Consider the following 72,089-nt stretch of genomic DNA (forward strand, 5'->3'; position numbering starts at 1 on the left):
TCAGTGAGCCACATTACTCTTTAATTCTCTCCTACAGTGACCGAGTCCTGGGCTGTGTTTAAAATCGCTCACTTGTACACTCATTCACTATTCCCTATTTAGTGAAACCAGCAAAATTCCCCATAATGAGGAAGGTGCAAATTACAATGCTTGAGTGAATTTGAACGCTGATGTAAATACTGTGATCCAGAGAGTGCTGTAGAGGTCACTTTATCTTATGTACCAAATATTGACTATAATAATTAAAACCAACAACCTTTACTTCACAAATGTATTTTGTCAGTGTCGATGATTCATGGGAAAGTTGAATCATTAATGTCCTGTTTAATATTTGTTTTCCTATAATGATAAAAAAAATATATATATATGTTTACAAATGAACACACATACATTTTTATTTATTAAAATATAAATAACATTGAATTAATAAATGATTACATATTTTATATTTATTAAACAATAAAGATATGTATAGATTGATTGAGTTAATGCATTATTATTTAACAAATAAAACAAAAAAAATCAAAGTAATTTATTAAATGCAATACTACATTAAAGGACAAGTTCGGTATTTTACACTTAAAGCCCTGTTTACAGATCGTTTCTGATGAAATAGAATGGTTGAGATAAAAATGTTGACACATGCTGCTGTCCCGAGAATTTTAGGTTTATTTCGCTTCTCCCCCCCACCTACAGAATGGCAGCCTATGGGCACTGGAACAATCCTTCATAAAACGCATTAAACTTTCGATTACAAAGACGTGAAACTCACCGAGTGGTCAGGGGTGTTCACTGATATGCTCACACAAAAATCGCTGCAAAAGATGCTTTCCAACAGGTTTTATCGTAGTTTTTGTCCAACTCCATTGACTTGAATTGGATGGGCTGTGTGCAGTACGGTATTACTCCGCCGCTTCTTCTTCTGCTTCTTCTGTGTATTCAATTAAATGCCAGTGGTTTGCTTGCAATTGGCAAAGGTGCATTATCGCCACCAACTGGGCTGGAGTGTTTATTATTCAAGCTCTCAACGGAAGAATCTACGGGTGTGAGACGTTTGGAAAAATAGGTCCACAGTTTTACAACGAATGGTAAAACACCTGTTGGAAAGCATCTTTTGCAGCGATTTTTGTGTGAGCATATCAGTGGACACCCCTGACCACTCGGTGAGTTTCATGTCTTTGTAAACGAAAGTTTCATGCGTTTTATAAAGAATTGTTCCAGTGCCCATAGGCTGCCATTCTGTAGGTGGGGGGGAAAGCGAAATAAACCTAAAATTCTCGGGACAGCAGCATGTGACCAAATTTTAATCTTAACCGTTCTATTTCATCAGAAACGATCTGTAAACAGGGCTTTAAGTGTAAAATACCGAACTTGTCCTTTAAGTCAATAAATAATGTATTATTGTTTTAATTCATATTTATATATTCTTTATATGCTGGGCAGCATTTATGTGGTCATAGAAACAATGTCCATGATCTATATATGAAACATATAAAATTCCCATCATTGTCCCTAAAGTAATAATGAAGTAATCAATATCTAGCAGAGAGAGTAGGAGAAGTCGTCCCACTTCCAGGTAAAAGAGCCGATGAGCGTTTAGAGCGCACATACACGTTAGCTGGAGAATAAGTTGTGCAAAGAAAGCAACATTATTGATAATTAATCATTTAAAGTCATCATTACAACATGGATATTATATGTTGGAAAGTGTACAACAGTATACTGTACAATCAGAATTCACTGTATATATAAGATACTGCTACTAAGAATGCAGACGTCAATACAAAATGAGCGAAATCGCATGCAGATTTCGGACATCTCCGGTCAGAGAAAGCATGAAGGCATCTACCGTGAGTGTCTGGAGGATACATGCAGGTTACCCGCTAAGCCACTTGATCTTGTATGACTGCCATACCATTCTGCATGCAAAAATATGCAATTTTCTCCTCTCAGCTTTATTTTAATCCAAGAGTTTCAAACTTACACCATTCAAACAGTATTAACACAGCGATTATGCACTTGGCTTCTGTAAAGTTACAATGTGATAAACAGCTGTCATCTTTCGCCCCGTTTGCCTGGCCGAGGCCTGCGAGTGTGACTGAGCCTGATAAAGCACTGCGATTTTATCCATCACACCATATTTAAGTGGATATGTGACGGAGAAGGCGACAAGCAGAACCAGCTAACTGATTAAGGCACCTTCATTACCTGTGCCTTGGAGACATCCGTGACTTCCCCTCATATCCTCTCGCTCAAGACAACGTGGGCAGGAAATCCGTCTCATTCTACACTTCTTAAATGGCTTTGAAATCAACCCTGTGACGTGTCAGCCTATGAACCACTTTTAAAATGTGGCATGAGACTTACCTACCCGAACGCATCATCTCATGTTAGTTGCGGTTATGGGGATTGGATTGTCAAATCGATATTAAAGGGGTAGTTCAGTTCATCATTTACTCATCACCATTGTGTTGTTCCACACCTGTATGAAATCCTTTTTGGAACTATATCATATATAGTTATATCAGCTGCTCCTTTTTTAAACGGTCCAATCGAGATGCAAGTATTTATTTAACGGCCAATGCCTTTGGAAAAAAAACAAGATACATTTACTTGAGAAGCAACCAACATGCTCCAAATTGTATTTTTATATTTTGGCAAAAAGGTGTCTTATTCTGTCTAAATCGTACAACATTATTTGCATACAGTTTTCATACGATCTGCTCACATCCAGTTGGGTTTGGGGATGGACCATTTTTTTTCTATTCTAAAAATTGTACAATTGCATGCTAATCACAATGTGGAAATTCATTTTAAAACTGTAAACTCGTAAAAATACGTGTTACTGTACATACTCATAAAAATAAAAATGATTCTGTGGTGAGGGAAATACTACAGAAAAAAAAAAAATTTAATTTCACCTGAATACGTTAGATCAGGCAAGAATAAAAAAAAATAAATAAAAAAAAAGTACATTCAATATTAGTAATCAATTTTATAACGTTGATATTTACGCTTTGATTTCTACAAGCTTAAATTAACTTTTATGATAATGGTGTTCCCATCATGCACTGGGGCATGAATAATTAATAAGGTTGGTTTTATTATTGATTTTGTTGTTAGGTTTAATAACTTGAAAAGTAAACTTTTTTTTTTTCCTAAAACTTTTCCTAAACTTTATTTGGCCACGTTATTTTTCTTTGTTCATTTTACTTAACTTGGTTAAGTAGATTTGACTTAATTAGTACTACAGTACATGAGATATTAACACTTGTTTTCAGAGTATCATGTATCAGAGTTTCATGTATCTTTATTATTAAATCATAAAAAATGTAAAAATTGTGGTCACTGCAGATTTGTTTCACTTGTTTTAGTATAAACAAGTTTAAACCGAATGAAAAGTGCAGTAAGACAAAATACACATTCAAGAGACAATGTACTGTATGAAAACATTTATTTGTATTTTCAAATTGCTTAAGCAAATTTTTGGCACTAAATTTGAGAGCTTTGAGAGTCTGTCTGTTTATGACTTAATTAGAATGTATTTGTTTCACATGAAACTGCTTTTATGGTTCTGTTGTGGTCTTTTCTTTTTCAGCTTGTCTGTCTCTGTGCCCATTCATTTTCCTTATGTGGAAACTTCAGCTTCTGTGGTTCCACAGTAAGTGACACAGGTTTAGAATGACAAAGCGGAGTAAATTATGATAGAATGGGGGAAATATCGTTTTAAATGCAATTGCTTTTGATTTCTTCTGCACAAACAGAAGCAGGTGATTTGACTTTCATCATCCCTCTCGCTAATCAATGGGAGGATTTTCTCTTTCTTGTCACTGGCTATTTTATTAATATTCATGACATTCATTAGCATGAAGCCATCTCGATTGGGAGCTGCCACACTAGGGCTCTAATGTAGTCACTTGATGGAAGTATTGTTTCTAGGGAAACCGGCTTAATGAGTTGCCATCAAGAAGGGTGAGATTGTAAACTGATAACACCTTCTCTTGGTGCTCTCCATATTTACACATACACAGACACACTCTTGAGATAGTGCCTAGAGCTGTGAATTGGAAGTTAGTTGTGTGAAATTTCCATGTGAACTCTTTTCACCCATTTGTGTGCTAACCAAACATGCTAGCTGGCTTGCACTTCTTATCAGTAGCAGAAGAAATGGTTGCTAATTGTCAACAAGCCTTGTTAAGACTCATTCCTTCAATGGGACGTTCTGGTTCTTTGAAGCTTCATTTTTGTACTGAGTTAGATCTATATATTATATATATGAAGATATACACAAATGAAGATATTTTAATGAAAATCTGACATATTTCTGTCCCTCCATTGACAGCTAAACAACTACCACTTTGTCGCTTCAAAACATTCATTAAGAGATCGTAAAATGTATCCATATGAATCAAGTGGTTTAGTCCAAATTTTCTGGCTAGATCGCTTTATCTGATGAACAGATTCAATTTATAAACATTGATCAGCGGACATAAACAAAAGCTCAACCGAACCTTCTTGATGCGCGAGAACAAACCTCATTGGTTCTTGCGGAAGCTCAAACGCACTGGAGTGAGTTTCCCATACAGCGACGTAATTCGCTGCTTTACTACCATAGTATGATGCACCGTTGAAGAAATCAACTATATAGCTAGTCATGACTGTTTCCTGAAACTGTACAGTTGCAAATTTGTCATTCAACCACGTTGGTTAATGATGTCACGCAGGTAGTGGAGTAATAACTTCTATTAATGAACCTGTTTGAGATCTAATTAATGCTTGAAATTCTGCTTTAAATTACGGACATGGCATCTAAGGAATAATTACAATTTTTCTCGGTTATTTTGCTTTATTTCGAGATTCAATCATAGGCTCGTTCTTGCGTATTTTGAGATGTGGGCATTGCAGGGTTTAAGCGGACTAAATGATTGGAGAAGTCCTGCGTATTTCACCAGAGAGAAGTCTGACATTTTAACTGGAAGGTCCAGTTATGCCATTTTGATTAAACATTACAAAGGAAAAAAAAAAAAAATATATATATATATGCACAGATGAATAAATACGATCCATGACATGCATTTAAGAAAATACAGAAGATTAATTTTCATTTTATGCTGACTTAAACTCACAAGCTACAGCCACAGAGATCAGGAGGGAAATAACCAAAATAAGGCATGTAGGCTAGGCTAGGCTAGGCTAGGTATTTGTAGTAGAAGTTACCTTATTAGCTTTAGGCAAGAAATTAGTGCAGCTTTGAAAAGGAGACATACAGGTAGGTGTGCAATAGAGTCTTAGTACACACAATTACTAAAGCAATAGGTCAAATCAAGACCGGACGACAATTATTTTACCATAGAAATGGGGTGTTGTTAGGCCTAGTGCGAAAATACCCTCAACAATGGTAAAATCACTGGCCTTTAGACATTTTATACAGTATTTTTGCCAACTTTATGGGGACATTTTCAGCAATTATATCTCCACAAGAACAGCTAGGCCAGAAAACACTGCTATCAGAATATGTTGTGTAATACAAATTCAGCATGCAATTAAAGGTATTCATAAGCCTTCCAAAACACAAGATATCAGTCATAGTGTGCCACTAAAAAAGAAAGAATAAGCTACATCATAATGGTGGACTAAATTAGTAACAATGTCTACAATGTGTGAATAATATTATTACTGTTATTTTCAAACTATCATGTGCTATGCCAGAAAGATTTCGCATTATAGAAAGGTTTATTTTCAGTCTAAATGATATTAAAAATCAAATTCAGCATTGATGAAGAGATAACACATAAAAGATAAAGAGAAATACATGCCTCATACATTTCTCTCCGTAAATTGTTTGTTTGTCAAATTGAATGAATTTGCCATTAAAGCTGCATTTCTCTCTTCGACTCATTCAGATTTCAGAGAAAGCCACTTAAGAGGTTCTGTCACTCTTTCATTATCCTCCCATTTCTGAGGGACAGGGCCGTTCTCCTTCGTGTTTGCGGCTCGTGCTGGCAGAAGCTCGGAAAATAAACCTACACCCTTCGATTTCATTAGAGATCCTGTTTACGTAATTATTCATGCACTATAAATCAAGCAGAATCAATCTATCTCAAGGTGCTTAATTGAAAGCGATTTTTTTTCCACAGCCACATATTTGGACATGGTGGAGGAGCAGGCCTGGTGATAGATGGAGAACCCAGCGCAAACAGTTTGAGTGAGTCAGGTCTTGATTGATCAGTGCCCTCTGGGAAAAGAGAAGGCTGGATCTTGATCTCAGAGCTTGAAGATTAAAGCCTTAACAAGTCCCCTGTCCTTCTCACTTTCCTCTCAACCTCCTCTAAAGTCTGACCTTCTTACGTGCATCTGTATGATCTTGTCTTGTCGCTGGATCAGTGACTTGAAAATTGTCACAGTGTCTTCCTTGAGTGTCACTGTTCTCCATTGGGCCCGTCGGTTTGATTTAAAATGCCTACAATTTATTAGCGGTCCCCACGGTGCGTTCTGTAATTCCTTTAGACATTTTTGTAAGGTTTTAGTTGTGGCCTTAGTGATTCCCCAGTGCGATACTGTAAACCAACATCAAAGGACGCATTATTCCTTCACACTGATGCCCATAAAGAGTGTAGAGCCCATAAAGTAATGCATGGATAGAGAAACAAGCGTTGTGCAGCTGGAGTGATTCTTTTCACCTCTCCTTCTCATTTCTCCTCTTTTGTCTTGAATACTGTTGAGGTTTGACTCCTTAAGGCAAACAGCATGCAGGGATGTAGCAGCCGCATGTGTGTGTGTGTGTGTTTGGAAGAGAGCAGATGTAAGGGTGGATGTGCATGGGCTGGGAACAGCCAGAATCAGTCTCTCCGCTCTGTTCCTCGACTGACCCCGCTATAAGACTGCCAAAAGAGTCACTGCAGGGGGTCCGCAGCAAACAGACATGCATTTCATAAGGGGTTGTCAACGGAGAAAGTTATAGAAGGACATATAAACGCAGAAAAAAAAAAAAAAAAAAATCTGTACCTGTACAATAGGCTTTTAAGGTTTTACAGAAAATGAAGTTTTTTTTTTGTTTTTTTTTTGCAGTAGCCTACATGCTCAGTTACTGACATCCTACTGAACATACACATATATATATATATATATATATATTGTACCACATGGATGTAATATAATGTTACACATAATTTGTTTTTTTCCTAACAGTTCAACCAAACATTCTGGCAAAGCTCCATAGACAAATCATTTCCAAAGGGGCGTCACCAACGGACGTCGCTCAAATGCCTCTGGGCGCAGTTGGATAGACCTAAAACCAATCAGAGCGATCGGCATCGTGTAAAGCCATATGCTGCATCCCAATTCGCCTAAGTTACACTACGCCATAAAAGTATGTACTCTTTTTGTGAAGAAAAGGTATTTACTTTTGAATGTGTAGCAAAAAAGTAGGCAAGCTTTGGGACATACTACTTCGTCATCTTTATCGGACGGATCTGTCACGTGCATCCTGTCACGTAAACTGCCCTGTCAATCATCGTGTCACAGTTAAAATCCTCTATTAAATCTAATTTAATTTCCTACCGTTTCGGAGAGAAATGTAGTAGCACGTTCATCTGCCAGTGGGTCTTTCATGGAGACTGTCCTCATGTGTTTGCAATTTGAATATAATAATGCATTTAAAAGTTGAACGGACGTCGCTCAAATGCCTCTGGGCGCAATTGGATCAGATCGATCGTCATTGTGTAAAGCCCGCCTCAACGTTTCTGATTGGTGCCACGATTTCTAGGCCATGGAAATGGCATTGAATGAGCTCTTTGCCAGACTACTTCTCGAGCAAATCTGAATTTGCCGGAAGTTGTCTGGGTTTTCCCAGGCTAGTGTATATCGGGATTGTGCGCTGTCTTTGTGCGCACGCTTTGTGTCAATCAGCGCGAGTAAGATCGTTTTGTTTACATCAGCATGATGTACACATTTCATTGGTTCAGACTCATGTCATCGAGAATTCGCTATGAATATTCTCAAAGTTGGAATGTTGCGCCAACGATCCCAAACTTGTGCTGAGGGGAAGCGCAAGAAACGAGCAGAGAAAAACGGCAATTTTTCATGGACAAAGTAAAAGTACTCCTCTCAGAAAACGTACAAATAAAAATAATTTTAGATGTTTAATTGCTATTTGGAGCATTGGATTCACTAGACGAGGGCTTATTGAAGCCTCAAATTTGACCAAAATTTACATTTTTCACTTGTTTTGCCTGTAACTCGTAATTAGCTTGTGCACATTATGACTCATTTTGCCAGCACGGGTCACACACATATACATACACACACAATCTATATTCCAATGGTTTCCTAATACTTCTAGACAAATAATCCCGGGGAAAGCCCTCTCCCACAACATATAAAAATAGCTCCGTCCACGCCCCTCTGTGTCAAAGTTAGGGCACTCAGTGGGGTGCAGACTTCAAAGCAAGAAGGGAATTCTCCAAAAACAACTGCTGGCAATTTCAAATCAACCCACCCTTTGAGTCATCCCCTCTCTCAGACTGCTATTCCAAAATATCTCTTCTTCCAATTTTCCTCACGATTCATGTGCCAATTACTATTTCAGGTATGTAATTCCTGTAAATATATTTTTTCTCCCAAAATATAGAATGTCACACTGAATACAACCTCAAAAACATCTTTTGATTTTTTATTTTATTCAACTGATCGAACAAAATGAATGTGAATTAAAAAATCAGTTTTTCACAAAACAGTTATCATCAATGAATTATTTAAAATCACAGAATTAGCTATGTTTTGTCATAAAAGCATGGTGGCCCCAGACAGCATCTCCATGCCAGATAAGAGAGAGTGGGAGGCAAGAGTGAGCGAGAGAAGCTGAGAGAGGGCCAGAAGAGGACCTGCCTATTTTGCTTAACAGTTGGTGGGAAATGAAAATGACCTGGTAGGGTTAAAGGCCAAAAAACATGTCAAGAATTTCCCAGGATACATTTCAAGGGCGACCAGGACAGTGAAAAGGAGGCTATATCTTTCATTTGTGCTTCACAATCAGAAGCGTGTATTTCAGCGTCCATTAAATGAAAAAGGAGAAAAGGCTTGTGAAATAGATTATGCTCCATCAATAGAGACAGAAGGAGACGTGGGTTATTGTGTGTTGGCTGATGGGTTTGGGCTGCGTTGCACTGTGGGTAAGCAGGCTCTCTGTGGCCTCAGCATGAAGCTGGCCACTTTGGCCCGTCCTCAGGTGCTGTCACTCTCCCCTCCACCATATTAATTATGGGATAAAGACTCTAATCCTTTGCCTTTGAAGCACCAGGCTGGTTTTGAAGCTGGACTTTGGAGCACACAAAAAGATTAATGCTATATGACTGTGTAATAATAATAATATATAAAAAAAAGACTACCTACCTTTCATTTTCATTTTTCCCCTTGGGTCTTGTTTGAACAATTCCCTCACCTTTCATCTGCATTGAGCACACACATAATAAATTTGGTATTTGGTGTCTTTGGTCAAAAACTTGAAACTTACTAAGAGCAGCTGAGGCCCTATTTACACTCGGTAATAAGATACATTTTGGATCGATCGGATCACAAGTGGGCGGTGGTAATTACAGGTGTAAACGGGGTCTAAAACATTTTGAGCTTGTCCACTTTCGACCACTTCCAGAGGTAGGCTAGTCAAAAATTCGACAGGATTGCTTTTCGTAGTGTAGACGCTCATGTGTCTATGGTGTCATGTGTCTACGCTCATGTGGTCTAATGCGCTCGAACGGCCGCAAAAACCCGTCTCATAATACGTAAACATTGTGGGAAGCACGCCAACTTTGTTGTCTGGTGACCAAAGTTTGGTTCAACAAAAAACTTAGCAAGCACAATGTTCTCTCACCATTTCGAAATTTCTAACAAGCAATCAGAGTGTTCGGTCTTGCAGCTGTCAGAGCAGAAACGAAAACTGCTGTTCTCTGTATGTTTTTCCACAGCTTATTTTGTCCTTTAGATCAAAAGCTCTGACAAAAACCCATACATTTACCCGACCATAGACCCTCCCCTCACAGAAATCAGGACAGAAGTGGTTGAAAGTGGACAAAAGAGACAGATTAAAACACGAGGTGTAAATGTATCTACCTCATCTACTTGTGATCCGATCGACCAAAACGCATCTTAATATACCAGGTATAAACAGGGCATGTGACTGTGCAATCGCACCGGTTGCACTGTCCTAAGAACTGCCCTGGAAATACTACTTATTCAGTCCCTACCAATACACATGATCCCACTTCAACTAGCCAAAATTGATTTTACATATATTGCATGTTGTTTTATAGTTTGTTAAGATGTTCCCTAGTTGTTGACTCACTGAAGCTACAGTACATATAAATTGATCCCAGGTTTATTGCCCCCTGTTGTATGCTTTTAGCTCCAGGTATCATTAGCTTGCAGCTCTGGCGCATAGCCCTAAATAAACCTCTAATTGTCCCATACTGGTATGTATTATATTAAAACTACAGCATTAATGATGCTTTTAAATAAAAAAAATGTGTATAGCAACAAGATTGCAAAGACTGAAATCCCTCCGAGGGGAAACTTAAGTAGTTTCTTTTCTTTTTTGTAAGCATTCAGGTTGTGTTGTCATGACATTATCATACACAACACTGTTTTTGCAATGTCAAGAAGGCAATATGATTAAACAGATGCAAAACAGAAGAGACCAAACACAATTAAATTTTGATATTGAAACAATGCGTTTAGCTATTTCACAAAACTAAGCCATTTCTAGTATATTCTATCAGCCAAAAATGTGTCTCTAAAACTTTTACAAGGGCTCCCCCTAAATTGCAAGGTCTTGCCAGGTTTCCCTGGAAGAAATGAAAACGTCTTAAGACCACATCAAAAGGGAGTCCCTGCTGTAGTGCCGGACAACATTGTCAGTGGCCAGGCAAGCCTGAGCTGCGTTCTGTGATGTGAATCAGTGGTAGACAGCAGTGTGAAGGCCGAGGTAAAGAGAGCAGGTTCTGGATGTATGCCTCCACAGCTCCACATGAAGCCATGGAGAGAGAGTGAAACCTACAGCTTGACTGCTGTTTTTATGGTTGTTGTTTCAGGTGGATATCGTGGCTAAAGCAGCTGTGGGTTTGAATGCTGCCCTCTTGTGCTGGATTCTACACTGCCTGCATTATGGGCTGTGAAATGATGTTTACAGCATATTGAAATTTCAGCATTGCATGACGCTCTCCATTTTAACCATTGTGGTTTCGGCTTACATAACGCTACAAAATCGAAATGGATTGTTTCTCCTTTCAGTTCAAGGTTTCTAGCAGTTTCACTTTTTCTTGATTGATTATTTTTTGTTATGTTGCTTAATTCCACTAATCGGAGTTAAATTCAACTTATTTACATTTTCAGAGTGGTTGCTGCGACATTGCAAAACTGGACATTGTGAAACTGTTTGGGAAACCCTGTTCTACAGGATGCTGTCAGGGGCGGGGGAAAATAATTAGAAATCTAGTTAAGGAAACTAGCTGAAGGTTTCGTATGAAATGTTTCTGTTTTTTTTTTTTTTTTTTTTTTTATGGGGCTCCATGCATATATGATCAAAATATCTTCTTTTGTGTGGGTGTTATTCAAAATGAGGGTGAATAAATGCTAACAGAATTCAAATTTTTGGGTGAACTATTCCTTTAACGGTGTCTAATTTTCTTCAAATCTGTGATTTCATTTCAATTCTACACTGTTGTCTTGATCTTATTAAAATGCTTGTCAACAAAATGGTCAATATGGCAGCTTTAACCACCAAAGATTCTTTTGACTTTTAAAGAAAAGCAGAAGTCATATGTGGAGAAAGATAAGAGTGAAAGGAGAGGAAAAAATGACCTGCCGCTTTCATGAGGCCAAGAAAAAAAAAGGTGGAAGAGAGGAAATAATTGTTTGATCTGTCCTTTGCCTGTCGCTGCCCTAATCACTCAAGACTGATTCAGAAAATGCAGGCTTGAATGTCAGAGGGCCACCTGCGGAGAGCTAGTCCGTTTCCCCTGCTCTGCGCGCCCATAGCCTTGTAATCACCACTCTTTCTCTCTGCACAGACTTGGCACTCTACAGCTGCCTTGATTGAGCACCTCAATCTAACAAGGTATCCACCAGTCCTGCCAGACTATTGCGGACGATTGAAGATGCCCCTGATGATCTCAGAGCAGTGCTTTTCTGCTCTAAACTCTTCCACCATAAAGTCCAAAAACACAGAAGCTGTTTGAATGTAAAAATAAAGGAAAGCCATGAAGCATAAAGACATAACTGGTGTGTTATTCACGTGCAGGGGTCATGCAATATTAGTCATATTAAGAAGAATATCTTCGACCATGATATATATATATATATATATATATATATATATATATATATATATATATATTAGGGGTGTAACGGTACACAAAAATCACGGTTCGGTACGTACCTCGGTTTTAAAGTCACGGTTCGGTTTATTTTCGGTACAGTAAGGGAAAGAAATGCAAACATTAAACTGCAGGTTGTTTATTACTATAAACTTTTTGTAACAATTTGTTTACACTTTTTTTTAAACACTTTTTAATAAAATATAATAAAATAGATATAAAATTAAAAAAGAATAAGAAATAAAATACTGCTGCAAAGTTCTCCACTAAATAAAATACTCTCAGTCTCAAACCAATATCACATAAAATATAATGAAAAATATAAATAAATAACTATGATTACAGTGCAGGAACAGAAAATAGCCCTATATTAAAATAATATTAAACAAATATATTAATGTATTATTATTTTTCAATAATCAATCAACATTATAAATTTAAGATTTTTTTTTTCCACTTTTTTAATAATTATCAAAATAAAATATAGTCCAAAGCTATAGTACAAAGCTATTATTACCAGAGCATGTGATCAGAGCAGGTCATTTTACCATTGTTGCCAGCATGACTATACCAGCTCAGCAAACAGAAATCTAAGTTACTACTGAGAAATTTCACCTTATTTGAGCGGACTTTGCTTTTCCAGTGCGTGATCGGTACATGATTGGAGTGTTTGGGCCGTTAACGACAGAGCAGAACGCGCAGCGCAAACACGGACTCGAACATTGAGCAGAGAGCGCAGCGGGTCGTCGACACACACACACACACACACACACACACACACGCGCGCGCGCGCGCCACGGAACGGAGAGTGCGGCGGCGCACACGAAGCGGAAAAGCTTTTTTTCGCCATGCAGTCTATTTCATTGTTACAGTGACGACGGGTAAAACACGTGTAAAACCAGAGAATGTCTAATAGGAAAAAACATTAGAATCAGCTGCAGGGCGGGATTTGCGCTGAACGCGGAGACTTCCGCCACTTAATATGTTCGTGTGGAAACACGAACATGTACCTATGTTCCGCACACAAAATATTGCATTCAGTCATTCGGTACACACGTGCACCGAACCGAAAGCCCTGTACCGAAACGGTTCGGTACGAATACACGTACCGTTACACCCCTAATATATATATATATATATATATATATATATATATATATATATATATATATATATATATATATATATATATAATTATAATAATCACATGAAAAGGGACCAGTACATTATTCAAAATATTTACTTTTGTGTTGCATAGAAGAAAGTCATACTGGTTTATGTTTTTTATTATTAATTTTTTGCAATGTTTGGTGCTAAAGGGGCTGAAATGAACGCATTTAGAATAATAGGGTAATATTCTGGTGTTTACGACAATCTAGCCTACTTCATTCTTAACACCCCATTGTGAAAATCAAATCTTAGAATAAGAATATATATATATATATATATATATATATATATATATATATATATATATATATATATATATATATATATATATATTCTTATTCTAAGATTTAAGTTTTGAAATATATTTTACATATTACATTTGATCTTTTTATTTCAAAAGATCAAGTAATATTAATTTGTTTTAGGACATAATAAAATAAAGGTCCACATTAGACAAAGCAACGCCTCACAACAGTAAAACTACAGCTTCCATGATTTTATAGACATTATCTTGTACATTTCAGAAAATAAGTTGTCAATGATTTGAAAGTTTTAATATGCTGCAAAACTATATGAAACTATGGGGTCTGAACAACCATAACCCTTATGGTTGTTCATGGCAGTATTGATTATTCATAATCATCACCCAGTCTCCAGACAATTTTTGGAGAAAAATAAGAATCAGAAAATAAAATACGGTGAAATACTGCTGAAAGCCTCTATCATCATTTTCTGCAGTTAAGTGGGCAAAATATGTTCTAAAATATCTTGTACAGGAAGGAGTTTGGTGAGAAGTTGCAAGTCCCCTGTGATTTCTGCGCCTGTTCCCACTGCCCCCATGTCACTGCTCTGAAGGTCCCACGGGGAATGTCCCTTTAGATCTCTCTGAAGACCTCTCACCCCACAACAGGACTAATTGTTTTCAGGCATGCATGTTTGAGTGACAAGGGTCTTGCTTGCAGCTTGTAGACTGCAGAGTCGCTGGTCTGTAGCATGTATCGTTTTAAGGGTCATTGTATGAAACAGGTGCTTTTTCCAGGTTGACAAGGTGTTTTTTTTTTGTTTTTTTTTTACATTATCAAAGCACTGAAGGAAGTGCATTTTTTGTAAGAGTTATAGAATAATGTGTTTCAATGTTAAAAATGCTTTAAAAAGATTAATTTATGACATTTCAATATCCTCCATTATGCTGAAACACAAAACATAAGATAAAGACCTTTACATCTAGTCTTGAAAGGATGATGATGTCATTATGATAAAGGTTTTTGATGTGTTGAATATTAATTGATTTAAAATGGCAAAAGACTGACAATAGGGACACAACTTCTAATAATGCATTGTCAACTAAATAAAAAATTATACAACACACAAATCCAGTAACAATTTTTGTTACAGTTACTAATAAAAAATGGCTTCAGCTATTCAATGTTGATATTAGTTTTGCATGTCATGTGTGTATGAGGGACGCAAATGGCACCTGATTTGTACAATGACCTTGAATGTATTTAGGCCTGTCACGATCATGAGCTGATGATTGATTGTCATACAAATAATTGCGATTAACGATTTAATCCTGTATTGTTCATGTCAAAAGTTTACTGTTTAAACTTGGAATTAAATTAATAAAATAGGCCCATAATATAATATAATATAATATAATATAATATAATATAATATAATATAATATAATATAATATAATATAATATAATATACCAAACCTCCCTACCAAACCGGAAAAGAAAAACATGATATATTGCGCATGGGTATTGAAGCGCCTACATTTTGCTTATTTGGATGGCAAATGCGAATTAAATTGAAACTGCACAATTATTGCGGCTATCTAAAATGATTATGCGTAGATTGAATAACCACAGTCATCAACAATCACAACAGGCCTAAATTAATTTAAAAATATTTCAAAGTTATCTATTCTCTATTGTATTCTTGACGCTTTGGAATGTCTGCTACGGAAACAGCCATAGTACTCTTGAGGCATGCCACTAAAATTTATGATCAATTATGGCTTTTATAAAGCTGGATTTAACATGTCATATATGTCACGCTTCTCTGGGAAATAATGACTTTGAATGGATTTCAGAAAGTTGAAATTTATCCTCCTATTGCCCTGGGTTCCTTACATCCGTTCCCTGCTTAATATAATACTGTTGATTTAACAATGATGTATTTGAACCTTTGGGCACTTTTTCATTTAATAGATGGTTTTGCGGGGTGCACAGGGTGCTGCATTATTCTGCTGGCTTGACTGAGTGATAGACCCACGATATGGCGGTAAATCCATCAACAGCAGTTATATTCAATTTCTGAAGAGAGTATTTGTCACATGGGACAGGTAGCATTAACACAATGAAAGAGTCTTAAGTCACTGTTAAGTCACCGTGCAGCCGCGCGGGCCATATAACCGCACGTTTTGACGTCTCCTTTTCCGTAGTGACCGCTAAACCTTTACCTCAGCACATAATATGACGGAGCATTGATTAATTGTACATTTAAGTGGATGCACAGCCCTCCTCTCTATAATAAATTATAGTCATTAATCAATAAAGCACAGTGTAATACAGGGACTTGGGGGACATGCTGCTTTCTAATGGAACACTGAAACTGGCAATGACCACTCGACAAGATGCTCTACGCCTGCCTCCATCCAATTAAACCAGATAATTAATGAACATCCTTAACTTCCATAATGGGATTTGCCATTCAAGCTATTCCGCCCATAAATGTTTGATGGTCAACAACTTTGTAAAGACCTTATGTATTGTAAATACTTTTGAGTACGGTATAATGAAATCTACTATATGTTTGTATTCGTAAGATAATATTTGATAAATGAAACAGACAGACGTACAGAACACCAGCAATGATATGACATAATATTTGGTCTCTCTCCATGGTACGGCACAGTATAGCAAGGACCTAAGGGAGACCAGCGCGGATGGTATTACTCAGAAACACTGAAGCTGGGGACAGGGACATGAAAAATAGTTTCCAAAACTGAATAAATTATCATTTCAAATTTCATTTGTGGAAAATCACACAAAGTATTAGTTTGATACTTATTTTCCATTCCTAATCTTATGATAACTGATAAGACTGTTATATTAAACTGCAGTTACCATTTTGAAAATGCATGCTTACTTTGTGGTAACACTGAGGATAAAGCTTCTTCGAAATAAAATAAAAAAAATGCTAAAATGATATGTACATACTAGGAATTGATTAGGTCAGATGGACATATTAAAATAAACTTGAAGATCAAATAATTCATTATGAACACACAAAGTATTTGGGTCTCTGAGAACCCAGACATAGTGTACAGTCATTGAGGGTTATTAATTGTTTCTCAGAGATATAGTGCACATTTACATGACAAGAAAACTAACAAAAATCAGCTCATTTTATAAACCTTAACCCATGAAAAAATAAAAGAACTTTGTTTCCTAAAGAATTTTAAGAGAGGCAAAGTTGATACTTAAATGAAACAAGCTCCATTATACTCAAGTATTATACGGATAGAGCAGCCTCTAAGCAATGGAATAGAATTTTCCTCTGAGCTTTCATGAAATAAAAATGGCATTTATACTTATCAAAGCAAACTAAATAGCCAGGCTTTTCATCAACACACGTTCAGTCATGGGAATATAAATGATCCAGGCGACTTGATTCTGCCTAATGGAACTGGATGAAAGGTAATATTAACTATGCTGAAGCCAGGAAAAAAAAAAAAAGTAGAAATAGATAAATAGATAATGCTGAGGGAAAACAATTAAGTACTTCAGTGGTGGATAAATGACTTGTAATGTTTGCCTGGCTACCTGAAAAGCACTTTCTTCATCTAATGCCGTCTGAAGCTGTCACAGTGTTGTAGCTTTAGCCCATTTGATTAATGATGAGCTGTGGGCACAGCTAGCAGCTAAAGTCTCAATTATGAAAAAGCCAGTAACTAGTGCAATGTTGCTGATGCCTTTATTCCACTGACAGCAGTGAAAAATCGCAATATTTCTAATCAGGGTAAAATCGTTCATCATTCATTTATTGGCATTTCTGAACATGCCCTTTGTGTCTACCTATTCCTTCTTCCTGACTTTCACGCCACCCTGAAACCAAATCCTGCAGAGATTGATGCTTCAATCCCTCCGCTCTCCTCTCACTCTTACCAAAGTCTATTAAAGTTCAGCTTTAATTATTAATCTGAAGGTCATGACCCGGTCCAGCCCCATTTTTGCAGTTTAAGAGGAGACAAGAAAATGGATAAAAACATGTCAGTGAATAGTTTAGGATGCTTGTCTGAAATTAGCTAAACATGCAATAAAATATAAGCATTTTTCTGTAATATTTCTTTCAATTTTCGATGTCATGCGCTTTTTATTTTTATTTACTTTTTTTTTAATAGATGGTTCCAATCCTGGATGCTGATTGGTCAATATGGCATTTCAGTCATGATTTTAAACACCTTTTGAAATATCTACTGTTTAATATCCATATATAATAGTAATATCCAACTATCAGAGTCATGACATCTTTTCACATGTAAGAGGTCTATGTACCATTAAAACATCCTGCAAGTTTCAAAGCTTAAAACATTATAAACAAAGCATGCATTTGAAAATCTCACTGCACGCAATTGGATAACACTACGACCAATCACAACAATACACGGGTGACGTATCCAGAGCCCCATACGCTTAGCTACCAGCGGAGCTCACTGGTAGATTAGACTCTTGCCGTATCCGATCGGAAAAAAACAGCAAAAACGTCCTTCTTGCAAAGGAAGATTCGAGCGCCGTCTTCTGTTCCACTTTTAGATAAAAAGCCAAGTCTAACTCATTCTTTATAGCGGCCAAAGCAGCGCTGTCGTCATCTCGCCTCTGGCCCGCCTATATCAGATACACCGATGTGATTGGTGCAGCTCGGCTACAAGGGCATAGTTAATGAGCATCATTACTCAATGCCAGAGCAAACTCGCTGAGCAAATTCAAATTGTGCTCTCGCGAGAACTCTGGATTTCCAGGGTACCATAGACTCTGGTGATCAGTCGCTTAATGGCAAGATGCAAGCATCGCGTCAAAAGCAAATAGAAACCATTATAATCACTGATGCTGTCTACACTGGATACAGTATACATATGCTGTTCAGTTTACTCCATGTGCTTGAGTCTGCTGACAAAAGGCAAAATGGAGGAATGAATAGAAGAGTAAAGGAACGTCCACTTTTAAGCATTCAGTTTAAACAGCTCGTTTACATCTCTGTACAGACTTCAGAAGGATACCAGTGTCAGGAACAAGTGGATGGTTTATTATAATGGAATTCTGGATTGTGTCGGAGGATTATATGTTTGTTCAGAGAACTGTAGTGTAATATAGAGTTCGCAAAGAAACTTCTGTTGAAAGGATGAAGCAGCCGACTGTATTGGATCTGACAGCAGCTGCATCACAAACTGTAAGTAAACGATTTCATAATGCTTTGTCTATAAATTACGGTTTTATATGCATAATGTTTTCAAAACACTTACTCGAGTGGAATAGCAAGTGGGTGTTGATACTGTTTCCTATGCAATGACTTTAGCCAATCATAACAGAGGACATTTACGAACAAGCCTTAAAGGAGCCGCCCCTTAACCTTTTGAGCGGTACGGTCTTATATAATTTGTTGTTTGCCTTAATAATGTGGATGTATAAATAAAATACATCCACGTATATTGCGAACGCACGTGAAACACCAGCACCCGCCATTTTTAAAAAAGCAGATTATAGCCTATATATTTACTCCAGAAACTGACTCTACGAGCATGGGAAACAGTGATAGATGTGCCTCTTAACCTTTATGATAAGGTGAAAACCCAAAGCAACTTTGAGGAGACCAAGCCAAACATGATTATGTATTTTTGCTCAACTAGCGACACTAGACATCAACCACACGGAATACACTAATACCTATTCATATAATGTCTACTTTCTATGCATAACCATTAGTTCTCATGGAACCACTCTGGTGGCTAGTTCCTAGAACTAAGTTCCGGTGCGAAAGCCCCTTACATTTCCCATCATTCCTCACCTGCCCTCACTCAGCCATTACCTACATCTGATCTCTGCAAATCACCACTTCATAAGAGCACACACCTCAGTTCCCTCAGCATCTGGCCTTGATCAATGATACATACTCATTACTGCAATCTTCTGATTTCATATGCCTGTGAATTATCTCCAGATAACTTACCTGTGATTCTCCCTTGTGTTTTTCCTAGTGTGTTGTTCTTCCCAGCATTACCAACCTGCTCACCATACTCCGCCACAATAATGAGGTGTGTGCTCTCCCGGACTGACAACCATCACCATCTGTAAGACAAAGTCCTTCATTAACATCCTTCTACCATCCATCAACTGCCACAACCAAGATCTACTGTTTGTTTCCTGCACCCACTGTGTGATCCAATAAAGTTTGTTTGGATTTACTCCCCTCTTGCTCAGTGTGTATATCCTGACAGTCATTACCCCCTAAATAAGACTATTGCTGAAGTGAAAACACTTCAAACAATGAAAGAGTAAAACAGATAAAAAGGGTGAATTTTCTTTTAATGCCAACTTTAAGAGAAGGCATATACATCCATCAATAACTTGTATACAGTACTACAGTATAGTGCACAGAATCGTATTTAAAATGTTTTATTTTTAAATTATTTATTTAAATGATTCATTTTTATGACTTACTAGCTTTTTATCAACTCAAGACCCCCAGTTTGGGAAAAGTCTTTAGTCATGCAGCGTTTCATTTCTGACAGGATATTAAACGAGGAGGGATATAAGTACTGTGTAGGCCGTCAGTGTGTTCAGTGCTGTACTGTTGTTTGACAGCATATCGATTGTTCAACTGATGAAACATCTTTCCAAAAACCTTCAGTAAACAAAATCCGCTAAAGAGTTTTGAATATTGTGAGTTTCGAAAAATTGCATGATGACGCCACTGCAAAGTACATGCACATCCATCACAGCCTTGTTTCCATCCGTTCACTCTGACTATGGTGAATAGTTGAGGATTTATGTTAGATAGTCAGTTAGTACATTCAAAAAAAATTATTGAATAAAGTTAGTTATTTTAAACTAAAATAGTTTAATTGGGTTAACAAAATGTAGTTGCTTTAGGTCAAATTAATGTACTCTAGTATGTTTAACTTAACTTTATTGCATTTGTCAAGTTAAATTTCCTTATGTTGGTCCAATTGATTAAGTTACTGAGGTTTAATTATTTTTCTCCTATTTAACCATACAGCTTCATTCATTATTGTACGTAATGTATAATGAACAAGGAAAGACTGGACTGGCATTAGTAAAGTTGCTGCTCATTGACTGCCCACAGACTAAGCACAAACGGCCCTCTTCAGTGGTAACCACAAAATTCAAAACATTATAACTCCTTCAAATGTCCACCGGACATTAAACACTAACATGTATTTCACTTTACTGAAAAACGCATAAAATAACAATTAATCCCAAATTTACTCCCCTACGCAGACCCTTGTAAAGCATGCAGGCTACTATAATAATTATCTCATGAAAATCCTGTGAGACTTGATTTTATTGTGAAATTAGTGAAATTGATCAACAATTTATTCAGTTCATAGTCCAAGGTGTTCCACAGTTTAACTCCGTAAATAGACAAACACATCTGTTTTTGTGTAGTACGTGCGAAAAGAGTTTTAAAATGATATTGCCTTCTATGGCCATCTTCCTCTGATACAAGAGTAAATACATTTTGTAAAACCATAGGCAAAACTCTCTTAGCTTTCCACATAAAAATCAAAATCTTCAAATCAACCAAATCTTTGAATTTTAGAAGTCTAGAATTTACAAATAAACTATTAGTGTGTTCTCTGTAGCCTGTCTTGTTGATAATCCTTAATGCTTTTTTCTGTAACAAAAGCTGAGATTTTGTGTTACTAGGGTATGTATTACCCCAGACTTCTGTGCAGTATCCAAAATATGGGAGTATTAGGGAATTGTACAACATATGCAACGAAGAATAGTCTAAAACATCTTTGACTTTATACAAGACCCCAATACTTTTACAAACTTTTTATAAACTATGTGATCTTTCCAATTCAATTTATCATCCAAAATAACACCTACAATTTTTATCTCATTAACTCTATCAATTTCAGTTCCTTCAATTGCTATTCGTACATTACCAAAAATCATGTATTTTGTTTTCTCCCAATTTAAACATAGCCTAATTTGTTTTTGTCAAACCATTTCTTAACTTTTCCCATTTCTGAACTTATATTTTCTGTAATTTCTGACAGATTATTTCCAGAATAAAAAATGTTGGTATCATCGGCAAACATCAAGAACTGTAATACTTTAGACACTTCGCAGAGGTCATTAATGAACAAAATAAAAGGTAATGGGCCTAAAACGGACCCTTGTGGAACTCCACATATTATATCTTTTAACTCAGATCTTTGACTATTAATTTGAACAAACTGCTGTCGATTGTTGAGATAACTTTTGAGCCATTGATGAGCTGGACCCCTAATGCCATAGTTGTATGATTTTGACAATAGCAGACTGTGATTTATGGTGTCGAATGCTTTGCTTAAGTCGATGAAGACCCCCACTGTGTGTTGCTTATTCTCAGTTGCAGATGTAATTTTTTTATGAGTTCAATTAATGCCAAAGCAGTTGATCTTTTTGCTCTAAAGCCATATTGTTTTTCAGTAATTCATTTATGTTTTTCTAAAAAAATATTTAGTTTTTGAGCAAACCACTTTTCAAGGATTTTAGAAAACTGAGAGAGCAATGACACTGGTCTGTGTTAAAATGATGTACATCTCCATTTTATATAATGAACAATGAAAGACTGGACTGGCATTAGTAAAGTTGCTGCTCACTGACTGCCCACAGACTAAGCACAAACAGCCCTCTTCAGTGGTAACCACAAAATTCTAAACATTATAACTCCTTCAAGTGAGACTTGATTTTATTGTGAAATTAGTGAAATTGATCAACACAATTTATTCTCATTATCTTAGCTTTTTTAAGTTAAATTGATATGGTATAATTAAGGTGTTTCAATTAAACTATTTTAAGTTGATCCACATAATTGTTTTTGGCCACATATGGTTGTCAGTCCTGTATTATTTTAAAGCGGCAGACACAAAACTGCAGCGCACAAACATTGCTGCGTTTCCCAAAAGCATTGTAAGCCTAAGTTGATTGTAGAGACCATTGGAGACAATTGTTCTATGATCAACTAGGCTTTTGAGAAACACGGCCCAGAACGATTATCATGCATTGATGTGGACGCTAATATACTAGTTACAGTTAGTCTTGGTGTGAACAGGGCCTTGACTCTCAAGCCATCCCAGGACTAAGCTTAGATTTTTCAAGTGTGTTCAATTAGAATTGGAGATAAACTGCAGAACAGTGGACGGAGAGCAGAACAGAGGTGCCCATCCTGAACTAGAAGAATAACAAAATGCAGTAATGGTAGGCTACATTTGCCCTACAAACCAGTGTTATAATTCTGACAATACATTAATAATAATAATAATAATAATAATAATAATAATAATAATAATAATAATATGGCAAGAAATAACAGTTTGCCAAATCAAACAACATAAGCTAATTTGTACGGCTAACAATAACTGGAAACAATGACACCGGAAGAGACACATTAGGCTAGAAAAGGACGCGCGCTCCTTTTATGTTAAAAATAAGGTTGATAACCGAACTCACACTTTTCAACACTAAAGGTGTGTGAACATTCACCATCGAATATCGCGTGAGGGTAAACATTTCCAAATACAGAATTCACAAGAGGTTCAAGTTGGTCACGCAGAAAGCTGAACATGGTTGAAAGTAACTGAGTGTGAGCTGTGCTTCAGTAGCCAATAGTTCCTTTTTGCCCGCGAAATTTCGCCAATGTGACGGTCCTTATCAACCCCATCTTCGACGAAACGCACAAACAACTAGTTGTCTGTCACGTCACGGTCGTGTTTTCGTGTGTGGTTTCGGTTACTCACAGAGATGAAGATATGAGCAGTTTATCTTAATGTTTTGATGCAGTCTCACCGAAGCTGATCCCGTCATTTAGTGTTCTGACTGCGCGTGATTTGAATGAAGAACTCGCGCCTCGATTGAACTCGTGTCAGGTAATCTGTGATAACCTGTTGTCGAATGTCGCCATATTCGATGTTTACCTCATTATTATTTTTTTTTATTTTATTTTTTTTTTTTTACTTTGTCATTTTTAATGAGAACTAAACATAGTGTAGCCAATACAGGAGTAGTCATAACCAATCATGTCAGAGGTAAATGAGAAAAATAAATAAAATAAAGACCTTTCACCGAAAAATAAGTTGTAGCCTACCTATAAACAGCTATATAGTTTTCATTGCTTTTAAGTTTTCATTTTATCTTATTTTATTTTGGATACGGTTTCCAAATATATTTTAACATCAATTTTAAATTGTTCGAAATGTGGCATTTTTTCCATTACATTTGTAATTATAAAATTTTCTTTTACTAAAATGTACTATTCATTGTCACTATATCAATTCAGGTGATAGCAAATGGTTGCCAATGACAACTGGCAAGATGGGGGAAAAAAAGTGTAGATTTAAATGCTGATATTCTACAAAATTGAGGTAAGCATAACCATTATTTATTAAATGTGTTGAGATTTTGTGCCATGTGTGGTCAAACTAAAATAGGATGTTTTTGTTGTTGTTGTTGTTTTTCATTTATTTATTTCTCTTTTTTTTATCGTTTGCTTAAAGTCTGCTAAAAAAAATATGAAGTCTCAGTCTCTGCAATTTGGCAAATGGTTGAACTAGCCATATTGGCTCATTATAGTTTGAGTGGATTAAAATAAGTTTGTAGAAGATGAGTGAGTTTAATACGCACTGGAGGCTAAAAGAAAGATTCTATTACCGTGTGTAGAAATTACCTCATAAAGAAACTAATATGGCAATTTAGGGAGCAATTTTTAATAAGACTTTTATGATGCACGGTTGTAGTTATGCTAATGAAGTTGTCATTTTACTTACGTTCTGCCCTCAATACTGGCCTCATATTTCAATTTCAGTAGATTAGTGCTAGCTAACTGTTACTAATGAATTTCATTAATGCAGTGAATACAAAGACATGATATTCATACCAGGATCGCTCTTCTCTCATCTTTTGTGTGCCATATCTTGTGCAGATAGAATAATGTTTATGGGATTATAAAGTGCACCGTGGTACATTGTTTTTGGAGTTGTCCTCTTGGACCTTTTCAAATCCAAGAAACAGCAGGTTGCACTGCAGTTTGTATTTTATTGCAAAGCACTAGAAATAGTTAATCTCCTATCTTTGACTGCAGCGTTTGATGCGTTCGTAAACACCTTGAAGTACTGGCACAAGCAATGACTCTTCTCTATCAATACTATTTCCAGAAACAGAAACATTGGTCCACTTCCAGATGAACAATCTCACAAGAGCTCATAAGGAATATCTGGTCTATAGGTTCCCTTTCAACATTTCGAGTAGCAAGTTCCCTGACAGCCTTCAAACTATCAGTACAGTCTATAACAGATCACTCTGAAACCTTTAATACAAATTCATTCATTGGCGTGATCCAAAGTCTAGCTTATATTTGACGGGATTCTGATATATTTTCAGAATCTGCCATCACTGCCTTATTCCTTTTATGCAGAACCTTTTGAAATAAGGTTAACAGAAAAGTTTGTCCTTTCAGAAATATACTCAAGCTATCTATCATTTATCAGTATTTTCACAATAGCAAGAAAACTGACACATTGCCCATAGGATGAATATAAAGAGCTGAAGTTAGCCATTGCTTAGTGGGGGGTTGAGTGTTAGCTTACATGAAGGTGTGAAATTGACGTTAATAGTAATGTTTTCAACCACTTTAAATAAGTTTATTTTATTTTATCACAAAATAATTCACAAAAAGCCACTGCTAACACTCGCTGACTTCTGTGCTGCTGTTTTCCCTCCAAAATGATGTCACTTCCTCGAACATTATGTCAAGGAAGTGGCTTTTAGTGAAGGTTATACACAGGAATTTTACAAAAGGCAAATCAAATAAAAAAGTGGAATGGAGGACACAGTCAAGACCTATAGGCCTATTATTATATTAAAATAATTACTAGATATAACAATATTACCATTATTTTTTTCCTTTTAGAAAAAGGCCTATCCATAGAAGCTCAAATGTAATATCTCATAATTGCTTTTAATTGTTTTTTTTTTTTTTGTTGTTGTTGTTTTTTTCATAATTGCAACTTTATATCTTAAATGTGACTTTTTAAACTGTATTTAAAAATCTTGCAATGTGACTGTCTCAATTATTAATAAATTATTAATAAATATGATAAATTATTAATGAAATATGATGAATAAATATGTTTTCGTGAATATTCCCTATTATTGGAACCAAACATGCTCTCAGAATGTGTAATTGTAGAGGTAATCTTTAATTCCAAATTGCAGCCACTTAACAAGGCCAAATCCTGCTTACCTTTCGTTAAGGTATCATGATTAGCACTTCGATTGTTTGGTCTGGTTCAAGACTGAGGAAATGCATTGTTACGGCAGTCCGGTCAGCCATAGCGAATCAATGCTCACTGCCGATACCAGGTGAACTAATTTGCTGTTGAATGTGCTCAGTCATTTCAGGGTGAACACTCAATTTGGCCTGATGAGTTGAACCCTTTAATCTCCGGCAGTCCCTCAAGTACAAAGCTGCTAAACGCTCTAATAAGGGCAGACAGATGTTGTGGGATCTGCTTTGATTCTTTTAATTGCTTTTTCTCTTATTTTCCCCCTTTGCACTTAAACCCCTTTGTGGTTTACTGTAAAATGTGTTCCATACACTTAATATTTTGTTTATACTTTCATTTACAGTACTTTGTTGTTGACAGACTCACTGAATATAATTAAGGAATACAGCACACCTTACTCCAGAGGAGCACTACCCCTGGGGAAGAGAAAATACAACACCAAAATTGTAGTTTTCTGGGGAATCTCTATCATTTTCTCTTTTAAACTGTGTGCCTCCTCTGCTATTTATTGTGGCAAAGCTGAAACAATGAAACTCTGGCTGGGATGTGGAATCTGTGCTTTGGAAAATGAATTTAAAATCACAGGATTAGAAAGCATAATATGGATAATAGCCTCCACAAGAGAACTGACAGTAAGCTATCTCTCAAACTGTCAACATGAAACCCACCAATTTAATGAGATCTTGAGCTCTGCCCAAAATATAATTAAAAATTATGACACGGACAGCAAAAATAATGCAAAGTGTCCCTATAGAATCCCTGTAATAGAGCAGAGACTGAGAGTTGTTATGCCATAACATTTCACAGCATTTTTCCTTGACTTTATATAAACAGTACATAAATTGCATATGTATCATGATAAACAAAGTCATGTGACTGAAACAGATGTGAAATGTGTATTTTTATTTTAAAATACTTCTGTGCTAATTTAGCATGCACATACAGCTATTTGTTGAAAAACTGTAAACACTGACTGTGTTTACTTGCATAAGAATATTCTGATATTAATCAGAATTTGGTCATATTCCGATTAAGCGTACTTAAGGCACATTTTTTTGATTCTAGTAATCTGATTCTAAATAAGACAGCTAGCGTAGGCCTGTATTAATCTGAATTTTGGGTCTTATAAACACCTTATTCAGAATATCAATCATAACTAAACATCCATTTAGGTATTTCTGCTATTTTTAAGATATTGAAAAATGTACATGTTGGAATATACTGATTACATTTTTATATCAATATTCCAGTAGGAGTGGAGTATGTGGAGTGGAGTATGTAAAAGTCTTTTTCAGAGTGAAACTTAACCAGAATATGGACCTTAAAGGGTCATTTCACCCATTTGAACATTGTTTTTTATTTAAAGTGGGTCATATTATGTAGTCGAAATGTAAAATAATTTTTGAATTTGGTGCCTTCGTGACCGAGAAAAGACAAAAAATAACTTCAGAACGCATTTGTATGAAAGACAACAACTCCCACAATGCACCACATTGCACAGCTCCGCAAGCCACTCCCACTAATCCAGAAAGCGCATATCTGGCTATAAGAGAAATCACTCTTCCGTCTACAAGGCTAGCTACTACCAGAGCTTGAAATTCATTTCACATTCACACAAAATGTCTAGTTAGTTGGCGAACTCATATAGTGCATTACTCCTCGTTTGTATTTCTTTCGAAAAGGTGAATTATTGCATGGTACCTGGATGTTCAGTCAGAACATATGCGGTGCGAAACTAGGATAGTTCTCAACACAAACGTCCGTGTCCTCGTCTGATTCAGAGATTTCGTCCAGGAGAAATTGTCATCGTTGAAATTCTTTGCCACAGACGGACTCTATCTCTGTGTTCGTAGCGGTTCGTAGCTGCATTGTGAGATCACCGGCGCCACCAGTCCGCCCTAACTCGAGCCAGTCCGGGCTCCTCGTCCGCGGCAGGCAGGTCTTCTGCCTCGGCTGCTCTTCGCTATAATGCGGCTTGTAAAGGTAGCCACAAACACCTGATTCAAGCATCAGACTTCCGAAATCCTCTTCTTCTATATCATATTGAGCACTCTCCTCCGCTATTGTCATAACTTTACATCTGTCTCCACAGCGCCTGTTAGCTTAGCTTCAAACAAGATGGAGGATATTGCTTTCAGTTTCAGAGAGTAAAGTCCCACCCACTGATCTGTAATAGGTCTGTAGCGTGAGCGTGCCCCACCCTGGGAAAGATGAGAAACTAGTGTCTGTAGTCTTAACAGAAATCCCCCCCTCTAACACTTCCTCCTACAATGACGCAAAATGACGATTTTTGCGTCATTGTAGGAGGAAGTGTAAGAGGTAAATAACAGATTTCTCCCGTCTCAGGGGAAAATGAGAGAGTGTTGCACGACCATTCAATAGTATGACTGGGTTTCTAACAATGCAAAGCTTAATGCAAATGGGTGAAGTGTCCCTTTAATAAGCAAATGTTTGTTTTAAAATCCAATTCAAGACAGCATTATTGTTTTAATGACTCGTGTTTGGGGAGGAGCTATCTGTTTGTCCAGACAATGGAAGACAGTGTGAGTGTTCAGTCACGATTCCATTTGGCAATGCTAGTGGCACAGAAAGCTAAGTTCTCAAGTAATAAGTTTCAGTCCTTATTTTCAGTCCTTAAATTATCTGTGCACTAGCAGCTCTGAGTTGAGCCTGGAATCATAAATCTCTTAATAGAATAGAGCCAAGTCGTCATTCTATTTTTGTTTCACGTTATATCAGACCTGAGCATGCAGCCGCGTCAAACTGACGCAAGACCCTCTGGCCTCTGCTTAAATATAAGCTGTTTGCCCAGACAGAAAACAGAGATGTTATAAATCTATGTATATATGTGCTGTATGTATCTATGAGTCTATTTATTTTTTTTAAACATATTTTTAGAACAGCACTGATTGCCCTTGTTAGTGGCGGATGGCAGTTGGTTGCTCTTTTTCTCGAGCGGGTGTGGAGGTTTATGAGGCTCAGCATGTGAGGGTGATGACAGGGCCTGGTGGCCGGCCAAAGCACGGCTGGCGTTCGATGTGCCATCGCCCCGTCGCCTCCTGCTACCGCCACCGGCCCATATGGGCAGAGAGATTGCTCTCCACTGGCGCTCCCCCAGCCATCCATCACCTCGGTCCACGTGCCCAGCACGCCAGCCCTGGCACCACGCTGTCTCCGATCCATCAGGATTTACTGTGAGTGACGGGGAAAGAGGAGACGATCCCTCGGTTTATCATCTCACGGAAAACAAACACAAAAAAAAAATACCCAGGCTGTCACGGTGAGGTGGCACGTAGCGACAGTGTCACCATTGATACATTTCATTTGCCACTTCTGGATTTTTCGAGTGTTTTGACAGGCTTTTTTGGGGGGCGTTTAATAGTAATTGGATTGGTGTTCTTCACTAAGCATTTGAATTTACAACCGCTGCAAAGATTTTTCGCATCCTTGATGCTTTCCAGACCATGTCACCTTCAAAGATGATTAATTTATGTTCTTTCTTCTTGGACATTTATCCCTTCAATAAACCCTTAATGTCTCTTTTCCGTGACTTTGCCAGGCAGGGTTGGTGGTGCTTAGGAAACTGTGATGTTCCCAAGCTGTTTCTGGCTTGTTTTCCACTGTCTACATTAATATTTGTTAAGAAGCAGATTGAGAAAACAACATATGGCATAAATATTCGTATTTTCCACTCAAGGTTGTCAGTATGGCGTCCTTCAGTAGGGTTTGTAGCCTCGCTTGCCAAATCGCTTTTCTTTTTCGCCGACCCCCTCCTTCTTTTCCAAGCGGCAGGATAGGACCAGGCCAAAACGATAGCATGGACACAGAGAAGCACCCCCTGGCCCCCACAACCCTTCGCCGGACCTGCGGCCCCTCTTTCTCCGATTTGAGAGAGCTGTCAGTTTAGATCGCTGCTACGCAGTGAGGCTGAAGCTTCCCCACTGACTGGAGAGGAGTCGTTGGCCAGGCTTTCCTTGTCACTGGGAGTTAAAGCAGTCACTGATCCTAATGCTTACACTGTTGTTGCAGCATTCCGATTTATACTCGCTGCGTGACTTGTCAGCTTTAATGAGGGCAGCAGGCACAGAATTATCAGCATACCAATAATGAGGGTGTCACAAGCTGCCAATTATTTCCTATTTCGGACGTTATTTCCAGATCTCTTCTTTTCACACCATCTGACCTAATGATGAGAAATGTCTCGTACTTTGTTTAGGTTATATAATTTGAATTAGCCGGCAGAAGAAAGGGTCGTTTGGGTTCTGCCGTAGATTTTCACACGGGTGCAAATGGATCCGGCTTTTGCCAGATGCACTCCATATGCTGAATGTTCTCCGAGCGCAGGGAAGAGAATCCTCTCTGAAACCATCTCACGCAATCATAGCCTCATGAGGCAATCGCGTTTGAATGGTTCACCAAATTCGCTGCTCAAACAATAATGGCACCGCTATTTCATCAGGCCTCGAAAGAAAACGAGAGGCGAAAAATGGATGGCCAAATGTGCTCAAGCCATTGCCATGTGTTGCATTAAAACAGGGGCGGCGGGAAAAGACCCATTAATGCCCCATTTTTCACTTTTCCATGATGTCAGTGGTGTTTACGTGATATAAACGTGGATCCAGTTGAGTGGCTACATGCACCACAAAGACTCTAAATTCAGTCTATATTCCAATATATTTGTTTAATAGTTTAATATTTGTTAATATTTAATTAATATAAACTACCACTCAAAAGTCTAGAGTCAATATGATTTTTTTAAATATTTTTGAACGCATTCTTACTGAATAAAAGTATTTGTTTCTTTCACATAAACACCTGACCTTTTATACAAGTAATATCACACTGAATAAAATACATTTCCTCAACAAATTTAATGAAGAGATTTAATAAAATCTACAAAATTAGTAAATAGTTTCTTGAGGGTGCAAAACGAATAGTGCAACCTGTCATGTGTTTCAGTGAATTTGTTATTCTTTATACTAAAGGGAAAGGAAAAGTGCATTATCCTCATCTGTATGTCTACCAGGCACAAAGCTATTCCATTTACTTTTTGCTTCAGAAGCCTTTTACAGCACTGAATAATGACTAAGTTTACCCAGAGCACAGAACTGAGGAAAAAATAGCTCCTTTTTTTAAAGAAAAAAAGAAAAAACAATTTTAGTAGAAGCATCATAAGTGCGTTTATGGGCACTCAAGCAAGAGTTGAGCAAATTTACACGTTTACCCATCTCATGGCTGTTTTGTTGCTTTTCTTTTTCTTCACAAAAACAAAAAGGTCTTGCAGTATTCATACTTGTTATTTTGCATAATGTAATCGTTAGTAATATTAAAGGGTTAGTTCACCCAAAAATGACAATTCTGTCAGTAATTACTCACCCTCATGTTGTTCCAACCCCGTAAGACCCGTAAGATATTTTTGATTAAATCTGAGAGCTGGATCACTCCTCCATAGGCTTCTAAGGCATTATAACTTGCTGGCCCAGAAAAGTTATTAAAGACATCGTTAATATAGTGACTACAGTGGCTCAATCTTAAGTTTATAAAGCGACGAGAATACTTTTTGTGCGCAAAAAACAAACAAAAATAACGACTTTATTCCACTATTCATTTCCTTCTCTCTGGGCCTCGAGTGAGTTCACGTAGTGTTTTAGCGCAGCGCGTCTGTGTTGCACGTCACCACGTAGGCTCACTATTGGCCGACGCTGGTCATGTGTGTGATGCGTGTGACGTACAACACAGAAGCGCTGCGCTAAAACACTACGTGAGCTCACTCGAGGCCCAGAGAGAAGGAAATGAATAGTGGAATAAAGTTGTTATTTTTGTTTGTTTTTTGCGCACAAAAAGTATTCTCGTCGCTTTATAAACTTAAGATTGAGCCACTGTAGTCACTATATTAACGATGTCTTTAATAACTTTTGTGGGCCAGCAAGTTATAATGCCTTAGAAGCCTATGGAGGAGTGATCCAGCTCTCAGATGTAATCAAAAATATCTTAATTTGTGTTCCGAAGATGAACGAAGGTCTTACGGGGTTGGAACAACATGAGGGTGAGTAATTACTGACAGAATTTTCATTTTTGGGTGAACTAACCCTTTAAGACAGTCATTTTTTTTATTTCTGACCTGTGGACTGAAAAGTCACAGCTAAAGATTATTTTTCAAATACATATATTTTAATAGCTTGTACATTTCCTGGTTATCTTTGCACAATGTGGTGATTAGGGCTGGGTGGTATGGCCAAATTGTTTGACTAATAACGTGTTAGTATTTTCTATAACATTAATAGTATGTTACAGTATACATCAGTGGTGTATATGACCTTGCTCTACTGCTTTGTGCCTGACAAAATATGGTGGTTGGCTAATTTCATTGTGTAGTACTACTGCTCAATGTGATGACAGTAAATTAATTACAATAGAAATACATATAAACACACAACATTGCGGTGAAAGCAATCCCAGAATGCACTGCAAAAAAATCAAAGATGGTGAACAAAGTGGAAGATATTTTTGATTATGTGATATGTGATCTGTAAAGCTTTTTTGAACCACCAAAACAAACTCCAAACAAGCTTTGTTATTGACAGATTCTGTTCAAAGTTTTGTATATCAGAGCCTTGAAGGGTTAGTTCACCCAAAAATAAAAATGCTGTCATCATTTACTCTCCCTTATGTTGTTCCAAACCTGTATGTGTTGATAATGAAGATATTTTGAAGAATGTTGGTAACCAGACTGTTGACAGTAGCCATTGACTTCCATAGTAGGAAAAAAAAATACCATGGAAGTCCATGGCTACCGTCAACTGTCTGGTTTTGGTACAGATTCATATTCATGCAACACAGCAAGACTGTGCATTTTTGTCATTGTGAACGGCTCTAGTTACTTTTGTGCAGCGCATGAAGTAAGCTTGTTTCAGTTTTGTCAGGCTAGTAGAAAAGGAAAATACATTTTAAAGCAAAGTGGTGTCCCGAAATTCCATCCAATAACGTGTCAAAAGTTTATTAGAGCAGACTGAGACAACGCAAGAGTCAGAGAGAGAATGCTTTTTAGAGGTTAGAGGTCAGTTGGAGGCGTCAGTCTTTTGTTGCTCGCTGCCTCTCAGTCTAACTCTGGCTTGCTCTCTTTTTTAATAAACAAAATTCATTAAACTGGTCTCCTAGAACCTCCTGACAGGTAATTCCTCTGTCTCTTCCTTCCTTTTTGTGATCAGAAGAACCCCGGTGATTCCTAGCGTGGGTCCCAACACTATGGGGGAATTTCTCTCAGAACCTACCCCTTCAGCTCAATTCCTCCCCGCATTTCCGAGAGCTTTTCATTCGTATCCCCTGGAAACCGCTCTGCATTCTTTAAACTCCCCTTCAAAAAAAAAGGAGAAAAAAAGGGAAAGGGTAGTGAGAGACAGTAGGGAGAGAGCCCTTACACGTTTGGTTATGCCCTTTGATCATTCGTTTATCTTTAAAACAGATGGTTGACCACTGTGCTGTTTATGTCAACACAAGCTCATTTGAAAGAGCGATTCGCCGTAGGACGATGCCTCTCTTGAAACCGATGAATTGCAAATCATTGGAAATAAAAAAGCATCCGCTTGTATGGGTTAACAAAGCACTTGCCTTCCAGAGAGCCCATGGGCGGGAATCTAAAGCCTCTTTTCATAATACCCATGTCTGCAACCTGCTTCTTTACATAATGTTTCTGTAACGTTATACGCACATCACAAGAATACAGTACAGATAATCTACTAATCTGATTATTGTTCAATTATGAAGGCTCACTGGTCTATAAATCCCCACAGATTTAGCATTCACACGTACAGTCATCAAAAAAATGATCTAATTTTGATAGTGGCAGGCAGTGTGTGAATGGCAGGGGAAAGTGGATTGGGTATTGCATATGAGATGGGGCGTGTAATTCTACCTTAATAAAACTGTGTCTTGGGAGGTAGATGATGGGGGTGGAGGCCGGTTAAAGAGAGCTCATATAATCTTTCCATCCATATTTATTTAAGAAGACTGGGATACTTGGCTAGAAATTGCCATCAAAAGGTTGTCAGGGGCCATCAAAGTGAAGGGGAGGGAACTTGTTTGATGTTGTGTGAAGTGGTCATTAAATTTTTACTGCTTTTATGAGCCTGTGTTTTCACAAGACCAGTGGTCTTGTGGAAGGAGTTGCGGTGCTAATTGTTCAAAGCTTTCCACCAATGAAAAGACAGTTAATAGCATAATAAGGGCGCACAATTAATACTCGATAAGCTCCAAAATATTAGCTTTAGGACTTCATTGCCAGTTGACCAATTGCTTTATTAAAAACGTGACATAATACAATTGAAATTTAATAATAGTAGCTCTAACCCTGATGTAGTGACATGGCTGATTTTACACGTTTACCCATCTCAAGTTTTACTTAATGCAAAAAACTGTTTCGTGGCTAGTAATACATATTTATGGCCAATAACTAATGATAGTTACTATAAAAGTGGACTGTTTTAGAGTTCAGTCAAAAAAAAAAAAAAAAAAGATTAAACTGAATTTTATAACACAACCCGAGTTGATGGACTCCGTCAACCATTTTCCAAATGTATGGCAGTTACCAAGGTTAAAATGGCAATGGACTCCAGTAAATTGTGTCATTAGTGTGACAGTAGTTCTTAGAGTGTTTTTACCTCATGATTGACAGAGTAGCCCTGTCAAGGACATCTATAACTGATGCTCGGTTGCTATGGCATAGGTGCAGGCAATTTAAGCATCATCACATCCACCGGGGGCGCGCTCCCTTCAGTAAGTGGCTTTGCTAAAGCTGACGCCTGCCAACGCCATCAACGCCGGTGACTCTTAAGCGGTGACAAGAGGTCTTAGAGATGAAAGTTTCGTTAAAAGGAGTGACGGATGGAAGAAGAATTATGGAGGGATAGATTCCTTCAAATTAGTTTTTCAAATGTTGCTTACACAAGAACATGTCGGAATATTACCTAATCAGTCAAATCCTCAGAAGCTGACACTTTCACACTGAAGGGCTGACGAGACTTCCATTCCCTCGTTCGAGACCCTAGGGAGAACCCAAGGGAGAACTAGACGGAGATCTGCACTGCCAAACTCCGAGATGTGCTAGGTCCTCCTGACAGACGTTCAGAAATTCACACGACTTATTTAACACACTCGCAGGCACGCCTTTACAGGGATGCGCTACCCTCAATTAACAGAGTAAGGCGAAAGCTGCGTGTTTTGCATTTTGTAACAATGTGAGTGTTAAACTGAAGGTGATTTTAATAGGATTTGCTGCAGTTGGGAACCAGAGATTAGCAGCTTTAAAGTGACGAGGGCCCTAGCGAACCATGAGAGCGCTTAATCTGGACCGCATTAATAGAAGACGTTTGCGAAAAGATCTACTGTGAAATATTTGATTGTAGCATGTTTGTACAAAAGTGCACTAATGTTTGTATTAGCCTGAGCTTTTGTTAATACTTTAATTTTCTACGTACCACAGGAAAAATTAAAAGTTACTTGATCTCCTTAGCAGATTTGGATCGTTTGCTGGCTTCTTACCATTTTATGTAGGATTTGAAACAGACAATAGTGTGCTCACAGAGTTGAGAGGAGTCTTAGCTCTTGAACGGTGTGAATCTGCATTGAGCTCCACTTCAGGTTGCCCTTTTTGGCTGCTGAGATGTTGAAGTACTCTTTAAGTAAGACTCTTAAGGAACAGACGTCCGTGGGCGTAAATAGCGACCTCACTTTGTGTAGTGCGCCTGGTACACCTGAAAATCAAAGATCATTTGAAGAGAGGGCGTGCTACCGCCACGTACATATTTCTAAAGTCATTTTGGTTGATTGTGGTTTCATCTATATTTGGGGCTGAAGTCTTACATAAAGCGAAAAGAATTCTGTACGTCACTGACAGAAAATAATCAACTCGTCAATTGTGATTTATAAAAAGGTTTTCCTTCAAAGCGTCACATTTATTGACAGAGCCAGACAAACAAACAATCCGAAGGCTTGATTAAAAGACTGAAATGATATTGCACATTTTTTTTTTCCGCAAGCAGAATCCGGATGGGGTCTTCATACGGCTGTTAAATATATAATTCCTTCTGTAATCAAATTTCCAGTTGTCATATAATGACAGGTAATCAAGTGTATCCTTTTACATTTTAGATGGTTAGACAGACTTCTCTAACTACATTAAACCCTGCATAAAAAATGCATGATATTAATGTTTCTATTAGAAAAATCTCTGCCCTATCACAAATGATCGAGAACACCCACTGTTTATTTGTTTTTGGTGAGCTATAGATTGTTGCCTGGAGCGTTAAATAATTATGATTAGGGAGGGGCGGGATGTGAAAAGGCGGGGGGACGAAAAGTAATAGCATCAAGATCAGATAAATTAATTTGTAATGAAATGCACTCATTTTGCACGACAGCTGGCGAGACCCATTCAGAGGCCATTGAGATGGAAGCAGGCCTTGTGACAGCAGACAAAGAGGACTATCATCCACAGCGTATGTGCCCCACTCTCACGAGACACCGGAGTGTGCAACTGACACATCAACAAAAAGCTTGGAGAAGCGCATTGCTTGGATCAATTGCTGATGACCACAAAGCCGAGGAACATGTGCTCAACTTTGAAACAGCCCTCTTGTAGTCCAATGGGACAAGAGTACTTATAATGGTGAAGGTAATGGCCTTTTGGAGACACGTCACATGTTGCTGAGTTACTAACGGATGAAAATGTTTTAGGATCAGTAGTTAGTACACTTTATCATGCTATTTAGTTTGATAGACATTGCTATTGAACATTGCTCTTGTTGATTTGGACACAACTCTAACCCTAAGTATTAAGATTCTGTGCATCGCTCACCCTGCATCATTTGTGCCATATCTCAAATCATGAGGTGAGATATGGTATTAAGTGATTGGACTAGTGATATTTTTGTTTGGTGGAAAATAAAGCAAGGGAAACAATCCTGTAGACTCGGTAAGAAACTAACACCAGTCAAATGCAGGTATTTCTCTGCAGTAGCAGGTAATTAGAGATTAGACCCTTAGATATATTATATCATTACACACCATATATTGCATATTTGAATTTTTTAAATAAAAATGAATTGCATGAGTTGCACTTTGAAGTACTTACCCAGTAATATGAGGTAACTACAGGGGTTAGGTTTTGGGGTAGGTTCAGGTTTAGTACCTAGATATTACCCAGTTATTGTAATTCATTTTTTTAAGTACATAGTATGTACTTTGAACAGGACTGTAAAATAAAGGGCTGCCAAAAAAATTGTGGTTGGGGGACAAAAAAGTACAGATTTACATCGAAGAAGGCATCCATATTGTAGCCTGATTTTGCCTTAGAGTAAAACATAATAAGAAGTAATTTTGAGATTAATCATAAAGTAAGAAATTAAATTGCACTGCAAGGTAAAATGTCACAATTATTAGAAGTAAAGTCACATTGTAAGATATAAAGTCATACTTTGAGCTATCCAAACACAATGGCAAGACACAGAGACACGTAGAAGATTATAAAGTCACACTGTGAGATTACGAGAAACAAAGTCGCAACTATGAGAATTAGTCACTCAATTACATGTTGACCCAGAATAAGTCAAATTAGCATGTTTTACTCTGAAGCAGAAACCGGCTTCCAAGGATCCCAGCCATATTTAGAGATTTGGGAATGGTTTATTTAACTTCGGCTAGTAGCTAATAGTCAAGCCCTCCAAGAATACCCTAGCAACTCTATGGAAACATCCTGACAATAATCCACAACATATATGGGTTTTGTGTTGACGTGTAGTACTAGCTAATTTGATTGGTACATTTAAGCCTGTACCACTGGTTTTTCCATGTTCCATGAACACCATCTACTTCCTTTCAACCCTGTCTGCCCTTACTGATTTTGACAGTGAGCCTTTTCAGTATCAAGAGTAAGGTTCAGAGTTTCCTTTCAGGGCACATTTGTTGTGCGTTGTCTCCTGAACAGCCTCTCTTCTTTAACAATGGACTTTGAGAAAAACAAAAGGTTGGTTTTCTAATTGAATCACCACTATCTCTGCCCTGTTGGGCCTCATCCTTATTCTGTCAGCGTCGAAGGCATTCCTGTGTCCTCTCCGCTTACCAAAAAGAGTAGATGCGTCACCATTTAACCGCTTTGACGAGGTGGCCCTTCCTGGCCCATGCCCAGAAGAAAGGCCTTTCTCCTCAGTTCAGCATCAAACCGTAACCTTTCTCAAGCTTAATTACCTTAAGTAAGTTCGGAGTGGGCCGCTGTGCTGTCTCCCCGACTCATCTTTCCGCTGGCGCTGATGTAAAGTCCACATGTGTGCTGAATCTCCCGCTGTCTGCTGCCACACGCTGCACGCTATGGAGCACCGATGACCCGAACCCCTCACTCTCTCGGACTCTCACACACGCAAACACACAACCATGATAGCACACTCAATCGCTCTCAAATGTACACATTTGCAGAACAAAAAAGAAAATCTGTTTTCGGCTGCTTTTTATTTATGCATTCTTTTACGTTTGGAAAAAAAAATAGATATACTGTAGAAAAGGAATTTTAAAGTGTTTTTTTTTTTCTATAAAAACATTGTTTTATTTTTATTTGTGAGATTAGTCCCCTACTTTGTTTAACATGCTTATGTGCTTTAGTTCAAAAAAGTTCAAAACACAGCTAAATACACTTATTGGTTTGTCTGTAGTGTCAATAAAACATAAGAAACTTAATGGTAAAATAAGTGGAGCATTTAAAGACAAATCAACTTCAAACTTGCAGTATTTTTTTTTTTTTTTTTTTTTTTTTGCCTATATGCTATATTTTTTGCTATATGCTCATTCTGTGTTGTGACAGGTCAGTGTTAATACTTTTTCTATAAATATTTGCAGTTTCATTGTAAATATACCATATATCATCATCAGAGGTCTCATTTATGTCATAAGTAAAAGTGTAATGTTACAGGAATATTGAAACATGCTCTTAAACAATAGTTTTAATAAATGTCCACAGGTTACAAATTACTATGAATAACTAACCCAGTCTATGTTGACATCTGAGCCATCCAATTACATTGATTCTTATTTCCGTTGGGCCACTTCTTAATCTGGCCAACATTTTAATAGATCCTCCTCCAAATGCCTTTTTCTGTCAATGAATTACATTTTTTCTCAGAGCAAACGGTAACTGCATGTACTGCCAATCACCCGCAATCAGCATTTTTTTTTTCTGTTGCTCCCGTTTCCTCATCGCTTGATGTGTGGAGATTAGGACCCTCTCCACAGGGAGCCGTGCGGCACTCAGGAGAAATGAGGGTCTGCTAGGAAGTTTTTACCTCTCCTGTTTGGAAACTTCTCCGTTTGGGTTCCCTCAGCTTTCCCAGCATCCTCTTAAACACAGCTGAGTGGAGTCAACGCTCTCCTGATACACCAATACAGCTGTGGGATGTATTATACTGTAATACATTATAATCAGCCATGTAACATGTAAGGGGAAGGTTCAATGTCGGTCTTCATCCATGAATACCTCTTGATAACAACTTCATACACTGACTTATTTGTGACACTGTATTTTTGCATTAATTTACTTGCCGCATATTTGTGTAAATAACAATAAGCTGTACACCCAGAACAAATTTTTACAATCCACTGTGCTGCTTTTCCATTGTTTTTATATGTAAACATGGACTAGACGGACGTGTTTTACAGCTGCGTTTTAAAAGCGTGGAGCTCAAGTAAAAAGAAGTAAAAAAAAAATTAAAGTAAAAAAAAATATCGATAGAATGTCCAATTGTCGCATGGTAAACTGTAAATCACCCAGCCAGAGTAAATATTACAAAAGTTAGATCTGCGGTTAGGAAGCTATGCATTTCGGTATACATCAGTCATGTTTCATGTTGTTCGTTTTTAGCTGCACCCAAATTTATGGAGGTTTATTGAAGATTTAAACAATGCTGCAATCAAACCCTAAAACCATTAACATTTTTTAAGAGGAAATTAGCTAATTTCCCAATTCAGATAAAGAAATTGTGACAGTAGGCCTACGCAGGCTACTTTACCAGCTGCCATTATACCAACATATAGGTTAATGGATCTAATTCACCATTAGCGCGATATTTTCTTCAACGACTGTGACAAAAAAGGACCTTTCAGCATCATTTCCTTTTGCATACCAAAAGTCATTCAAACGAGGGACCTTTAACCAGGAGCAACGTGCTATTCATGCTATTTTAATTACAATGTTAAACCATTATTTGTTTCAACACCTGGTTAAACCATTCAGGCTTGTTTAAATCCCCCTTTTTATCCCAGGTGTGTTGGAAAGGCTCAAAGGGGTGAATAGGTCTGCCACAACAGGGACATAATCAAGTCGGCTGAGCTGGCTGTTGAATGAGCTTCTGGGACGAGTTCAGATGCTACACACTCTAGTTCTCAGAGAAGGAGTGCAAGGTGGATTATGCTTGAAAAGAGGATTTAGTCAAGGATGTACCCTCAACGTTTTTTTTCCGTCTTTCTCTTTTTTGTGGTAGTAAGCATCATGAATAGCACCTTTTCTCCTTTGGAGCAGTATTAGGAAACTCAATTGCTAGCTTAAAAGCTATTGGCTTTGTTGTGCATTTCTCTGCATATATTTGTGTTGCAGTTTGGCTGATTGAAATCCAAGAGGCCATGCTGTTTCGACACTGTGGATGGCCCTGCTCTTAGAAAACCTCTTCAAATAGGGGTTTCGCATCTTCTAAGCTTCTTTTCTTTTCCGTACTATCAGCTTCTTTGAAGTTGGGTTTGTACTTTCGCAACACAGCTTTGTCTCGTATGATGTTATTAGCAGGACTATAGCGTAGAACTTGACCCCTGTGGAGTTGTAGTCGGGATAGGACCAAGTCTACCTGGCTTAGGTGCTTGTTTCAGGATGTTCTCGTCTTAATTAGTGACGAGAAAAGGACAAAGTCATGTTATTCAAAACAGAAACGCACCGAGAAAACACATTAGTGGCCTTGACGTATCTATTCACACTAAGCTTTCATTGCTAAGTCAGGAGCCCTTTGTACGTCTCGCAAGCCTCTTCTTTCACAACATAGACAAGGCCTACGCACAGTTCCTCTTAACGAATTAATGTCTGCTAATAACCCTTCAACAGCCTCTCGTAAATGGATTAAGCTCTTCTTTGCACTTTTTTGAGCAAAATTTAATTAAGATTTAGATTGGGTTTTAGCATGTCTGGGCAGATCTATGCTGCATTCATGATGGTCTTCAATTTAGGACCAAAATAAGTTAAGCTGCTTCTGCAATAATTACCCCATCTACTTTTAAATGATGCCTAATTATGCTTCATCCCCATGTAATTTAATAAGCATCTTCAGGCAGCGCGTGGTAGAAAAGTCTATTTACATTTTAAAGGTCAGACGTTGTTTATTTTTGCTTTGAATAAGAGTTGCAATGTTGCACTAATACCCATAGCTAAAAGCTAGCACAACAATATAGTCATTATGAAGAGAAAATATACCTATTGAAGTCTATGTCATTTTAAGAGATATTAATATGTACATGTATGTGCACTGTTATGCCAAAGGAAAGGTGGCCATGCTTACTTAATTTACTAACTGTAAGTCAACCAGGACACGAGGGAACGAGACATCCAACTGATCGCCCTCTAAAGACCGCAGCAGAATAAATAAATGAAATGTTTTCTCGCATTCTGTACCACGGTTTTAGAACAAATAATGTTTCTGGAAGATTTATGAGGCGGTGGAATTGTTGCAGCTTTCTTCTTCTGTGCTTCATTTAATTACTGCCTCGGAGAGCTAGTCTCCGAAAAGCTGACGAGACAATTGGAGGTGTCATCGTAATTATTTTAGAGAGCACATCGCAGAGCGTTTCATACACTTGGATTTCCTACGCAGCTCTTGAACCAGTGGTACATAGTAAATGGGTTAAATCAGCAGGATTGATACAATATTTCCCTCACCTGGTGATGTAATTCAACCTCTGCCTTCCTTAAAGTGAATCACAGATCTGCAGGGTTGCATTTGGATTAGATCTAGTACCACGCTATGAAATATAAATCAAATAAAGTGGGAAGAATTGAATGTGTTGGTGCAAGAACGCTGGTGAACCAGTCCCTGTAAAGGTCACATAGCACTCTGTCATCTGCAGCTAGTGTGGTTTCCCACTTTTCAAAACCTACCGACCACTGTTGTTGAAAGCCAGCCAGGATACACAGCTCAGTGGGCAATGGAGAAAGCGATCCCTCTATCTACTCCAGAGATCAAGGGGGGAAGAGTTCCTGATGATCCGTTCCACACCAAACGGGCCAAAGAAAACTGAGATTTAAAGACTATCAAACCAAAAGCTGGAAGAAAGGAGGAAATGAAGTGGTTTCGATGTGGAGGCCTGCCCACAGCATGCCCGTCCGTCCCTGCTCTGGAAATAAGCTTTGCAAAATGCATTCTGGGAAAATTGCCCGCCGCTGCCGCCATGCTCTCTATTTACCGTGCCCTAGCTGCATTGAGGAACCCCTGCTGATAGCACTTTCCCAAATCTGTCCTGATGCTTCTGGTCTGTCGCTGTGTGCCCCAGGGCCTACGGTCCCTGGACATGCAGTGATCCCTCATTTGGGCTCAAAGCCAACTGAACCATGAAGACCTCTCGCCCCCACACTATCACAATGGCTAAAGCAGAACCCAGATTGACAGATCGCAGACCGCGGATGCTCTGGCCACCAGTCAGCCAGGATCAGTCTCTACTGGTTGTAACGCACTGCTGGCATGAACAGGGCAAGCCTCAAATTGCCATGTTTTGGCAGCGTGAACCAAAACAAGAGGACAATATCAGATCAGTCTTTATTTCGCTCTTTTAATCCCGGTTGGCCTTAAGTGTTAAAGATTAGCCTTGACCGTGAAGACAGTTATTTATTTCCCGGAGGGCATATTTATTAAGTATTTCAGAACAGCCAATAAAATGTATTCCCTTGCAAGTGTTTTGGCGCTTACCACAGTGTGTACTGCTTTAGGTAATGGTAAGCTGAGGATTCTTCATTGACCTATTTTGCAATAGATACTGCACATCATATAAATGGAAATTCATGCCATTTGCCAGCCATATTGCATATGCAACTTGCTTCTTATAAGGAGGAAATTGATTTGTATCCTCTATTGGAGCTCTATGAGCAAAGAGAGAGAGTGACAGAGAAAGGGGTCCCATAGCTCCCATTAATGTACACTGGGGAGACCTAAGTGTCACCCATGAAATCAAGATGTTAGGGTGTGAAAAACAGGGGAGGGACCGAAAGTAATTGTCATTATTGTTAAGTTCTCTCCATCCGCCCTACAACTTAAGGCAGCTTTTTGACTTTTAGCGACAAACGGGTGACCACCATACATATGGGCCTCTCTCCAAATGTTCTGGGCGTTACCGAGTTTGACATTGATTTGGGGTTTATTTGAAGGTACTGTCATTGCTCTGAGACCATAGTAACCATAGGTAAAACAATAGATGTCTCCTTATTACCATTGCTAAATAAATGTAATGGTGTTTTTTTTGTTAATAATAGAAAGTAAAAATAGTAGCTTTAATACATTTAGAAATTAACCATTGTAATCACAAATACAGTTTCTTAAAATCTTAATTATACTCCTAGACAGCAATGAGCTTTAATGGAGATTAATTAGAGAGTTTTCTTAAAATAAATCTCCTGCTTTTTGGCTTTTTCTCCAATAATCTTGGATGTCTCCTCTGGTTTCATAGGAGATCTCAGTGTCTCAAGCTGTCCTCAGATTTACCAAGATATCAAAGTCTGCAACCAGACATTTCTCATCAAATTCTTAAAATATTGTCTATCCACACGATTATTAATCCTGATCTCACAGCAATTTGTACGTATTTTACGAGGTGACTAATTCATACGAATTCATACGACCTCACTCGTATTTTTGCTAAATCGTACATATTTTATGAGTTACAAATTCGTACGAATTAGTCGTGAGATAGAGTTGCTATTATTGCACCATATGTCCAAAATTGTTTCATTTTCTTCTATCTTTAAAGTGTCTTTAAAAAAAATTAGGACAAGCATCATAGACAACGTTGATAATTACATGAATCAGAACTGCAATCTGTTGAGCTACGAAAAAGCAACCTGAGCAATAGCATTTCCACAGGGCCAAACAAACTGTATTATGCTTGTGTGTAAAGCTATTGCGGATCCAGCCTGTGCTCAGTTTATCCTGTACTCAGTCAGTCCCAGTGAAGTCCCATCAGCTCTAGCAGACATGAAGTCCTGGTGTGATGGAGACAGAAGCTTCGCCGTCTACAGTGGCTGGTTCTGTCTAGGATTCCTCATCAGCCTGTGTCACTGCATCCCAGTGGGAGAGGGGACTTACACCCAGGGCAAATCTGTAAACACCAATTTAATCTGCATGGAGAAAGTTACTGTCATCAGTAGTGACAGCAAAAGCCTCTGGGCCACACAGCCGCACAAAGAGTCACTCCCCCCCCAATATTGCTGTCAAATCCCGACATTAAGCTATTATGGCCGTCAAGGAAGCTGCCATTGAGAGGCTTGTCTCTATCCACCGTTGTCAGTGTGGCTTCCAGAGCGGCCAGTGCACGCATGCATGTGATTAAGACGGGCCTGGTAATTTAATGCTCTCCATTAATTGCCGACACATTGTTTTATGACCTCCAGCACGAGCTGATTGGTGAATCCTAGGACATTCGATCCCGCATACAGTGTGTTTTATATGCTATGTAATTATTTAAATGAGAAATGGTGATAGCCCTTACAGTGGTGAAGAGGGGAGCTAGTGAGTGTAATATGGTGGAACTGGCTTAATTGCATATATATATATATATATATATATATATATATATATATATATATATATATATATGATAATCCTCTCTCAGCAACATGTCAATTAATGAATTAATGACCTCCTTTGGATTATTTATCATAGTTTTAGAGCATCACTAACTGTAGTAACAAATGTTGTTTGGTGGAAAGGTTGTAGTTACTGAATACAGGGAGTGTGTGTTGTCTACATTTTTATTGGTTAGATAAGTTGCTCTTTCATACCTCAGAAGATTAAATTGTTTCTTCATTGATGTTTATCCTATAATTTTTTTGGCTGAAATATCAATAGACACAAGTGAGACGGTTGTTATACACTAAGTAATTAAGAGAATAAAATTAATTTGAAATTATAATCTCTGACTTTTGATGACTAGGCAAATCTGAGCTTTTTTTTAAACAGGGAGATAATAAAAGTGTTAGATGTATATGGCTGTGATATGTTAAAAAAATATTTACTTGGCTAACTAATTACAAAAAAATTAGACTTCATATATTGTGTAAAAGAAAGAGCAATCTCTTTGCTGTTTGCTCTGCGTCTGTCCAGACAAGGTTGTTACAGCTGGGCTGTTTGAAAAAGAGTATGTGTGTAAAGCTACTGAAGATTGTTTTTGCAGATGCTTTTTTTCCTTGGGTTGACTTCAAAAAGGAATGGAATCTTGACTCGAGTTTGGCAGTATCGGCGAATCAATGAGAATCAGCTGAACATAATATTTTACTTCCAAAAAAAGAGCATAAATAGACGGCAAAGTGGGACATTTTCCGTCTTGTCTCATTCCATAGAACAAAGGGAGGTCACGCGGAAGGGGCAGTTAACCTTTGACCTCCAGAGTGTGATTAGGCTTATAATAGAAGGTCTAGATTCTCAGTTCATCCGCTCTGATCCCACGCACGCCACCTGTTTAAAGCTGAATGTCTCATCGGCAGTCACTCGGGACAGTTGAGGAACTTCAGGGACAAAAACACGTCCCATATAGGAGCCACTGTTTGAAATCTGACTCCTCTTGTAACACTATGTTAGTGAGAGTAGTATGTGTCTGTGATGCTGTAACACTCTCATAATCTGTGTTGTCCATATCTTAGACTAGTCTGATAAACCATTTTGTATCCATGTACAAATCTGAAGTTTTCATATAAATACAGAGAACACACTAATATTGTATACATATTAAATAAAGGCCAAAACATTGACATGATGACTTTTATAGTTACAAAATATTCATATTACAAATAAATGCTGTTCTTTTGAACTTCTTGTCATCAAAAGGCACATTGAAAATAAAAAATAATTGTTTTTTGAGCACCAAATCAGAATATTACAATGATTTCTGAAGGATCATGTGACACTGAAGACTGGAGAAAAATGCTGAAAATTCAGTTTTGGATCAAAGGAATAAATTACATTTTAAGATTAAAATAGAAAACAGTTATTTTAAATTGTGATACTATTTCAGAAAATCATTCTGTTTTTTTTTTGTTTGGTGTATTTTTTATCAAATAAATTCAGCCTTGGTGATCATAACAGACTACTTTCAAAAACATTTACTGGTAAACATCTGAGACTCCAAACTTTTGAACCATGGTGTGACTATGCTTACAAATTATTGTGCATTTATATATGACATAATAATAGACGAAACAAATAATAACTCACCCTCCTGTCAACTCATGTCTGTATGAAACTTTAGACGTTCTTATGTCAATAAAACAATAAAGTATGTCATTTGTTCACACACCGAACACGGCAAATGTATCTGTCTTAATGGACATTGACCGGCTTGCTTCAGAAATAGGATTATGAGTGAAAATATGTCTAGTGTGTCTCCATAGTCCATCACAGTGTTCATTAAATACGAGGCTCACACAATCAGAGCATAACAAATATGAAAAATCAGCTATGTAAATGATGTCGATTAATCAAGAAGAACGTAGCCCACAAAAGAGAGACCACATGTACGAAATGTAAATGGCAATTGCTAAGCCATGTTTTTTTTTTTTTGCATGCATTAAACTTTAACTTTACAGTTAGCTGTGCATGGATTATACTGATTACTGGTGTTTCCTTATCAAGAACGGCTACTTCATCCAAAGAACGTTTTATTAATCTAAATGTGCTATTTGTAAAACTCATAATCTGGAGAGGTATTTGCTCATAGCAACTGCAAATTAAATGTAAATGTGATATCCCTAGTAGTCATTTTTACATTGTTGCCAGAGCAAATCACAAACATTCATTAATCAAAAGGCAATCAAAGAATTAAAAAACAATACGTGTATTGTACAGTATTATTCCATTATTGATTTGATACTTGTAATGATGGTAATGCCTGTTTTATGATATTAAGGGGCCGTGAAATTATGTGCTTTCTTGAAATACCAATATCATAACACCCACTGGTCCTCTTTGCATAAACTCCATTCAGCCTCACGAAACGAGAGTGCATGCGAGAAAAGAGGAGAAAGGGGTGGAGGGATGTCGGAAAAAGCGAGGTTTGTGCAAATGGGGAAATGCACTTTCAAAGCCATATCTGGATATTAATTTCATGCCACAAACAGTGGTCTCCATGCGCATCGTTGTTAGAGCTGTGGCCCCCGGCGACGGATTGATCCACTTCACCGGCTCAGTGGGGGTGCTGGAGATCTGGAGGGTATCAGCAGGGCTCCAAATCAATAAGGTTAATAGATGTGGGGGCCACGCAGTCAGAGGTGAGCAGCCTGGCATTTTCCGTGCCAATGAAGAAAATTCCTGATGACGAGATGTCACATTCAGGGCCTGCATTAATGTCAGTTTGATTACCTGCACCTCCAGTGTCAGTTAGCGTGTTAGCCGCTGACCATTAACTGAAATTATTTTTACCACACGCACCCCCCCCCCCCCTTTATCGTTGCTTCGGGACTTGACTTTGCCATCACTTCTTATGGCCGGTCACTACAAATTGCCCAGCCATTTTCCCCTCTTCTTTATGGGACTGATTTCTACTACCAACAGTTTCATAATCACTTGATGTGTAATTTGCTCTAATTTTGAATTTGCAGTTGAGTATTTGCTCCTTTAAAACACGTACACTTAAAGTGTCTTTATAGAAGCTCTCACATCCGATTTCTGAGAGGACGTAATTGCCTCTCACTAAATGGAGGAAGAAGAAGAAGAAAAGGACAAAAGGGGAAAAAAGAACAATTGTGGCAGAACTGCAAAAAGACCATGAGAAAGGGTCAGTCGCAATTCACTGAGACAAATGAATCGGTTTGTTTCTTTCAGGGCTCATTTCATTTTTAATACCCTTTATTTTAAATGCAATCATTTGTTGGTGAAATAAGGATGTTTGAGATTATGAAAATGAATACATAAATAAATAATTTAATAGTGTATCAAGCTCTTAGAAATGTAATCTTTGCATTTGTTTCTGCAAAGCGTTTACGCCATTTTCAACAAAATTCCCAAAAATGTTAAGCGGTACAATGTCAAGTAATGAATGCATATAACATGAAAGTTAAAGCTGATATTTAAAAAATAAAAATACAAAAAAATCATAAAGCTTTCTTGGGTTACATTATTTTTTTTGCTCAGCAGACAAAGTAAAAATAAATCAAATAAAATGCTACCTTAAATTTTTAAGCACAATCAACTTGGCTATATAAGTAATTCCAACTTAAATTACATTAAACTGTCTTAAAAATTATAAAAAGTTTTGTTAAAGCAATGTAAACATGACTTAACTTATTGACCATATCATATTTTTACTGTGTAGCTTCTCAGCATTTAACTGGCCACAATTTTGTTGTTGGGAAATTACATTTTTTTAGGGGTGTGACGATACACTTGGCTCACAAGACGAGACAATAAACGGGTTCATGAGAATGAGATGAGGTGATATACAAACACTATTTTTTAAGAAATCTTCAATGACAAAATACTGTATATGACTGGAAAATAAATGTATGTACATTGTGCATTATAACAAATGCCTGCAGAGGGTGCCTACGGCCTGGTGATTGTTGTTGTTACACTTTATAGCATGATCAAATCGTTGTTTAAAATTGGCCAATCAACATTTACTTCAAATGTCCACTTAATCTTAATCTTTAATATTTGGTCACTTCTTTACAATAGAACAAAACAAAAACAAAAAGCACATGCAGAGACTGAGTTTGTGTGGAGAAGCATTTCCTGTGAATGGAGCCGCTCTGAGATGCTGGAAGAAACATAACCATGCACGCATGCCAAGTCAAGTCAAGTCAAGTCAAGTCATCTTCATTTATATAGCGCTTTTAATAATGTAGATTGCATGCGAATAATTAATTAATAAAAATACAACTGTTCATTGTTAGTCCATGCCACAAACAAACTTTTGATTTTGTAGTAATGTTGAAATTAAAATGAACTAAGATTAATAAATACTTTAGAAGTTTTTTTTTTTTTTTTTTTGTTAGTTCATGTTAACAAATGTAGTTAACTAACGTTAACAAACTAATTTACAACTTTATTGTAAAGTGTTTTTATTATTTTATTATTATTTTTTTTAAAATGTCTATAAAATAGTGTTTATTAAGTTTAATTTATTTAGTTTTAGTTAAGTACTTCAACTTGAGCTAAACGAAAATGAGAAATTAAAATGTTTTTTTTTTTGTTTTTTTTTTAATGGTTTTAGTTTTATTTAATGATAATAATAACCCTGCTAGGTCCTTTCTTTGATGTAATTTCCGGTTTTTACACGTTCTTGTCACATGACAACACAATGGCTTCTTGCATGCCAGTTACACCACACTGATATAGATATGGTGGACCTTTTTATTTTAAATATATATATTTTTTTTTTATAACATTTTAGAACAACATTTCTAAATAGTCTAGATGTTTTCACTTAGCTGAACAACCAAATGTCACATTTTAATAAAAAAAATCAGACTTTAATTTCAGACTTACGAAATCGTTCAAACCACAGAATCTAGACGCAGACGTTACCCATCCATGCTCTAGCCCTTGTCCACACTAATACGTTTTTGTTTGAAAACACATCTTTTTCTCTCCATTTTGGTTTTCCGTCCACACTGAGACGGCGTTTTTATTAATTAAGTGAAAGGAAGTCTAATTAATTTATTAATTCTCTTCATGTCACAGTCCAGCAAAGATGACAAAAAATGTACTCGCATTTGCTGTCCTGCGGCAATACATGAGAGCAACTGCATTTTAGATAAAACATATGGTGACTGAGTGCGACCTGGAACTTCGCATCAGTGAATGCTGAGAAATTTTGCTAAATAAAATGATCCTGCCAGAAGAATTGCTCGATAACTTCATTATTTATTTTTCCGTCAGTATCATCTCAGTGATCTTTTGTGAGGGTTTACGCATGTGCAGGAGAATTTAGCGTTTCCCGCCATTTCAGTGTGGATGAGAGACTTCTGGAAAACGCTAGTGTGGACGGAGAGCGTTTTTAAACAGAAACGCAGTTTTCAAATGTATCAGGATTAATGTAGAGGTAGCCCTAGTCAAAGCTAACGAGCTCACAGTATGGATAACAAGCACTAGCCTGCAATTACACAGACTCACAACTCAGGAAGTTTGCAGTCATCCCTCTCGCATTGTGGCATACACAATCCCATTAGCATGTTTGAATGGGGCCTTTTCATATGTTTCGATGCACATAGTCTTGGCTCTTGAATGGTGAAATGCAAATGGGGTGCTTGCTGGTCTATTATGCGAGTATCCCAGCCTCTCTACCTGCCTAATGTCTATACAGGGGCCCATTGTGCTGGTCCAGAGGAGGTAACCTGCCTCCACCACACCTTTTATTATGAAAGCACCTGCACGTGGTGATTACTGCTAGGTGAGATGGAAGGAACTGGTTTAGGTCATGCTGACTTTGTCAAACTCTCTGATCCACGCCCCTCACTCTAATTCAGATGCACCAAACAAAAGGAAAGTACCGGAAAAATATCATAGCACACGACAAGCTTCGTTTGCATTCGCAGCTTAGCGGAAGCTTTGTGGAGGAGAGTTTGGTCATTGTTATTCACAACCCTCCCCTTGCTTAAACTGGATGAGATTAATATGAATCGTAATAAAGAGCATTCACAAGGATGTGACAGACATTTCATAGGTCCTACAGATTTAAAGGATGATCGTCTCTTGGGTTTATTTAGATAACATGTATTACAATCCACTTCTTTAACCTTTGCTGCCACTTCACTAGCTTCTCAGCTCTGTATAAAGCTATTCTTAAAGAATATTTAGTGTTTCATATGTGGCATTAGGTTTGAGTGTCTTCTCATGACATTAAAGTGAATGTCAAATATTATTCATTAATCAAATTCTGTTTGAAGTGGGGGAAAGAGCTGCCGTGGTTCTATAACTCTCTTTACAAAGAGCGAAACATCACCAAACAGAACTGAACTTTCTTCATTTTGTTTAATCAGCATATGATGTGAAAAAAGGTTTAATTCATTGCACCCAAGCATTAAGATGATTTCATTATGCAATTTGAAGCGCTCATATCAAGGCCATTGCTTTTTTCTGAATGCGGTTTTATTTAAATTTTTTATCAGCTCAATCATTTTTAGATTACAAAATATTACCATAATAACCATAGTTTCTGCCAGCATATCATAACATATCCAAACTTAGCATGTAATATCATAGGACATATTTCACCTACATTAATAAATATAAAATTGTTAATACGAAATCTATAAATAAATGAGTGTGTATGCAATTGTACAAATTCTTAGTGGTCCTACATATGTGTATAGGACCACTAAGAATTTCTACAATTACACTACATATATATATATATAAGTAAAAAAAAAATCTTGTTTTATTTTTTCTTTTGGAAATTTCTAATTATATATTGATTGATTGATTGATTGATTGATTGATTGATTGATTGATTGATTGATTAATTGATTGAAAATGGTGACTGATTAATATCAATTCACCACAGATTCAGAGAATCTAGTAATAATCGCAGTAATTACAACTACAGATTTTACGAGGTGGCTAATTTGTACGAATTCGTACTATTTTTGCTAAATTGTACATATTTTACGAGTTGCCCAATTCGTATGAATTCGTAAGAATGACCTACCCCTGACCCCGCCCCTAAACCTAAATTCGTACAAATTAGCCACCTTTTACTCACTCGTACGAATTCGTACGAATTGGTCGTGAGATAGCGATGGTAATTACAGTATTTTAGCAGAACCTATGAGTCCCATAGTAAATTTCTGTCAGGGACAGTCTTGGCAATTAAACATTTCTTTCTTTTTTGAAGGTCCACTTTACAAGCTTGCAGTTTCTGTGTTGTTCTCTGTTTATTAGCTCGTCTGCGTCTGCTTTTTCTGTTGGTTTGTTTAGTCTCTGTGTGGGACTGGAAACTCTTCAGCCCCTGTGACCAGCAGCAGGTGAGGGCCGCAAACCTCTTTGAAGTCCAGGCTCCTTATTGATTGTGTGCATATTCTAAAAATCAAAGAGGGCTTCAAAGGCATATCTAAACTCTAAAAGACCCCTGCGCGCCCAAAACAGGCCGAGCAGTGACAGCGTGAACAAGCAAAGCAGGTGGTACTTGAAGAGGTCCAACCCCCCAACAGTACCTCGGCACCACAGACTGTCCTGCAGCAGCCATGACTCCCTCATTACACTGCTAATGTCAGTAATGGCCATTTGTGACAAGAACAAATCCTCTCTGACGAAGGTTTAATATTATCGTGGCCAGACTAGCCGCTAGCTATGGCCATGTATTGATGTGTTTCTGCTGGGCGGTGCATTAGTTAGCAAGTCAACTGTGTGTGATTGGAATGCAACTCTGGGTGATATAGCTAACAAGCCTTGCATTACTAAAAGGTATTTAATTTATTATTTGAAGGCTATGGCATGCAGGGAGGCTATGTGACTGTATATTGTATATGGATATATATATATATATATATATATACTGTATATATATATATATATATATATATATTGTATATATATATTTATGGAGTGTAATATGCACATACCCCACACCACTAATCCTACTACCCAAGGGGTTTACAGTGCGTATCATATGCACGTAAAAACAAATTTTCGCTTATAAATTGCACAATAAACACAATGCGTGCTATAGAGATGCATTTCATGAGATCGGGTTGAGTCAGTATGTTTTGCCTCCGCAACAGACTTCCGGGTCTCCGGCTGCGCCTCGATCCTCCACCCCTTTGGCTCCACTGGGCTTCTCCTTCTCTCCGTCTTCCACATTGCTCTTACTCCCTCCATCGTCGCCCCGATCTGACGATCCCCCGTCTCCACCTTGGTCCCACGAGCCAGCAGCGCCACCTTGGGCTTCGGGGCCGTGGATGTCGGCCTGGTCCGTCGGCCTCTCTGCTCCACCTGGATCTCTAAACATTCCGGCTCCGCCTCTGTCAGTCAGTCTCCAGGTTCTGCCTGGACCTTCAGCCAATGGTTCCACCATGGTTCCTCCTGGTTCCGCCATGCCCCCTCCCATCAAAGTTGGAATGTCAGTTACAGCATGAGGGGAGGGGAGAATATTGTTACGGTTATGTTTGGTTCTATGGACTCTAATTTTGATGTTCTGTTTTGTTTCCATCAGTTCCTTTTTCCTGCTCTGTTTAGTGTTGGTTTCCTTGGTTTCTGATTACGTCCTTGTTTGTTTCTATAGTTACCTATTATCCCCAGCTGTGTCTCATCATGTTCTCAGAGTATTTCTATTCCCTGTTTGATCATGTCAGTTATATATGTATGTGTATATATATATATATATATATATATATATATATATATATATATATATATATATATAATTTTGTTTTATTTTTTTTATGGTTTTAGTTAACTAATAACCCAGACTGGGCACAACACAAATGTTTAGTTTACAGTTGAGCAATGGTTGCATCATCATTATAGAATGCAACTGATGTGCATCACAGGTGTACAGTATGTATTGGATCTTTTACAATGGCTTCTGTAACAGAAGAATTTAGAGTCGAAACAACAAGTTTGATAGTCTTTTGTTTTTAATATTTTTTTACGTTAAATAATCGAAAGCAGCTGTATAAGACCCTTGTGTCATTTCAAACCTGTATGGATTTCTTTTTTCGGTGGAACACAAAGATATTTAGAAGAATGTTTCAGCAGTTTTCCAAAACAACACCGGACCCCACTGACTTTCATTGTACGGACAAATATACTCCACAGAATATATCATATGAGTCAGAATATATAAGTCAGACAGGTTAGGAATAACATTAGAGTCTGTAAATGAAAAGTGAATTTCCTTTCATTTGTAAAATATTTAATTCATTATCCATAAACACAGAAAGCCTTACCACCTGGTTATATGATATATAAACATTTTTCAGTTGTACTTTATTTTACGGTATGTGCACTTATGTGTACAGCATCCTTGCCTAAGAAAGTATCCAATAATATAAAGCAAATAGGTTAAGGTAAGGTTAAGGGATAAGTTATTACCCAGTTATTGTAACTGTCTCACGGCTAAATTAACCACCTCGCGTGAGTCTCTGGCCCCGTTCTGACGTGAATCTCATTGGTTCCTGATTTAACTCATTCTCGGCAGTGTCCGTGCTTCTGTCAGCTTTCTTACCTCTTCATGCACCAGCTAATCATTTGTGAAGTGACTATTCTAAGCACGCCTTTGATTGTGTTAAAAGATAAGGATAACTTAATTTGTTTTATTATTAATATTATTTTATTTTTGTCAAATTATTATTTTTATTTTATCCCTTTGAAGAATGAGGATTTCACTGGAGTTCTAGCAGAGATGTGGTGGAGAAGTTAAGTGCAATTGTACATCATATTTAACGTCTCCTAAAACAGCAGGGGTGTGTTCGGTTTTGGACTGTGAAAAGCTTCTTTTCCCCCCATTTCCACGTCTTACACTCACATTGTTGTGGTTTGCTTCAAAGCCATTGAAAGGATTGTCTTTTGGGCCTCTGTCAATTCAGGTTTTGTTCACTGTAAGGTTGCAGCTCCATAGCAAGTGTAATCTGCCCTTAAAACGCATGTAAGCAAACAAACAGACACTGAATGAAGTATGTTCCACAGGGCATTGCACTGAATAAACGAGCGAGAACGTTAAAACTGCTAACTTCTTTAAACCTCCTAAGTCCTAAATAACCTCCTTTAGGGAGAGAGGGAACACACAAGAATGGCCCAGCCGGCCTTTTCTTTAGATGCCACACAATGCAAACAATGAACTTACTGACCCCCAAAATCCTCTTTCGTAACATTTAAGGGTATTGCTGGCCATGTTTTATTGACTGTTTTAGTTGTATGTGGATTTTTTGAGCTATTCAAGGACACTTCTCAAAGAAAATGCTAAATACTGTGTGCTCTCATCTTGAAAAGTGAAGAACAGTGGAAAAGAGACATGTGTTTTGTTTTGTAAAAAAAGAAAACAGCCCATTTGTATTATATTAAGTTTTTTTTTTTTTGCATCAAGAAATTATTTTCATTTTGTTTTACAATTTTCCCAACGATTGTCATTTATATAAAGCAAATGATAAATAAATAAAATCAATACAAATAGTGCTATATTATTTAAATTTAAACATTTTTAAAACGAAAGAAAATCTGTTGTACTGCCTTTAATTTTAAGATAACTTAAATATAATATCAATCTTATACTTTACAATAAGGTCTCATTTGTTACCATTAGTAAATGCATTAGCTAACATGAACTAACAATAAGCAATGCACTTTTTACAGCATTTATTAATCTTTGTTAATGTTAGTTAATTAATATACAATTGTTCATTGTTTGTTCATGTTAATTCACAGTGCATTAACTAATATGGTAACACTTTATTTTGATGGTCCCTTTTGACCGTGCTGTTGACTATAAGTAACTTTGCAACTATATGTCAACTAACTTTCATTGGAGTATAACTGTCTGCTTATATCGGCAAACACTTTATTGTGATGGTCCTCCAACAGACACTTAATTTTGCAACTACATGTCAACTTAATCTAACCCTAACCCTACCAGTCTATTAATACTTAACTAACACTCTAATGAGAGTTAGTAGACATGTAGGTGCAGCATTACTTATAGTCAACAGAACATGTTAAAGAGACTATCAAAATAAAGTAAAACCACTAATATTAACAAATATTGTTAAATACTGTAAAAATAATGTTTGTTGTTAGTTAATGTTACCTAATGGAGGTAATGTTGATATTACAGTAATGATAATTTAATAGAAAAAAATCTGAATGCATTAAGTCAATGGAATTGTTTAGGGGAAAGGTAATTTCTTAATTTAACTAAATTGTCATGAAAATACTGTAAAGCAAAAAAATCTAAAATAGGTCTTAAAATAAGCTTAATTTTCTCCAACCAAACCAAACCTTTTTAAAGGGGTCATATAATGGTACATGCACTTTTACAAGTGATTGTACTGAAATGTGTGTTGGCAGTGCCTGTACACAACCATCATAAAATGATAAAAATCCATCCAGTGTTTTTTTTTAAATCTTCTTATATGTTTTCCCCCATCTCAAATCAAGCTGTTCGATTTTGTGACGTCACAAAATCGACGCCCCTCCCACGCTGGTTGATTGACAGCAGCGTTTCAACACAGACCCGCCCTCGTGAGCGAGCTGTCAATCATAGCCCGCGCCGACCGGCGCGTTCATTGTTGATACGCTGGAGCACTGTCTATGAGCAGAATGGCGTCTAAGCGATGGTGTTCTGTTCTCGGGTGTAATACAGCAGTCATTTTGATGTTCCTAAATCCGTACAGCTGAAGACGCAGTGGCTGAGTTTGTTTTCGAAGGGAATATTCCCCACGATCAACGTCAACGCTTTCATGTTTGCGCGAATCATTTCACTGCTTTACAAACGAGGGTCAGTATAAAGCTGGTTATTTGCTAAGAAGCTGCTCCTGAAAAAAGGATCGGTACCAACTATTCGTGTTCCTGCTGCACCTCCAGAAGAACTGAAGTTAGTGTAACGTTTTATTAACCCTTATATTAATATTTATATAAACTTTGCAAATCGCTTGCTGCACGCTTCACTATGAATGCGGCTATTTTTACACTCAGGGTACATTACGGCATGTTTTCTATGTATGACGTTCTCAATATAATTCATAATCCCATGTTTATAATGAACAACGCGTTATGGTTATTGTGTTATTGTGTTACAAACGGTGTACGCACAGAACAGAGGGGCGGGGTGAGCAAAGCTCATTATCATTTAAAGACACATGCACTTAAATGGCGTGCTGAAAACAGAGCTGTTTTTGACCAGGTAAAATGAGTGTTTTCTTACAATACTAATGAGAATTTTTAATTAAAGTATATTACAAACTTTTCATTTAGAACTTAAAGAATCATATTAGCTTGTACAAAAATGACATTATATGACCCCTTTAAAAAACTTAGATTTTTGCCTATGTGTAGTATACTAGCAACTTTTTTTATTGTGTTACTGTATGTCTTTACATGTGTTACTGAACTGTGTTCCCCAACATGGGTGTTTTACATTCATAACCTCAAGAAGAAGATTCATTATTTGAAGTCAGACATTAGAAGGATGCAGTCAGAGGTTTCATGTTTACATTTCATGCTGTGAAACTTGTCGAAGAAGAGAGAACAAACCACGGGTGAAGAGAGAGCGCTTAGCAGGGGTTGACCAATCACAGCACATCATCTGCTTTGGTGTTTGTGGTCCATGACATGCAATTATAACCTAAACATTAGGAGTGCTCCAAAAGGCCAAAGAACATATATGTCTGTGGTGGCCTCTTGACAGAAACCTTCACAAGTGTGGTATCTAAATTGGTCTATTCAAGAAAAATGCCCTAAATGAGCTGTGAATGTTAAATCTGCGTTCCGTAAAAAAGTAGGTGTTTTTTACAGACTCCAGTCACAATGCCTCGCAAAAGGACAATTGGCACATTTAGGAACTGTGTGAAAAAGTCCTGTGTCTGCACAACTATGGCAGACTGGAGTATATGAATAGGCTTTTTACAGGTCAGAGCTTCCATTCAACCCACTGACATTGTTATTATCTGACGGTCATGGATGTGGCTAATTAATATTCCCATCATACCCCATAGGGTAAATTAGTCAAAAATATGCTGCCGACAGTCCACAGTCTGTTCACTGATTTTTTCACCTTATATTTTGACTTGTTGACTTACATGCTCTGTTCCAGAACCTCATAAATGACTAATTTTGAATTCTATATGGCAACAACATGCTACAAAATAGCATTTCGCACACGACTCAGCTAACAATAGATTTTGACAGAGTTTTACTGCATTTTGCTAAGCTAATATTATAGGAATCATAAAAATACAACACACACATATTTGGGTAAAATAGTAATTCTTCAACAGATAATTGTTATTTAATATTTTAGTATTAAATAAATTATAGTTTTAACCAACATTCTCTTGACCCATCCGCCATCTTTGATTGTTTCACCGATGAGCTTGTTGCAATGCATACTGGGATTGCCTTCTTCATGATACATGCTACTTTAGAAATTAGGCATCTTGAAAGGCAGTTTTGGAACAGAACAATAAAAGAAAAAAATTGGTGATATATCACCATTTTCTGTTTCTTTGTTACCGAAAGGCCATTTTAAAGTCAATCAAATAAACTTTTATCATCATTTGTAAAGCTTTTATTTCCCTCAAGTCAGGTAATTTTGTACCATGTTATAGTTTTATGACCAATACCTCATTATCATCATTACTTAAAATATACTGCAAACTTCTCAGTATTTTATTATTATACGCTCAAAATCAATTTACGCACCCACAAGGAGCACCCCACCTGAAATCTATTTCATTATTGTGCCTTTCTGACGAAAAACACCTCAGACTGGAGCTATCGCTGACTCCAATGCTAATGTCGCCATAACAATAAAAATCTATCATATGAATTTGTCAGTATAAAGTCTCAGCCCTGAGGCGGTGGGTTATTGTTTTATTCTATTAGCCTCTTATTACCAGCACTCTTAGAGACCTCCCCTCTCACGCAGCCCGTCTGAACATTTATCAGGTCGTGTACAAACGTCTGGAACACATGACGGCTGCTCTCTCCATGTCTGCTCCAGGGCAAACGGAAACCGTAGGCTGTGTTAACAAACTAATGGCTCTCTGTGCATCTGTTATCAGACTGCACCTGGTCTAGCTGATGCTACACGGGGCTGTCAATATATTTCCATAATGCTTTTTTTGATGAAATGTGATTATGCCATTTATGTATTTTTTTGCCTTTTGTATAAGAGATGTTTTGCGCAACTGAAGGTAAGCATCACTATTGCTATTGATTATCTTTAGGCTTTTACATGAATGTTATCTCAAATCTCACTTAATGGAGGTGTGCTATATTACTTTACTACGCGATTAGACTTTTGGTTTTACCTGGCAAATGATAAATAGGCGAATCAATTTTACTTTCACCAAAGAAGAACTGGATCCATTTTTCTTTTAAAATTTCTTGGCATCAGCAGTTGAAACGGTAACAGAAAATTCGGTAACACTTTATTATATAGTCCTTGTTATATATGGTATATGTACTTACCATAGCAATAACAGTAAATTATGCATAATTATATGTAATTAACCCTCAACCAAACCCTAATCCTACCCTAACCCTATAGTAAGTACATGTAGTTAATTAATGTTACTCAGTACTTAAGTATATAATTACACTTTAACAATTGACACTTTAAAATAAAGTGTAACTGAAAATTCTGATATTAGAATAGAACTACATGTTTTTTGGGTAGCAATGTTGTTTTGAAACAACATCAATGTCTGTGGTAACATCATAAACTGCAAAAGCTCAAATTATACAAATTTGGACAAAAACAAAAAGGTTTATATACTTTTTGCCTACTCTTTTATGAGTTCTGTGAATTCGGACATACTTCTTTTGTCGCATACTGTTTTTCGCCTACTATATAGTAGGGAAGTATGCGATTTCGGATGCAGCCCATGTCAAATTGCCAGACGGGCTGAATGAAAATGCAAATTCACTCTCTGACAGTAGGTGGCGTTTCTGGAAAAGCCGAAAAACGTTGATTACATGGTCAAACATGTCTAGCGTGTCTACATAGAAAGACAATGGAAAAGCATCTCAGTGAAATGCAAAAACATGTTCTATGTGAACGGCCCCTTAAAGTGCCACGACAAGGTTACTAATTGCTGTTGTAACTTTGCGACATATTTGACACTTTCGTAAATTTGTGGCTAACCAAATGATTAGACCTCTGGCCTGGCGTGCAAGCAGCAGCCTTTGGCTATATACACCACCATCCAGAGTAATTACCAGACTATTTAAAATAATGCCACAGCAATCAGACGGTGAATAACATGCAATTAAGATGTGTTGCCAGATTAGAGAATTATCTGACATACATAACCAATCTTGCACCGACATCCCCCAAATAAAGTGGCCATCTCACAAAATGTCAAACTGTGGTGATTAAATCAGATTATTTTCAATTAATATGCATGTCCCCCTGTCCTGTGTTCACTTGTGTTATTGACAGTGATATATTGAGCTCATCTTGGCGGAATTTATCCCAGAGACACTCATTTTTCTGATGGTTGCTTTTCCTGTCTCGTTCTTCCTCTGCCTGCGAGCTGTGCGTGATCTTACTCAACACCCCCATCTACCCCCCACTTGCCCCACACTCAACCATCTCTCACCCCCCACCCCAAACCATTCCTAGGATTAGGGCTTCATGTCAGAGCAGAGAGGGGACAATCTCATGAAAGGGCACCGATATAAATAGAGTGTTGAAATATAATTGTTTGTAACGTCATTTCACCCCCATGTTAAGTCCCTGGGCGTCCTGTTGGAGGAAGGCAGACAGCCGTGGATGACAGCAGCCCTGGGACTTGCCGTCCTGGGCCCGTAGAGACATTTCATCCCGCTTGTCTGGAAGCTTTCCGCAGCTTACCGCCACACGATTCCAATCAAATCCCGCTCTGGAGGAATGTGGATCCGCGAACTCCGAAATAGTGTACAGCCAAACATTATGCGCTACTTCACGGCATTGCAAAACACTCGAGTGGATGTTGAGCCCTTGCATGCTCTCATTCGGAGTTGTGTGAATTAATTTCGCTGATGAATTGCAGTTTTCACTGCCGGGAAAGTGTGTGTGTGTGTGTGTGTGTGTGTGTGTGTGTGTGTGTGTGTGTGTGTGTGTGTGTGTGTGTGTGTGCTGTCACAGACAGCAGGCTGCTCGGTCACATCTGAGTGGGCTGTACCATCCAGCCTCGGGGGCTACAGTACTCACCATTCCTAGATTGAAACATCCCATGTCATTTCCTGCTTCGCTGGCTCCACCAGTCAGGGAAAAAGAGAAGGCTGAAATATGAATTGTGCTTGCCCTCCTTCAGAGCTGATTATCGGGCCGGGCCTTTCAAACGCCTCCCTGTTTCACGGTGGTCCCAGGAACAAGCCTACAAAGAAGCTAAATGAGATGGCAATGGGATCAGCCACATGTTGTACTTGTGTAGTCAAGCCATTGTTCCAGTCAAGCTCAAAAGGAGATGCTCGACTGAGTCCTTTTTAAAATGCTTCTCCATGGATGTGTGTGGTTTTGTTGAGGTGACCGTGTGTGTGTGTTTGCATGCGTGTGTTCCTCATGTCTTCAGCAATCAGAACAGGAGATATCCTAAGATGAGGTTTCTACGAGGGACCCTTTTCTAATGGAGCTATCCGTCAGCTATCCAAGTTGTGTTCTGGCCTCTGCACCGTAGGGTCTTTTCTTTAATGCTAAAGCGCAGGGTCTAAGCACTGCTAGTGGGGGCCATTTGTCAAAATGCATCTGGGGGAAACTTGTTAGGCGTTTCGCTGAGCTTGAAATGCATCCAGGTCTTTTGTGCTATGGGTTGTGGGATATCTAAATAAAATGCTGTCGGTACTATATTATGACTTGTTTTATGTTCTCAAGCTTATAATGTATATTTTATTAAAGGGGTAGTTCACCCTAAAATGAAAATGTAGTCATTGTTTATTAAGTCATTAAGTTATGTTACCAGAATCTTCTCAATGGTAGTCAAGTTAGAAGTATGTTCTCCGTACTGAATGTAATGGAGTTTAAATAATGTAGTATTTTCATATTTTTCAGATACAAAATAATGATTTTTATTTTAAGATATAATATATTTAAAAAAAAAAAATTCTGGACTTATTGTGATTGGTTTATGGTTGTACTTTATTCTAAATATAAAATAAACATGCGTTACACTTAATTTTTTGATAGCCAACTTCAGACATTCTACTACTAATAACTATCAGTAACTTTGCAGCTACATGTCAACTAACACTCATTAATTTGCAACTACATGTCAACTAACTCTCAGAGTATTAGTAGACTGTTAGGTTTGGGTAAGATTACCTAAAAAATGTCTTTGTAATCTAAAAATGTTATGTTTTGCCTCCATAACTGACTCATTTGGTTGACATCGCAAATCCATCTTTTTTTAAATCTCTCCCCACCAACCACCACTCTTTTTGTAATAAAATCTTTTTGTAACCTGTTTTTCCCCACATTGAAAACCCTCTTGTGTGGTTCATGTTGACTTTAAATCTAAGGCTCTTGAAGTATGTTTTGCCCATGTACAGGACATAATTTCAACAAAACTATAACTTCAACGTAACACTCTTTCTAATCATGGATGTAGTCATTTCAAATCAATCCCCGGTTCTTATAACTACCCTTCTTTCCATTTCTATATTCTCCTATTTGTGCACGTCTTTGTTCATGGGATGATGGGGTGGAGGTAACTCACACTACAGTCACTGACTGCTGTAGTAATAATGCAACATGAATGTCATCTCTACAGAGCGAATCAACAGTGGACCTGATCCTCTGAACCATGACACAAGTGCTGCATATTACTGACCACAGCTAAGCAGCCACCAGACAGGGCATTACTATCTATCATTACACCACATCATTGAGTCCACCTGCTGATCCTACTTCTCTAAAGCCGTTGGGTTTGAAAGCCTGTTGAAAATTGGTTTTCAGCCCAATGTAAAGATTCTATATTATCAACATCTGCAATATGTGGTGCATGCTGTGCTCAAGATAATCTTTTCCACTGTTCACAACGATGTAGAATCCAGAATACCTAAATACATCAAAGACACATTTATCGAAGAAGATTTGAATAATGTAGAGCATAACTTTTTAAATATTTTTGGTTTGTTTTTACAAACCGAGGCAGGAGTTGATATTATCGTCAGTGGTAATTGACAGTGAGCCACATATGCTGTAGATAGAGCGTAACTTGTATTGAACCCGGAATATGAGCTGTGATATCATTGCTCAGAAAGTGTTTAGAAAGTACTCTGAGCTTGCATGACATATGGCGTAATATATTTAAAATCAAAAGCTGTACAGACACTTTGAAATTGTAAGCATTCTAGAAACATCTGGGGTGTGAAGCTAGAGATCAACACTGTTAGGTTTGTTAACAAATAAAACAGCATTGACGGTTATCATACTCAACACTGCCTATAAAAGACTCTCTCTTCATTTTGGTAACTTGCTATGATTGAATTTGACAGATATGGTTCTGCGACTGGGGAATTTTGAGTTGAGTTAAAATGTGTTTATGCTTGAAAACAGACATAATTATAAACTACACAAAAAAACAGACATTTTGTAGGATGATAATTCTTACTATGGAGTATATATCACAATTTGTTTTTTATTTGTGGGCGGGTAAGTGAAAATAGCCTTTGCCAGCAAGGTTAAGTATATTCAGCGAACATAGGTGTGAACTGTGATTTGTGTGGAAGTTTTTACCTGAAACATGAACAAAAAGTTAGTTTTTTAGTTTGTTTATTTATTTAAAATTTTTTCTAATAAAGATGTTTTCTTGAAAATATTGTTTTAATTGGTCATCAGTTTATAGCTTAAATAAGCCAGTTCCTTAATGACATTATACTTTATTGGTGAGAAAACTACAATGAATTTGATGGATTTTCTGATATTTTGTGACATGAGCTTATTTTTGTCACCTTAAAACATCCCATGTTTGATAAATTTACAGTATTCACGTTTTATTTCAGAAGTAAACTTCAAGTTGACCGCTGCATGTTAACTTTTTGTCAATCCCTTACTAAGGCCAACATTAGCTCTGTATTTCCATCCTGTTAGTTTTCTTCGAGTTGCAAACACGTTCAAAAGGCTGTCAGGAATGACCTAGATACCTTTTTGGGAAATCAAATGTTGCTTTATATATTTGTAATTTTCACTGCGCCTGTTTCTAATGCACAAGGGTGAGTGATATAAATATATAAAATATAGCATAGATCAAATTGATCTATTTTATGGCTTAAAGCCAGAACCTGTTCGCATTATTATTATTATTATTATTATTATAGTCTTCAAAGATTTCCTCATTCTGTCCCATGTGATCTTTCTTGTTTGAGGAGTCCCTGATCAAAGTGCCTTCTTTCAGATCTTCTTTATTAGATTTTACACTCGCTCCATAGGGGAGCAGGAAACAATACTAAACACGGCGCTTTGAGTGAACAGATATTTATTTTCCCACAGATCGATCAAACCCAGCACAAGTGCAGCAGGAAAAGCCAACGCTAATTTAAATCAATAAGGCATGTTACAGAGAGATATTTTGGTTGATATATTTGTGTAAATGTACAATGTAAATTTAAAGATGTGAATCCTCTGAGGTTTGTCAGATTTGTGATGTGAATCAGTACGTCAAATCAACACGTTAATCCAAATATTGTGTGTCAAAAAAACAAATATAGTTTGAAATATCCTCTCGCACTGAGGAAGGGAGGGTGGATCTGTCCTTTAATTGGCAGGGCAGAAGTTTGCTGTGGGAAGAGTTCTGCTTGAATGAGATCTGGGCATGGCGCCAAACGAAGGGAAAAATCTTCTTCGTCTTCTATCTAAGACAGCCGAGCTGTTCGCTCATCATTAGACAAGGCATGCTGAAGACTCCGAATTCGATTTTAATAACGTAGATGTCTTCATTACGACAGCCTTGGTGCCTTGCAGTCGGGTGATAATGTACTTCCTCAGCATTGTGAGATTGTCATGAAAATCCCTCCCTTCTGCTCTATTCACCACTCAAGAGCAATCAGGTGTTTGTGGCACGTTTTGCACAAAACCGACTGCTCTCTTACAGTAACATTGTATCTGGTTCGAAGGGCCTTTCTTTGCCCCTAAATTAGGCAAGAAACAACCTCTTTGTCACGTGATTGCCACTTTGAGGGTTTATTGTGCCAATTGTAAATCATCCAGTTGTTTCTGGAAGCATATGCAAGACTCCACGTTCAGCGTTTCATTCGACTGTTCTTGAAAAGTGCCTCGTCTGGCTTAATGCAAAGATCTGGGACATTAATCTCAGTAAAACTGTAGCGGAGGGTATTAGAATGTTCACGTTTTTCTCTGAGGTCAAAAGACTTTGATTGAGGGCTGGGAGACCCAGCAGGGTCCTGCAGCTCATGGTTGAAATCACCCCTTGGCCCTCAGGCCTGGCCTGGTCTGCATGAATGCCAGAGGTTAGGCTGCCATTTTCCTCCCTGTTGCTGTGTCGCCATGACGACCAATATAGAAATCACAGAAGAGACTTGGGCAGGAAGGGAAACAGACCTAGTGACACGCTGGCACAGACACATGCGAATCTTGTGTGGGCTTTGGGAAAGATGGAGTGGATGGGTAAATAAGAAGATAAAGCAGTGCTCAAACTGTTTTAGTGACGTTGGCGAGTAAACAATGCGCTCTGCGTCAGTGTGTTTTGTGCTCAGCACTCTTTGAACAAAGGTTTTGAAGTATGTATTTGATCATCTTAGTCTACCCAGTAGTTTAGCTTGTAGCTCGATTTGTAGAGCACGCCACTTGTAACGCCAAGGTTGTGGGTTAGATTCCCAGGGAACACACCTACTGATAAAATGTATACCTTGAATGCAAACGCAAGTCCTCTGGATAAAAACGTCTGCAACCAAAACACTTGTCCTACCAGCCGCCAACCTTATCAAGACCATCTCAGCATTCCAAAGACATTGTGTTGTGAGAGCCGTTCAAATGGTATGGCTAGTCCGTTTGTTAGTCTCAAACATGTCAAGAGAGTGTGGAAAAGTTGCACAAAGCATGGGAGGCCTCTACTGGCCGACAAAGTCCTCACACGTGTGACGTAGCCAGGGGAATAGGAATACCTTAGGAAGCTTTACAAGATCACCAACAGCCAGTGGATTTTATGTGAATCTCTATGAGTAGGATAATGGTAGATACCATATTCTAGAAAGGAAATGTGCAAATCAAGTCTCAGACTTGTCAACACTACTGTGGTTTAGTCCCATTAAAAAATTCCTCCCGCAAGCTTAACTTTGAGAACCAAGAATGTTTTTTTCCTTGCCGTTCCTTTTTTTAAAAAAAAGTCTAATTCTTTCATGACACTAAAAGGGATGTTCCCCAAACAGTCATCTTCAACAACAGTTTTTCGGAACTGTTCAATAAACCTGTCAAAAACTTCACACACTCCATTGAACACTAAAAATCGATACCATTAAACACTTCTCAGAAACAAACGTAAGCGCATCTCATGAGACCCCGTGAACTATGTTTTTTATATAAATATATATTTTATAGTTCTGTCAATAACATGTTCTGGAGATCTTAAATACTTCATTATGTCTCAAAGAACAAAATTCTCTTATGGTTTTCTTTTGTTCCTTAGCCCCTTCGTCTCACATCGTACACTTTAAAACCCAGAGAACTAAAATGGGACAGACCATTGTGAGGTGTATCATACATCATATTGAGCATTATCTCCATAACATTAACATAATCTGCTCTTTATGGAACAGGGCAAAGGGTGAGCAGCCAATCAGACGCTTTCACAGTCGCTAGCCATTTGCCTTAGCCTTTGTTTCCTGTGAGCATTCCAATTCATTCACAGATGTATAAGCAATTTTTAACCTTTGTTAGGCAGAGGTGGAAGTGCTTGACATAATCTTGCAGAAACAGACTCCACCGTCGGCCAGATGACAGGTCATATTAAGTCCTTCAGCTGAACTCAGGCACAAGCGAGCTAACCTCAAGTACGACCATAAACAAGCGAGACTCCACAGTTTTGTCAGGCAGTCTTATTTAGTGTCCATTCTTTGCCTGAAGGCAATGGAAGTAGGCAGAAGGGAATGTGATTAACTTGGAATAAAACTGCATTTAGTTCCACATTGTCCTAACATATTGACTACAGTACATTTACTGAGATAATTACTACATTCTGTAGTACCAACCTTTGTAAGACTACTCCTGATATAGAAATCACACTGTCATATTTTTAGGTCCAGTATGACAGATAAAATAATGTTCTTTAAAGATGTAGTAGTAATCAGTATTTGCAGCAGAAGTGTGACTTTCCTTCTTTCCTTTTCAGGCCTGTCTATTAAATATATGGAAATGCACTGTTGAAATTCAATGTGGTACAGTTTGGTTCAAATGAGATTGATATTAGTTTAACATTTAACATGCAGAGATGCTCAAAGATGCATTTCTTTGAGCATCTCTGCATTTCATATTTACTATATTGTACGTGTGTTCTGTCTACGAGCCTTACTTTTGTGTCTAAAAGGTGCCTGGCACATAACCCTAAAATCGAATTTATAAAGCACAGTCAGTATGTTCCCTTTTGGGATTAGGGCTCAAAGAATCTTTTTGGCGCTAGATATATAAATGGTCCAAAATGTATGGAAAAACCTTAAGACCTCTGAAATGGTTCTAAGAAGATTAGGCTAAGCATAAATAACCACTACATGTGGGTGACCTTGATGCTATCTGTAAGAAAGATAGGATCCTAGCTGGGTATCTTTTCCTCTTTCCTAAGATTCTACCAGACTTTTCAGCTTTGTATATGGGGCCAAAATCAGATCCCCCTTGCATCTCCTACACACATGACATATACACTCAGAAACAGGTACAATTAATCACTAAACAAAGTTACCTTACAGAAAATAAGACTAGTTCATGCCTAGGAAGATGACGGAAGCCTCATCAACATAAAGATTCAGAAGTCTTTGGAGCTGAGGTAATTTGCCCTTTTCTACCCACCTTCTTGCTCTCTCCTGCTCTTTCTTTGCCTTTCTCTCCCTCCATCTACTTCCAAATGCTATTTTCTATTAATCAGAGCTCACAGTTCAAACTGGTCTTCAACTTCCTCCCCAATCCGCACTAGTCATTTCTGGCTATTATTTACTTTAATGGGCTTTGGCTGATCCCTGGCGCAGTGGCGGAGGGAGAGAATAATACAGCTGAGGGTAGCGGGGCCTTAGACGGTGCAGCCACGACTTTGCCTGCAGATTAGCCATGGCAGATGGGCTTTCCAGGGGCTTCCTGTGAGCAGGAGTGTTGATTGAGAGGGTATAATGAGAGAGGTGGTGTCCTCACAATGGAACCAGCCACCTCACTACACCTCTCGCGTCTAAACAACCCCCCATTCCCACTCTCTCTCTCAAGACTCCGGCCCCCCTCCCTCAGGTTCCTTTCTTTTTTCCTCTCATCCTCTCCCTTTTCCTCTCCCTCTATTCCTCCGTTCTTTCTTCCATAGAGGAAGTCAGAGCCCAGGAAAGAGCACAAAAGCGACTGTAAATAAGCATGAGTCTTAATCCAGCATTAATTGGTCCTTTCTCAGACTGGGTGTGCACTTTTTGGGAAGTTTTTTTGTGACTGCTGCAGGTTTCTGGAAGAATACCCTCTGCTTCTATTGTTTACTTAAAAAGCAGGGGGGGGGGGGGGGGGGGGTTCACTCGAAATTTGAAAATTTTAGGGTTTACCCTTTTGCATTGTTAGTGGTGTTTGCTAAGGCACATTTTGGATTTATTTGTATTGGGTATATGTTGACTTTATGTTAAAAAAAGGCACCACAAGAGAAATTTTGCATGCTCAAAGTTTATTGTGACCACCCTTTTAGTATTAGGGATTTCAACCCGGGACATAACATTTAGTTCATATTTGTGCTGGACATTAAGGTGAGGCTTGTTGAGGAAAGGTGTGCCATTGCTTTTCTAAACGATCGATCTAACACATTTTAGGGTGAACAATAAAATGGAAAATTCCTCATAGTCACAGAAGGAACCAAATCTGGGGACAAGACTGTCGTTAAATTACCCACCCAGAACACCCTGGCAACCACATAGCAACATGCTACCCAAGCTTCATTTGCGCAAATAAATGAATCTCTTCTTTTCTTCAAAAATGATATTCTTTTGCAGCATATTAGAATGACTTTTTAAATGTGAACTCGAATCCAAGGTCTACAGTTCACAAGCACTATCAGAACGTAAGGCGAGAAGTGTCTTGTTTTGGGTCTTCCCAATATCTCACCTGTCATTTGAAGGGCTTTCACTGTGTTTGTGCTACCGAGACAGGCCCCTGAATTATTGAAGGCCATGAAAGTCTCCAGGTCAAGTTTGTGTACAAGAGTTGATTTTTTTATTATCGTGCGATGGTTCCTGCTCTCTCTCTCTTCTCCACAGTCTGTTTCCACACAAGAGATGCCTTACAATCCAGCGGCACCAATTATCCCCCTCCTCTCAGCGCTTTTAGCAACTTTTTCAAAACTCCTTTCACTTGGCTCTTGTCAAGCAATGAAAGAAAAACTAACCACCATGTCAAGAGAACTCAGCTGCCTAGCAACTGGGCCACAGTTTAATTCTGATTTGCTTCAGGTCTTGAGTAATGGAATTGACAATGTTAAGCCAGTCACTAATGTTGTTTGTCACCTCTGAAATGCAAACAAAACTCCATTGTTTTCCAGGGTATTGGGCATGATTGATGCTTGGAGTCACAATGGCATCATTCATTTCGCCCCTGTGTTTTTGCGAGGATTGATGTCATATCTTTTCATGGCATATTAAATGTTTTGGAGGAGCATGAAACTGCGTGGCTTTTCATCTTGTGGAGGCTCCGACGCATTCTTATAACTAGTGAAGTTTAATGATTCCATTCAAGTTGTGTCCATTTCACCCAGAAATAATTTAATAAGAACTGGGGCCCTCTGAGAGCCTCTGAGACACGGCGTAATCCGAAAAGAAAGGATAAAAGGAACTTCATAGAATAAAGCCTTTAAGATGAAAGTTTTTCGCTTCTTTCTTTTCATGACACCCCTTCTTTGTTTGTCGGGCAACTTTTTGTAGGTTTTTGTTTTCGACACACTTTGCGTATAAATATTTTGATCAGAGAAGAGATGCGGTCAACGAGAAATATTTCACTTTTCATGTGAAAATACTAAATCTGTTGATATTGAAAGTTCATAAACATACATGTGTGAGTGTGTGTGTGTGCATATATGGCTAAAATACAAGAAATAAATAGTGTAAAGAAACTGCAACACAAACAACATGAAATACTGTTTTTGCCATCCTGAAAATTAAAGTATTTTTGTAGAAAGGGTATAATACTGAAAATTATTATATTTGATTGTAAATTAATGATTTTTCATGACTGGCAAACATTGGCAGAACAGTACTCAGTAGGGCTAGGATGGCATATGATAAACCATGGCAGTGATACAATAATTTACAATTATGTTTCCCCCCACCTTCGCTAGTGTAATCAAACTTAAAGCCATGGGAAAAAAACACAAGATCTGATGTGACCACTCTTTGATATTCTATAAAGGTATAAGAATGTGTTTGCTTGTAAATATGTTTATATCGCTTGTCTTACTTTTTAGAAACTACATATGTAAACATGTGAAACATCTAAAGCTATGTTCCACTTTATGGCTTAGACTTCAAAATGGACAAGTTTGGCCATCCCATTGAAACCTTGCGTCTGTGAGACAAAGTGACGTTTTGTTTCTGGTTCTCGTATTTATTTGCATTCTTTTTTATTTTTTTTATTTTTTGAGGATTGAATAAAGATTTGGGGATAAAGAGCTGGGTATCCAGACAGTTCACTGCTGGATATTTGAATAGCAGATTTGTATGATATGGAAACTGGCAATTTCTTCTGCTTCATAGAACATTTTTCAAAGGCCCAAATGGCACAATAAGAAAGCCATCCATCACAAAGAAGGGAAAATTAGCAGAAATAAATGGCACTCTCTTTCTCATCCCCTCACTGTCTCGCTGTACCCATGAGAGGGACGTCGGAACGACAGGGTGGACAACCAAGAATAGACAACAATAAACGCGGTCACATCAAAGTCCCAGACGGTGGTATTGGAGCAGGCCTCGGCGGGCGATTGGGGAAAAAATAAACGTTGGAGCTGCTCAATATCAAGCCACATAACACCCCGTCCACCCAATTCTTCCTGACATCCTTCCTTGGGTTGGATGTTCTGCTGTTACCAGGTGAGTCCAAAGGCGGAAGCTCAGATTTATGTATGTGGGTTTTACTTCCCAACACTCAAGCTGGCGTGCTGCCTCCTATGAGATTTTAACACATAATCCAATGGGCAAATAATTTTCCGCCACCCTTGGTTAATGCAGGCCAGGGTGAAAAACTAGCGTTTCCTCTTATCTGAGCTGGACACAACAGACGCCTCTGCTGCTACACGGATTTATTATTATTAATTGTCAGCGTCCATGTATTCCTTTGTTCGTTTTTGCACGCTGGGATCTTCAAGAGAGTTTAGGTTTGCCATAGCATCTCTTTGAAGGCTTGCATGCTATAGTCACATTTCTTGGGTGAAACAGAGCCTTTAAAATGTATCAGAGATTATTTTAATTGCTTGTTTTGTGGGTTTTATTTCTTTTAGTTTGCCCTCAGTAGTTTGTATTCAGTAAACACACTGTAATTTATATGCTATCTTGACCACAAGCATAACATTTATACTTCTGAATTCATGCCAAAAAAAAAACCAAAAAAAAAAATCATTCTTACGACTTCGATGTATTTATGAAATACAATTGGACATTGTTATGCAACACTGCCACACAAAAAAGCCTCAGTGTTTCCTAGTTTGTCGGTCTGTTGAAGGAAAACGATTGGAATTTTCACCAAAAATGATTCAAAGTTCAAAAATAATCTTTCATCTTGGCAAAGTTGGTGGGCATCTAATTACAGACAACATCACAACACATCCAGGCATAATGTAGTAAACACAAAATCTGGACATTTTCTGAAGTGATGCCCCCTCAGTGTAAAC

At 37.8% G+C, this 72,089-nt stretch overlaps 1 long non-coding RNA gene across 1 annotated transcript; it reads left to right on the plus strand.

The window, feature by feature from the left end:
• Positions 1-23,627: 23,627 nt before the first annotated feature.
• LOC307153775 lies at positions 23,628-36,987 on the plus strand. The gene is made up of 3 exons (XR_013820206.1): positions 23,628-23,707; positions 24,118-24,202; positions 36,538-36,987. It is a non-coding gene; the product is annotated as an uncharacterized lncRNA (long non-coding RNA).
• The last annotated feature ends 35,102 nt before the right edge of the window (positions 36,988-72,089 follow it).

Source organism: Squalius cephalus (genome assembly GCF_949319135.1).
Source record: "Squalius cephalus genome assembly, chromosome: 25".
NCBI classification, from domain to species: Eukaryota; Metazoa; Chordata; class Actinopteri; order Cypriniformes; family Leuciscidae; genus Squalius; species Squalius cephalus.